Source organism: Hyalella azteca, unplaced genomic scaffold (assembly GCF_000764305.2).
Source record: "Hyalella azteca isolate HAZT.00-mixed unplaced genomic scaffold, Hazt_2.0.2 contig14886, whole genome shotgun sequence".
NCBI classification, from domain to species: domain Eukaryota; kingdom Metazoa; phylum Arthropoda; class Malacostraca; order Amphipoda; family Hyalellidae; genus Hyalella; species Hyalella azteca.
The window spans coordinates 53,860-111,305 of NW_025944755.1; the positions used below are offsets into that span (position 1 = coordinate 53,860).

Below are 57,446 nucleotides of genomic sequence, written 5' to 3' on the forward strand. Positions count from 1 at the left end.
TAAAAAATCCCTCATTCCACTATGCATTAATACATGGCTTTTTGCCTTTTGTCCAATTTTCCAGAAGAGGTGTGTCATATTTTACTATTTTAGGTCAATTTTAAATCTTACTAGGTAATACTTACTGGAAAACAATTCCAAAGATTTTTTTTTTTGTAATATATCTTGTATTTTTTATTCTTTCTCTTCTTTGTGTTCTATTTATTTTTTGTTATTCATACAGACTGGATCCCTCAAGCAGACAGTGATATACTGTTCCTGTTTCATCTCCATGGCTGAGCAAAGGAAGGGGATCCTGTTGGAAGGTCTTTCTTCTCCTGATGGACTTGTGGAGTCTTTCAATGATATTGAAAATGTAAGTATCCAGTATCAAATTTCATTTGAATCTGAAGCCAATTTGTTGTTTAACTTCAGTTAAGATCTTAGTTTTAAGAAGCTGATGATATGAACTCATTGGTTTGGTAACTTTGGTTGCATTGTACATGAAATTTTATAAATGTGTATTAATCATCTAAATTATAGTGATTGTCAGTATATTCTTTGATTTTCATTATATTATCTATTAAATGTATTCTGCTCTTCTTATAATTTTATCAATTAAAATACTAGAAGATTTATTCTTTGATGCATTTTATAATCATGAGTCATGACCCAATTAAAATTGAAATTTGTAAAAAATTGTATTATTATATTTCATTAGATCTTATTTTGTGTGCTGTATGGTTATGGCCAGTGTTGTGTAGATATGCCCTAATTTGTATAAACTAACTTTTATTTTCATGGATTATGGATTGATCTCAAAAATATATCACTGCTTTTTTAATTGTTTTTTTTTTTTTTTTTGATCTGTCACAAAAATTCATCCAAAGCATCAATTGTTGGTTTTAGATGTAGGTATTATTTATTGGCCTTTTATTGAAACTTTCAAATGGCAATTGTTTTTAGAAAATCATAAGTAGTAGGTACGGTATTTCAGAGATGATTTATATTTTCTTCTAGCTAAATTTGCCTTTGTATGTGCAGTGTGATGACAGTGCAAATTCAGCATCTGGCATATACAAAAGAAGAATGGGTAAGATTTCTTATGTGTAATAATCAAGTTGCCGTTAGTTGATGACCTAAAACTTTGATCTGTTCTTTGTGCTTTGCCTAAAATAAAATCAAGACATAAGTGGGAAGTTGAATGATACATCCAATGATACACGTAGTAGGTACAGTAATTACTGTACCACAATAACAGTACAGTACCATAATAACAGACATTAACAGTACAGTATCATAATAACCGTACTGTACGGTACCACAATAACTAACAGTACTGTACCAAGATAACAGTACCGTACAGTATTATTAACACTTTGCCTATCCAGACACAGTAGCTTACAACATTATCAATAAACATAGGTACCTACATTAAAATAATTTGCAGTGAACAATGTTTAATAGGCCCTCCATTTTTTACTGTGATGAATGAGCGGTTGATATTAGGTCTCATAAAGAGTCATATCAATAAATCTATGTAGCTCCACTGTCATAACCCAATCACTGATTATTGATATGCATTCATCTAGTCTCATAATTGCTTTATTGTTGAAATGGAAAATGAAATAAAATTTTTTAATTCTGCCCTTACTTTGAATTTTTTTACAGATTTGACCAGGAGCATTTGTGGTACTCCATCAAGTAGAAGAGATGAAACCTTCAGAGTGAGGAAACTGATAAGTAAGTTTTGAAAAAAAAGGTGAATTTCTGTTTAACCCGCAATTACCAATAATTAGATTTTTTACATACACGCAATTGCATTGTTTTCCGTCTATTACTATCCTGCCTTATTAAGTAAGTATGGAATGGGGTTGTATCTGAAGTAAAAATAAAACTTTTTTTATTTCAGAAATTGTTGCTAGAAAAAGTCTCCTTACTATTTTTTGGCTTTTCCTTAACTTATTCGTTTGTTTTGAATACATCAATGTTAAATTATGATAGCTTTAGTGAGATCTCATTTCCTAAATGCTTTCTAATATGCACATACTAATTTAATAATCACTCAAATGTTTATGATATTCTTCTTATTGCAGGTGTTCTCAGTCAATCTAGTGGCAGTAGTGGGTCAGCTAGTCGGTGCACTGGCAGTTCCAAGACTTCTACTACTCCACGTGGGTCAGCTCTGGATTTCTCTATGACCTCTACTCAGGGTGGTGTGGGTGGCTTGGACGATGTCGAGATGCCAAGTTTTGTGACAGACTCGACACTCAACTCTACTCCAAACTTACTAGTTTCATTAAGTCCGGCGTATGCTGCCAATACTCCTGTTGCAGGTGGAGATGCCTCACATGTTTTGAACATTTCAGCACTAAATACCACTATTTCTGGTTTTTCTGCTGAACAATCTCCCATTCTGCAAACAAGTGATGTTACAATGCAAATTCCAAGGCTGGTTGTATCACCTAAAAAAAGTTTAGTCAATGGGACATTTTCAGTGCCATCTGCAAACAATGAGGCTAATAAATCATTTATTGTTGATTGTGATACTGGCACTAATTATGAACGAATGAAATTAATGCACGAAAACTTTAGTATTAATGGTAATGACTCAGAAAATTGCAAGAAAATGACGGATGAATTTAGGGTGAATGACATCACCCTGAACTTACCTAGTTTTGCTCCTCCTGGGCTACTAAACGACTTGGATCATAACACTACAAGTAATTTTGCACCAGAAACTTTGAAAAATGAACCACTAAATACAACTTTCAATGCTGAAGTATCCATATCTGCAAAACCCAATAATTCAGGTGTCCCGAAGCTGGAAGATGAAATTAGAAGGGTTAATACTAATAGAGTGGACGAGTTGAAATTTGAAAATATCAAGCATCAATTTGAGCTCAATAAGGCAGAATCCAGTGTAGATGCAGCAAGAATCAACCAAACATCAAAGCTGCAAGAAACAAGTGGATCACACGACGCATTCTTTGATTTCCAAGAAGATATTTCCATTGTGCTGCAGAAACTAGCCCAGGATTTTGAGAACGAGCAGTCGTGTGACTCGATTCTTGACTTGACAAATGTAGAAAACCAGTTTGTTGTAACAGGTGTGTGTGATGCTGAAAAATTTATACATGTGCTTGAATTTGAATGTTGTTATTTTGTAAGATCTACAGGTTTTATTGAATTTTTACTCTCATATTTTCATTTGAGCATTTTAAATCGTCAAATTTTCTGAAATCGCTAAAGGTGTGTTTTGAAATTACAGTGATTTCAGATATGATATAGGTACCTGCATTGTTACTGGATGAAAATAGCAAGTTATTTCCTGTATTTTGTAAAAATATTTTGGAGTTTACACAAAATGCCTGACATATAACATATAATTTTTTTATTTCTCAGATGAGACAAGTCCCACATTGCCTGAGTTACCAACATCATTGGGCTCCTCTCAGGTTAGCAACTTTGCATTTATTAAATACCTATATCCTCTCTTTATGTACTGTCAATAGTTTTACACTAATTTAACCAATTTAATTGAAGATTTAAAAAGTTCAGGACTGTTTAAATTTGCTTCATGAGTAGTCTTTAAATGATATCAAATTAAAAAACTTTAATTACAGGGGAATTTAAATAACTACAGCAAACAGCAAGACTTGTTTATGCACGGTGCTGCCCAGAGTGGGGGTCTCAACACCCTTCCTGAAGAGGATGAAGACGATGAAAACCTCGTAGCCATCATCGCTGCTATCAAGTCCTCTGGCCGCGTCACGCTGCCGGTTCCTCCTAAGCAGCAAATTAATTCCGACGTGTTAAAAGCTGCCGAAGCATCACTTTCGACAGCAACAAAGGCTGCCGATTCTCCTGCTGTTGCGACAGGAGCGAGACCAAAAAGAACTGTTAAAACAACTATTCCTGGGAAAAACAAAGTTGTTACTTTCAGCTTTACTGAAGACAGTCCGAAGATAATTTCTGATCCTGCTCGTTCTGCAAAGTTACATGATACTTTTGACACTGACATCAAGGCCAAGCTTGAAGGTACTTTTGACTCTGTTGAGCCTTGTCTCCTAAACGGAACTTTCAATTTGGCTTCTTCTAAAACTTCCATGCTGGATGGAACTTTTCACGCCTCTTGCAAGACAGTAAATAGTGCTGCTTTCGACAATGTAATGGTAAATAAGCTGAATGATACTTATGAAAATATTGGAGAAAGTGATAAGAAAACACAGAATGAGCGTATCAGCTGCCAAACTCCAGACGAAGTTAACTCAACTTTCGTTTACAATCCACAAGAGTTGACAACAAACAAGACCACTGCGCAACATGGTGGTGTGCATAACCCCTCGATAAAATGCTCGGTTGATAAGAGTAAGGTTAACTGTACCTTTGATGGAACTCAGCGTGGGATGAACCGTACTTTTGACGGGGCATCTAATGCCATCAACACCACTTATGATGGAGGACCTCACGCCATCAACGCCACTTTTGATGGAAGACCTCACGCCATCAACACCACTTTTGATGGAGGACCTCACGCTGTTAACACCACTTTTGATGGAGGACCTCGCTCTGTCAACACCACTCGTGATGGAAGACCTCACGCTGTCAACACCACTTTTGATGGAGGACCTCGCTCTGTCAACACCACTCGTGATGCAGGACCTCACGCTGTTAACACCACTTTTGATGCAGCGTTTCATGCCATTAACAGCACATTTGATGCTGCTCATCGCGCGGGTAACAATAATTCTGACGATGGCAAAGGTCTCAATCGAACTCATGATGTAGTTGGCAACGCAAACATTGATGCTTGCAGCCCTAACAACACATATGATAAAGACTGCGTCTCTGCCAACGATAAGCGGTACGTTGTATTAGACATTCTTGGGTGCTTCTCAAACACATTTTTTTGAGAGGGTAAAATGGGTAATTTTGCCCACGCAGTAGTCGAGTGTTGAAACACATTAAGTTTGAATAAAAGTTTTGAGCTTAACCCCGCTGCAGATATTTTGCTATTTTACTTTTAGGTATGTGTCGATGGTGACGCTCGCAGAGTGGTTGTCTGCGAAACCTATCACAAGACTTTAAACATTTGGAAATTGATCAATTTGTATTCCATCTTTCAATCGAACTTATGTTAATTGAAAATTTATGCGCCTTGATTACTGATTTATATTCATAATATTTAATTTGAATGAAATGCACTGCAGTCATATGGTTTGAATTGTTCCATTCACATCAATATTTTGTGTCGAGTACTAGAGATGAGGAGTAGCTAGATAATTACGACTAACATTGTTTTATTCTTCTACACTGAAGATTATATTTCTATATTTTAGGCCATCACTGAACAGAAGTCGCAGCATGCCGTGCACTTCCCCCAACACAGAGCAGCTGGACGAGTCAGTGCACGAACTATGTGCCAGTCAAAGCTACAACTGCATTAATTTAATGGATGCTGATGCCCCTGTACTGAAACACATTCTTAAGATGCCTCTACAACAGCAGCAGCAATTGCGAGCTCTTTATGAGAGTCCTTCTAGAAGGGTTAGTGCTGATTCACCTCCTGTACTATATCTCGAACAATGATTTAACTCTATATTTTGTATCAACGAAACTATGTATATTTCTGCTGCATATTGGGTGGGTCTTGGAGCTCAATGTGACTACCATTTCACTCAATGGAGTTACTAATGCCTTCCATAGGGAAACTAAGACCCTCTGTTCCAAGGTCAGTCACAAACTTCTTTTAATGCAATTTTTTTAGCCAATCCTGCCTAAAAGAGTGTATTGAGATTTGGGGATATGTTCTGATACCAAGTCTTATTTTATATAAAAATGACCCTAATTAAAATTTTTTTCATATCTTTCTCAATAATTATATATGAATGACTTATTTTATGCGCAGAATACCTCGTCATTCACGAAGCAGCGACGTTTGACCATGTTATTATTCTCGATAACTATTCATTAATGACTTAATTTATGGGCAGAATAACTCGTTAATGAAGCAGCGACGTTTGTCCATCTTGTTGTTCTCGATAACTATTTATTAATGCCTTAATTTATGTGCAGAACAAGTCATTAACGAAGCAGCGACGTTCTTTACCGAGCAATTTCTCGCCGAGCTGCCAGCCGAACCGCTCGCTCGGGTGGCGGAACGACGCATCCTTCACCGCGTCGCAGGAGTCGCTCAATGGCGACCGTGCCTGTAACGTCACGACCAGTACTCCTAAACCTAAGGTAGCTGCAACAATTAATATGCTGAAGTTCTTAATATTTAATTGAGGATAATTACCTCAACTGTTAGGAAGTAGGTATCTCAAGTCTTCTACAACACAATATGTACTACGTATGGTTATGTGTATATTGTTACTAAATGTATGAAATTGTGTATGTTACTATGAGATTCGAAAGATATACTTTAGCTAATTTCATACACAGGTACATTTTATTATTTTGTAGGATCTTAACACTTTAATTAGTGACCAATTACAGTTAATATTCACTTATGCCGAGTGGTAATGTATAATTACAATGAAAAATTTAATAAGAATCTTTTGAATGAATCTGAACGTTAGTCTACAAGGTTAAAGATGAATAAATATTCATGAAAGTGTAAATAAGGTTATTAGCTGCTTCAGTTTTGACATTTAGGTTCAAATTGCTAATATATTATCTCTATTTATTTAAATAAATTTTTTTATTGCAGAGCACGCAAGAGATCCTAAGTTTGTACCAACAGACAACAGTCGCCGGCAAGCAAGACTCCATAGAAAAATCATCGTGCGCCATCTCTAACATAATTAACAGGCGCGTCTTAATTGTTTTTAACTTTCAGATACATTTTTATGGATAAAAATGTTTCTTGTTGACAGCATGGAGATGTTGGATGTTGTACAGAAGTTATACAAGTTCTTCAAGTAACTCATCGTCATATGGAGACTCAAGACTTTCGATAACAACTTTTCAGATCGATTTCAAACTACCTTAGAGTTAATTCAGGATTGCTTTTAAAATACCGTAGCATTACTACAGCGTGGTTCTTACAAATACCTTACCATTACTTCAGCTTTGCTGCAATTCTGGGATTGGTTTGTTGTTGATGCAGGACTTCATGCAAAATTATTCTTTAATGATCAGCCTAATTTTCATCAACCCCATTTTGAATTGACGCTATAATGACGATAATTATTGCCTAGGTAATCGTTAAATAATATCTATCCAAGTTTTTGTGCTACAGGTATAAGCCGCTGGCCATTACTGACGAGGCGGATGAAAAAGAAGCTCCTGGTGAGTGGAAAGATACCGTACTCAATTGAATACTTTATTAATTTACAATTTAATACTTGATTACATTACATTCCTGAAATTTACTTGCATTGTTTTTGAGTTAATAGTTAGTAAAAAAGGCAAGTCCACGCATTTGATAATATTTGGCTGAAACTTGAAACTTACGCAAATACATAGAACAAAATTTTAGATACTGCTCAACCAATATTATTAACAAAAAATCTTAAATCAGCATCTATGTTGAATGAGTGTTGCTCGTTATTCCTCTTGAAAAGTTTTAATTAGAAATTCCTATACAATTAGTATACAACTAATTGCAATCTATAAAAATTCATAACTAATAATATAACTCGATATTCACTTTACATGTGCAGAGTTAGCGCCCGCGTCCTGCAGCCATGAAGAAGTCGCTGCCAAGCTCCGTAAGCACCGCCAGCAGCAGCCCGCAGCCCCTGGCAGCGGTGGCGTTACCGGACCGCTTAGAGCGTTACATCCTGCTTCTAACGCCACGTCGTCCACTCCTAACCAGGGTTTGTGCTCATATTTAGAGTTGGTATCAGGATTATATATCATTATCCTGTAATTTAGATTGTGTGAAAATGGTATATTGACTGGACAATTGATTTATATAGACGAAGCTGATCTGAAGCGCTAGAAATCTCTCCCTTACTGCTAGAATTGCTTGTAATATACGTAGATCTGTCGGTAGATCATAATAAAAACTAGTCAATTAATTCTGTCACTTGGTTTTCATACGAACCAGCTTATTTGGATTTGCTTATGAACTACAACTAGACTGTATCGTCTTTTTCCAGAAAAGTTCCGTTATGAAACTTAGTTATGATTTCAGATTTTACTTCAAGCTATCGTTTTGGATATAGGTAAATTCGATAAATTGATTGAGATGCCGGACAATAGGTTTTACTTGTTACATCCACTCCCACTTATTTTTATTGTATGGTTATTTTCCTAATCTATAATTTGCACTGGGAATATTTTCATCGTGTAATTCATATAAATAATTAATGTATCGGCTAGTGATATATTATAGAGCTACTCGGAAACATTCATATTAAGATGCCTTGCTGCTAAATTATATGTTGTTGCTGATGACGTATTCTTTGTATTAATGTATCCTGACAAATATTCTGCTATTTTGTAACAGATAACGAAGCTACAGCAGCAGAGTCCGGTGGTAGTGGACAGTCTGGCAACAAAGAAACCAACGCCGAGGACGCTAACATCAAAGCCCTCAAGATGCGTCTGCTGCCGTCGTTCGGTTCCTTCAGTAGTATAGGTGACCTGACAAATTACTAATGCTAGTTTATAGCTTTTTTCTGACAGTTATTGCACATTTCTTGACAGTTAATGCTATTTTCTGTTTTGTTGTCATTTTTCGGAAAGTAATTGCGTTTTTTTTGACATTTATTGTTTCATCAATGACAGTTGCTTTTTTTTTTACAGTTCAGGTATTGATTTTCCAGACTGTTTTTGCTTTTTCCGAGTTTTTTTTTCGACAGTTTTCCATTTTTTAGAAAGTTATTGTCTTTTATCTGACAGTTATTGTTATTAATTCCGTCGTTTATTATTTGTAAATTTTTATGAAAAATTAATTGTTTCACGGATTTTCGAGGGCAGTTATTTTCGTTCCTTGTACGTATCAATTTTTTATTTAGTAAGGACTGCTGACACACCAATGATCGTCGAATTGGTTCAGTCGTAGGTAGCAACAGTATCGAGCTAGCTGCTTATCCTGGCGTATTAACTATTAAAATTTGATGAATCTTTCCCATTGCATAAAAGGAATTTAACCTCTTTTCATCGTGACGAGAAAATTTTGCAACTTGTTTTCTTTTCCTTTTGGTCCATTTTTTCGAAAATGGATACAAATATTTCCATGGTTTTATTCTCATTCATATCTAGACTGGGCAACATTTGTTGGTTATGGGTCCCGGAAACGAATAAAATTATGTTCATTTGTGCGAATATTATCAGTTTGTTAACTGGATATTATTCATTCATTTAGTAATGGCAAAGTCGGTGGGGCTTTCTGAAAAATTCTGGGCTTAATTTTCATGATTTTTTTCAGATTCTGATCGCGTTGGATCCCCAGACGCCATCACGGGCCCCATGTTTGGCAGTACCATGGACTCACCCATGCAGGGGTGAGATAATTAAGCTTAAAGTCTATTTTATTCCTTAACTAATCCATCACCTAGTGAGAAAAATAAATCAGTGAAACTATCATTAAAAATAAAACTAACCATCAAAAAAGACTGAAATTACATTAAAACTAAAACTAATCATCAACAAAACTGAAGTTTCACTAAAACTAACCATCAAACAAGACTGAAATTACATTACTGAAACTAACCATCAAACAAGGCTGAAATTACATTAAAACTGAAACTAACCTTCAAACTAGGCTGAAATTACATTAAAACTAAAACTAACTATCAAATAAGACTGAATTACATGAAAACTACAACTAACCATCAAACAAGAACGATCGACCACCACATTCAGGCTTTCCCCTCTGTTCGACCACTTGGTGCACTCACTAAATTATCAATAAAATTATATATTACATTTATTGGAATTATTTTCCTTTAGCAGATTCGTTCCTTTGAGATGATCACGTGTTTTTTACCTTTTCTGATTCGCAGTTTCTATTTTTGCCATCACTTGTATTTTCTGGCAATTCATTGAATTTATGATGAATGTGCAGAAGCGCATGCGGGGATGAATGCCGGACCAGCACTCCTGCTAGCCGCCTCAGCGCTGCTGCTCCCAACATGTCCGCTACTCCCATCGCAGCTCCACCAGCTCTAGGTGCTCCTGTAACATATTTAATTTTCAATGTCCATTCTATCCCTGTTTCCTTTAATTGTTGTTGAAAATTTTCAATTATAAATGAGCGAACCAGAATTTGGTTTCGATGGCATTAAAAATGATCAGGGTTCAATTTAAAAGAAGGTTATCATCGATACGTATCCATTCACTACGACTGTTGTTACTGCATTGCAAGTACAACTTAAAATAGCCTAACCAGCGTAAGCTAGAAGCATGTAAAGAGAAGCATTTAAATATGTTCTGCCTTGCTTAAAAAATAATTCTATATCGTCACATGCACTTGTCTAGCAATATTTTTTTCTAAATGAAGTATTTTTCCAATCAAATATTTTTTTACTGAATCCAGAGTGTTGTGTTCACTTTGTAATCTACTTTTTAGGAGCTTCGGTGAACTTCTCAAGCACATCTGTTGCCCAGAAAGAGGGACAACGTTTCCCGCTCTCAAGGCCTCTAGCTTCCGTCTTCCAGCTCCAAAAACTGAATAAGAAGGCGGGCGGCAATCTTGATAAAATTGATGGTCAAAACTCCGGTCCTGTTCTGCCTGCTCTAGCGGAAGTCGACGTGATGCCGACTTCGCTTCCGCAGAACTTAACTCACAACTTGGCTCATCAGTTACTGGATACAACAACTGATTTTGTTGAATCTACCAAGCCAATTCATGATGTGACTCATGAGCATTCACCCCTCAAGACATCAAAAAATTTGCCAGAGGTTGGAACACCTGCTGTATGTGATGTTGAGGCCAAGAATCGCGTATTATGTGACAATGCTAATCTTCGCTCGTGGGCTGCGTGTGCGACTCCAGCGGATAAATCAACTGACCATTCAGGCTGCTGGTCTTCGTCTGGACAATCTTCTCTACTGCGGAGCTGTGACATGAACGGCACTGCATCACCCCGACGCTCTGGGATGCCGCAGACTGCGACGCCTTCACGCATTCCGTCTCCGGTTACAGGGCGAGATTCTTTGTCATCTCGTTTGTCCAACGTATTTTCATCTTCTTCGTCCCACAATGACGTATTTGATCTAACGCAGACTCGGGTAAAAGATCAATCCAAGGAAGTCATTGTGACAAACCTGGAGGCAACCGAGATCAAATTGGATGTTTTGAGCGCTGAAGGTCTTGAGTCTGTCAGTGGAAAAGGTGGCTCCTCTAGCTCCACTGTAGCTCCTCAGAATTTGTCTTATGTCAAGCCTAGTCCAGAAGCTAGGAATGTTCCAAAAAGCTTGGTGACTAAGAACAATAACGGTAAGACGGCTCCGGCCGGTACACTACCTCGCAAGGTAGTTCCTGCAAAGTCTGTAACCACAACTCTGACAGTTCCAGAATCTTCCGCTTCTTCATCGACTGGAAGAGGGAAGCCTCTGTTAGGTCGTGAACTACCTGTGAAAGGCGGGGTAGGCGTTATTCGAAATTCAACCAGAGCTTCAAGTGTCATCGCCCCAAGATCTGCCATGACGCGGAAATCTGAAGGTTCTACGTTAGCCAAAGCTGCCAGTGTCGCGGAACTTTCAGCGGCTCCTGGCAACAGAGCGATCTCGGCTACGGGAGCTATCCGTAGACAAGTTTTTCATGCTAAGCAAACGGCAGACAAAGTTTTGATAGAATCAGTGCCACCATTGAGTGATGCTAGCAAGAAAAACTTGATTGGTTGTCAAGCAAATCAACTTTCACAAAATCCCGGAAAGCTTACCTCTTCCAGGATCTCAAACACTAAGATAGCTTCTACTCGACAGTCGCTCCTACCACAGTCACAGTTGCGTCAACCCACTGCTCCGATGAGGAAATCTATGCTGCCTCACGCCAGTTCCACGTCGGCTCTTCACGCCAGTTCGTCGGCTCTCGCATCAAGTCAAGCTAAACGTTCACCTTCAGTAAGAAGCCCAGGCTGTCCTCCCAGCCTTGCTGATGCGGGTAAGAGACCAAGCGTAGCTGGGCTACGAGCTCCTCGACGTAATATTGCCAGCCAAGTCCGTAGCCCAAAACTCGATTCTGTAAATGACAAGGAAAACCGACCTCCAAGCGCGATGTCTGAGCACATGACTGATGGAAAAACAGTGGTTGTTGCATCTCAGGATGCGCCTTCTTCAGTGCCTCGATCAAATTCTGAAATTGGCCCCGAAGTCAACCTTCAAGGAAACGTAAAAGCCGTACAGAAAAGTGGTGGCAAATTTGAGGTTGGTGTGACTGTGGATGGCAAGATGGCTGCACCGCAGCCAATTCTACCTGCAGCCGCTGGTAGAGGCATACCAAGGCCTAGTGGTTTACCTCTACCATCCAGACTTCGTTTGCCCTCAGTCATTAAAAAGTAAAATATACTCCTATCTACTTCTGAATTCGATTCAGATTAATATTGCCTTCATCAGGCAAGTGATAACTCTTTTTAATTTCTGTTTACATTCTTTGCTAGTGCTGAGCCATTGACCAATCGAGTCTTATTGAATTATTTTGTTCCATATTGTTTGCCCATCTTCGTATATTTCGTTTTATCTCGTCCGTTTCTCATGGTTTTCAACGACATTGTCCCAGAATCTCCGCTGAGCTGGTGTAAACGTCGCCTCTAATGAAGCAAGGCTTGATTTTCCTAAATTTTATTTTCACATTGATTTCGTTCAGGCGTTTTTAATTGTTGCGAGATGGATGGTGGTTATTGCTTTTAGTTATATTCGTGCAAAAATCGCATTAATATTTCTCACCCACTAGGTATATGTAGGGATGTATTTCAGGTTTTCCAGGCTTGTTGTACTGTATTCGCGACTTGGTGATAGCATAACCATCGCAAGCTTGAAGCACTTGAAGTGCTGAATCTAACTATGCTATGTCGTGGTAAAAATATTTAAACTCTTCAATGCACTTGATTTTAACTTTCTTGTCTTACTGTTACTCTATACTTTAACATAGATGGCATAGACCAATACATAGATTGGGAACAGTTAGTTATTGTTTGTTGTGGAATAGTTTTTAGTTCATCCACCCGCCTATAGCTGCTGTTGTCAGCGGGACTGGAGTTAAGATAACTCTATGTAAATTAGATCCTCGTTTCTTTATATGCGATAAATAAAATGAATTTACTTGCTAGGCGCAGTATTTCCCTTCTTCAGATAAAATTGGCAAGACGGTTGACTCTATTTTACTCATACATTTCCATTTTCATTTGGTAAACAAAATGGAATGCCTTCTTTCAATTGTTGCCTCAAATCACCGATGGAAAATTTTATGCTTGCTTGCAATAAACGAGCGTTGTTTTACTTAGTTACATATTAACCATTTACCCTCACTTCTGTAATGACCTAATAAAGAAATAAATTACTTCCTTTGTTTTTGCCTGCTTTCAATGACCAATGAATTTTTCGTAATGAAGTTTTTTTTACAGAAGTTTTTAAATCTGGATTATTTTCGTCATGTTATAGATAAAATGTATACAAATCACCGACCCAAAAATTTTTGAAGTCAGCCCAGTCGAAACAAATCGGTTAACTTTAGTGTTTCCATTTGTTCTGTTATTTTCTTGCTTCACGTATAAAAAATCGTTTAAGAACCTTAAGCAAATAGAAACAAAAATAATGTTCGGACAAAACCGTAAATGATTTCAGGATAAAATCAATAGGGTAAATCAGCTTAAAATTAATCGCTTCTTCTTTCATTGTTTATTCACATTACTGTAAAGTCATATTAAATGTAACTTATACTTCATACGGGGACATTTGTTTGTTACATTTGAATGAACATACAAAAGCACACAGTCCTGCTTGGCAGACAGAGTAGCTCAAGAAAATGTAATACACTTAATAACGATTACATTCACACTATTAAAATAACTCGTGTTATTCCTTAAATTATTATGATTTTATTAATGTTTTTTCATCGACGTATACATTGTAAATTAGTTGATAATATTACATAATTAAAAGGATAAATTACTACCCTAAAGCTTGGGATTCTTAACTCTCGTGCACCAACAAAGAAGCGTAGAATTGCTAGGTATCTTATTTTGTATAACCGCTCGGTTTTGTGCACTTTTACATGAAAATGAGCTTCATTTTGCAGTAAAAAAGTATACGTTAAAGCTTTAATTTGCTTCACGGTATTATAAATAATATTTTGAATAACTTTCTGAATCGCAAAATTCATACTCGAGCATTTTTTTATGTTTAGCATTTAGCAATGTTAATAAAAACATTAAATATAATAATCTACATTAAAGGTTAGAGTTCATCAACTAAGAACATTTGTAATAATTTTAAATAGAATACCTGACATTTATACTAAATTATTCGTTCAGTAATGTTATTTCATGGTTGAATTGTTATATAAGTATAAAACGTTGAAAAAACGTCGATCAAACGTTGTGGCGGAGTTTGTGAAGAATCGACACTTACATTAAATTATATAATTGCTTTTTAATTAGCTAGCTAGCTAAATAACAATACTAACAATTAGCTACATTGATAACGTAGCGGAGGTCATAACGACTTGACCTTTATATTTCTGTCAGCTCAATATTTCTGTCAGCTTATTAACAAATCAGCTAATTGGTAATTAACGCAGCGGAGGTCATTACGACTTGACCTCCGTCCATAAGCTCCTCATACCGACCCATCTCCCTCCTGTGCTCGTCTGTAAAGGTGTTGGAGCGTCTGCTCCTCCCCTCCCTCAATACTGCACTTCAACTGGTGGACTCGCAGCACGGTTCCAAGACGTTTTGGAGTTACGTCAAGGCGAAAACCAAGTCAAGAAATGGCGTGGCGGACTTGATGAAAGAAGACGGATCAAGAACCGATTCAGATCAGGAGAAGGCTGATCTTTTGGGTGAATTTTTCAAGAGCGTTTTTACCCAAGAAGATGGCAGGGCAATTCCTGAAACAGCGGACTATGAGCTAGATGATGAGTTATTGGACTTAGACATCACTGAGGATTCTGTTTGCAGGTTGTTGAGCAGACTACACGCAGGAAAGGCCCCGGGCCCTGATGGTTTTCCCTCACTCATCTTGGCGGCGGCGGCAAGAGAACTAGCAGAACCTGTTTCACTTTTGTTTGCACGTTCACTGGCAGACGGAAAAATACCTAAAGAATGGAAGCAAGCAACAGTTACACCGGTCTTTAAGAAGGGCAGCAGAGCATTGGCTAGCAACTATAGACCTGTCAGACTCACTTGTATCATGTGTAAAGTGATGGAACAGTTGGTGAGGTCACAAATATTGCAACACCTGTTGCGTAATAACCTGATTAGCGAAAGTCAGCATGGTTTTGTCCCAGGTCACTGAAACTACCTTGTCTGGAACACCGACGCTTGCGCGGCGACATGATCGAGGTTTACAAATACCTGCACGGGTACTACAGCGTTCAGCACCCAACGTTCATTAAGGCCACTACAACGCGACTCAGGGGTCACTCCATGAAGCTGTATAAGAGCAAATATCGGCTTAACGTGAGAGGAAACTTCATTTCGCACAGGATTATCGACTCGTGGAACGACCTGCCCGATGGTGTGGTCTCGGCTACATCTGCGAACTCTTTTAAAAACTTACTTGACCATCACTGGAGGGACCTGCCATCACTATATAAGCCAGAATGCCAGAATTAGGGTCCTGTATTGAATTGGGTTGGCTTCGACTTTGGAGAGATGAACAGGCCTTGCTAGAGGCCTCAACCATCCGACGAGTTCAAGTTCAAGTTCAAGTTCAAGTTTCCGCTCCCTTCACTCCACAACATCTGCCCTGCTTCCACTAACCCAGGCCATAGCTACAGGCTTCAAACAGCCTCGCCCACCAACCAGGACAATAGCAATGGCAATATACTTCAGCAAGGCTTTTGACACCATGCCTCATGCTCAGCTCATCTCTCACATCACCATCACTCCCCTCCACGCCAATATCACCCGCTGGCTGATCTGCTACATCAGAGGCCAGTCAGCCAGGTGCTCCTACAACAGCTGCATCTCTTCTCCACGGCCGGTCCTCGCTGGAGTCCCACAGGGATCCGTCATCTCGCCCGCCCTCTTCAACTCCCATGTCTCAGACTTCCCCCAGTCCGCCCCCTTAATCACCTCCTATGCGGACGATTTCACAGCCGCTGCGGGGGCCGTGCAGATCGCCGACGCGTCTGCAGTCCTCTCCTCACACTCCTCCGATGTGGCGGCATGGGCTCGTCGGAAGGGGTTATCGGTGTCTATCCCCAAATCCCACACCACCCTCTTCACCTCTGACACCCATCAATCACAAATAGACCCTCATGTCAGATGGGAGGGGTCCAACCTCCCACTTTGTCGAACCCCGAAGATCCTCGGGGTCACTCTTGACCGCCACTTCACCTTCTAGCCTCATATCGCTGTGATATGACAGAGAGTCCGCCCGCGCCTCAACATCCTCAAATCCCTTGCCGGAAGCAGCTGGGGGCAGTAGAAGGAAACCCTCTTGGTGACTTTCAAGGCTCTTATTAAGTCCCTCTTCACCTACGCTGCCCCAGCGTGGTTCCCTAACGCCTCTCCCTCGGCAATCTCCAAGCTGCAAACTATTCAAAACTCTGCCCTCCGCATAGCCACGGGATCTCTTAAAATGGCCTCCGCTTCTCACCTGCACAGTGAAGCTGAGGTCTTAGCCGTGGCCGAACACATCTCTCTGCTCTGCTCACAGTACCTTGCCAGTGCCCTTCGACCACACCATCCCAGCTACCCTATCGTCACCCAGACATCAGGGCCTCGGTCCATGAAGCACACGCTCCAGTCCCGCTTCCTCCCTTCAGTCTCTCACCTGCTGGAGGAGGGATCCCTCCCGCCCCGACACCTACTCCGCTGCCCTCAGGACCCTGCACAGCTCCGCTGTCTCATCCTACCTGTCCTCAGCAGCTCCCAACAAGGTGTTGCTGACCCCTGCCCCCACTGTCTCATCCAGCAAGCTATCCCTCCCCAGGGCGACCAGAAGCGCCCTTTCCCAGCTCCGCTCTGGCTACTCATCGCGGCTCAATTCGTACCTCGCCCGCATTGGTGCAGCCAACAGCCCACTCTGCCCTGAGTGCGGCACTATGGACCACACCACTCATCACCTCTTCAGCTGCCCCTCGCATCCCACCTCGCTGACCCCTCTGGACCTCTGGTCTAACCCTGGGCCGACTGCGGCTTTCCTCTCGTCGCTCCCATCCTTCGCCGACATCCTTGGAGCGGAACCTCCCCTCCCCCCTCCTCCCCCGGAGCCGCCGCCTTTTCGGGGGCGCCGCCGAGCAGCGGTCCCGGGCAACTAACAACAACAACTTGACCTTTATACACAACAATCAATATTTCTGTTAGCTTATTAATTAATCACCTAATTGGTAAATAACGCAGCGGAGGTCATTTCGACTTGACCTTTATAAACAATAATCAATATTTTTTTAGCTTATTAACTAATGAGCTAATTGGTAATTAACGCAGCGGACGTCAGAGAGCCACGTCTTTGTACTGGCCGAGCTCGTCGCTGTTGCCCCCCAGCGACATCTGACTGCCCCGCCCCCGGGGGGCGAGGCTCCCCCGTCCTCGGGGGGCGAGGATGAAGCCCTGACGTGGCCCCCGCACCCCCACGCCCCGCAGGCTCAGGGTGTCGCAGTCTTCCTCTCTCCTCAACCTGATCAACGACAATTAAAATATTATTATTCGTAATAATTATATATTGAAACTATATTAATTGTTATTGAGTATTGAATATCGTAGTTGAGTCAGGTTGTACCAGTCCATCTCTCTCCTGAATCTGATATATTTAGTTATATTATTATACCTAAAATTTATGTATTAAAGATGTGCTGTTTATTAATACTCATACTTTCTTTATACTTATATACTTTCTTTATTTCTAATATTTTATTTCATTTTTATCAAATCAAAGTTTCAAGAACACGAACAAACCCACAAAGTTTCATACATATTTAGAAGATGATGTAGTTAACTATTATGTATAATCATTGTTTATCCTCTGAGTGAGCATAAGTGAACTTGGTGCTGACACAGCAGTCAGCATAGGTAATTAGGGCACTCGCATTTAAATTAACTTAATTAAATTAAAACTATTCACTTAATCCATACAGTTGACAAAGCGTTGATGTGCGTTCAATGACTCACAAAAAAACGGTTGGACCAACGTTTCAGTGGCCCGTTAAATTCAACCATGACCAGTCTGTTTCCATACATTAACTTGAAAAAACGATGATATTGTTTTATTTCACGGTGCGGCCGTCCAGAAAAAACATCGGTCAGACCGTTTTATTTTCCAATCAGTCATTAGACACAGCGATAACTTTCGTTTTTTTTTCGAAGTATGCCGCCATTTGATAACGTTTTATAAAAGGGTTAACATCGAGATTAAATTTAATTAAAAATTTAAGAAATAAATGTTGAAAAACTTAAAAATTAAAAAAAAATCGAATTAAAAATGAATTAAAATAAATTGAATTAAATAGTATGTCTCACCCCCTGCGGTCTAGGGACTGCGTGGCGTAGTCCTGGGGCAGGTACTGCACCATCTGCTGCAGGTAGGCTGCCGTGTGCAAGCCACCTGCCGACACCAGCTGTCGTTGGTGTTGCAGGCAACCGCCTCGCAGGTAGTACGAACCTGCAAACAAAACAAGTCACGCGTCGAAATTGACGATTATCGACAAGCTATGATCACTTTACTGTAATTCATTCATTAATTCGTTTCATTTTAACAATTAATAAATAATTAGGAAAAATACGAAAATTGATAATTAGAAAAAAATACGAGAATTGATAATTAGGAAAAATACGAGAATTGATAATTGATAATTAAAAAAAATTCGTGAATTGATAATTAGGAAAAATATGAGAATTGATTATTAGAAAAAATACGATAATTGATTATTAGAAAAAATACGATAATTGATTATTAGAAAAAATCGAGAATTGATAATTGGAAAAAATACGATAATTGATTATTAGAAAAAATACGAGAATTGATTATTAGAAAAAATACAAGAATTAATAATTAGAATAAATACAATAATTGATAAAAAATACGATAATTGATTATTAGAAAAAACACGCGGATAGATGAACGCCACAGATAAAACAAGACATTAACGATCCCCAGAAACTTACTGGACACGTCCTACTGGGTTCAGTAAATAATTCAATGTTTTCTTATAAAATAATTAATCTTAATCGTGGTGTACTCGGGGGAAATAATTTGTTACTGGGTCCCCCAGCTCATACGGGGCGGTAATATCAAAATTAATTACGAGTTCGTAACTCCGTCAGACAATCACTGCCGACTTTTCAAGCTAAACCCACCAATCATGGACGAGAAATCGGCCGCATCGCGTCCTTAGGCCGCTACGTGTACCTAGGCCCCTACATGTACTTAGGCCGCTACGTGTGCTTAGGCCGCTACGTGTACCTAGGCCCCTTCATGTACTTAGGCCGCTACGTGTACCTAGGCCCCTACATGCACTTAAGACCGCTTCATGTACATAGGCCTCTACATGTACTTAGGCCGTTACATGTACTTAGACCGCTTCATGTACATAGGCCTCTATATGTACTTAGGCCGCTACATGTCCTTAGGCCACTACGGTACATGTACTTAGACCGCTGTGCGTACTTAGGTGTACTAAACAGCGCTTGACTCCTCGTATGTAATATGACCCAAGAGTTCTAAGTAGTTATTAGCATGCTGTTGACTCCTCGTCAGTAATTTGACTCAACAATTATATTATAAGAAGTTATTAGCATGCTGTTGACTCCTCGTATCATGCAGCTGAGCATGTACCGGTATGGCCGGCGACATTAGTGAGGGAGGTGGCGGAGGCGTAGAGCGCTGCGTTGAACTGAGCAGGCAGACGCTGGCTGCCGTAGACGGGGTCGTAGCGAAGAGACAAGTGCGAGGAACATCTGCCGGGTGGGCGGGTGAAAAGTATAGTTATATACAATATTTGTTGTACATGAAATGCGTCAAATGCAGCAAATAAAATGAATCCATCATATATAATACAGCAACATCTGGACATCCGGCAACAAATATTTCTATCTTTAATTATGTTTTACCATTATTAGTATTAGTTTATAATTGATTCATTAATTTTATTATTTTATTATTAATATAATATGATTATGATTACCATGTATATTTTTCGCTGCAGTGATGTCTTTTAATTCCAACACGCATTGCTTTTGAACTTAATAAGTAAATTAATTTTCACTTCCAATTCCATCAAAGCAAACCCCAAATCAGAAAAATTAATGAATCTTTCTCCAAATAATGACACAATTTCTTACGCACAGCAGGGGCAGAGAGCGGAAGTAGTACTTATGACTTACTTTGCCAGTCCAAAGTGGGTCAGGATGACGCACAAAAGGGCAAAAAGTGCATCGCTAATTGGACAAAATTCCACTCGTTCTCTGGGTGTAAACACCGGTATCTCTCTTTTGTATTTAAATATTCATCTACACGCACTCCCTTGAAATTATCTGGCATTATTTCATAGTTCGAAATAATGATTCTGCATTTTCGCCTTTCTCATGGAAAAACAAAGATTTAAATTCGAATCAATAGGTAACAATGTAGAAGAATGAATAGTTATCAGGTATTTTGGAAATAAAAGTTATATTAAATGTGTGGTGGAATGATGTGATATGAAATAATAATAATAATACATAATAATGTATGAAATAATAATAACAATAATAGTCAATGTTAAAAATTATGCATTGTTTGATATGTCACCGCTTCAAGAGATCGCAAAATTTTCACGGTAAGCTAGGTTTCGAAACTGCAACTCACTTCTCCTACCACAACCACCCGGGATCATAAGCCACACACTACCATGACATACCTGGACAAAGCCCGTGGCTCCATGCGGAGACCGTTCCCTTTACTAGGCACTAGTTCCTTGGACGCAGCGTATCCATTATTCAGGTACCCGTTGTCGAAACGACCATCGTAACCGTTTGCAGCGTAACCGTTACTTCCATAGCCGCCTAGTGAACGGGTGTCATAACCGTCGATGTCATAGCCGTTATTATAGCCGGAGTATGGCGGTTGAGAGTACAGGCTGGCCGGGTATGCGGGTGGCAGGCCGCTGTAGTAGCTGCCGTTGTACAGAGACTCGTCCTCGAGCGCGTCTTTGGGCGGCGACTGTACGAGATAATAATTGATTCTTGTTACTAGTGGCTAGTGGTTGTTACTAGTGGCTAGTGGTTGTTACTAGTGGCTAGTGGTTGTTACTAGTGGCTAGTGGTAGTTACTAGTTGAATAACCTGTCATAACTAGTTTATTGTAGCTCCTCGAATAACATCTTAGCTCACACAATTTTTTGCCAAAGTACAGATTAGCAATAATCGAAAAAATTTGTATAAAGATGGGAACTCTCATTACCAGGCCTTTAAGTAGGAATAGCATTGTTGCAGGTAAATGCATTAGTTAACAAAAAGCTAAAGCTATTACATTTGTATTTGTATTGATAGTCTCCAACAATGCGTGATAATAGATATTTAATAACTTCATTGAAACCTGAAAATACTGATAATGAATTAGTACTTCGATGAGTTCTTAGTAAACAATGGCGAAGAAGTAAGATATACCAGCTGGTGATAATGAAGTAAGATATACCAGCTGGAGATAATGAAGTAAGATATACCAGCTGGAGATAATGAAGTAAGATATACCAGCTGGAGATAATGAAGTAAGATATACCTGAAGTAAGATATACCAGCTGGTGATGAGGTAGCTGGTGTAGCTGGTGTGTCTTGCGGCTGCGACGCCAGCTGGTGTAGAGGCTGTGCACGCACAGGATGCACACCACCTGTCAATGGGTGCCAGCTGTTCTAAATATCTTTTAACAATCATGTATTCACATATAGTCAATAATAATTAAAATTAAACACGAATTATTTTTTAATTTCAATTGAGTGTTAGCTTGCGAAGTTTGTTACATGTTAAACATTAAAAATATATTATCCAAAAAACGTTCATATATTCTCATAGAATAAATAACAATGCAATAAATTAAAGAAGAATTATTTTCTTTTCTAATAATCTAATCTACAATGTTTAAAAAAATTGCGAGATTTTACTTCCTTAAAATGATAAATATATCCATTTAATATCTCAGAGGTGGAAATAAAGCTCAATCACTAAGATTGGTTATAACAGCAACAGCTTCTAACACGTACATGTAAACTGTACATGTTAACACCTCCTCTTTTTCAGTAATTTTTTTTTCTATTTTATTTTTATTCATGACGTGCAGAAATGAGCATAAAAAACCTCATGCAAAACTTCGCATTCATTCACATATAAAAAAAATAAAAAATTACCAACACGGCACTAGACTCCACGTCGTAAAAGACTGGATAATAAATTATAGATACAGACTTTTTCATAAAAAAGATAACTGTAAAAAAGATAAAAAAAAATAATTATATAAATTAACAGATTTTCTGCACAACATTCTTATGCGTTTTATGATTCAAAAAGTTTGATTACTTGATGAATTTACCCGAACTTGAGCAGAAACTTGACTCCAGTCCCGATAACTTGTCTCTCAATCAAGGATTTTAACTCCATCCCATTTCCTCATTTAAATAAGCAATTATGTAATAAAATTTCATTGAAATCAAAATTTTTGAAACAGTTAATTTTTAATGAATGGTGCAGAGTTTGGGATTGGATATAATTTGCCGGGAGACAAGCGACTTTTTATACTGATATAATAAACCGACATGTGGAACAGCCTCCCCGATGACATCGTTGGCGCTCCAAGTATGAACGCGTTCAAGAACAGACTAGATAAAGCTATGGAAAAATATATGTTCAGATTTGAAATGCCTAGCTCCTTATCGAACCCGGTGGAAGTCTAGTAGCTACTTCAAACTATCGCCAGTCATGAAAAGATCCGATCAAATGACACGAGTTTAGATCTATGAACAAGGCACGAAAAGGAAAAGAATCGGCGACAGGCCACATCAGGCCTACACTTCTGCGACGACATCACTATGTTATGTTTATGTTAATATACCGTGTCAATGACCTAGAAACACTTGTGATACTGATGAAATAAACTGAGCTCGCTGGCATAAAACACTGTTCATACTTTTGGTGAAGAAGATGCACAAAGCAAAGTTTGTGTAAAATCTCCATAAACTATTAGCACATAATTATTATTAATCAATAAGTAATTTATCACAAAATATTAAGAATAAGTGCTGACGTTGAGAGCGGCGCGCACGGTGTACAGGGCGAGGTCCAGCATGCCGGACGACGTCGCCACTGTCTGGACAATGAGAAAATCGGTAATAAATGTAATTAGTAATTAACATGATCAGTAATTAATGTATTCAGTAATAAATGTAATCTGTAATAAACATGATCAGTAATTAATGTATTCAGTAATAAATTTAATCTGTAATGAATATGATCAGTAATTAATGTATTCAGTAATAAACATAATCGGTAATAAACTTAATCTGTAATGAATATGATCAGTAATTAATGTAATCTGTAATGAATATGATCAGTAATTAATGTATTCAGAAATAAACATAATCAATAATGAATGTAATCAGGAATAAATATAATCAGTAATGAATGTATGCAATAATATTTCAGTAATGAGTGTATGATTGAAATTATATTATAGTGTTCAAGGTCCTAGTTCATTATTTAAGGATGTGTATCATTGTTCGCTAATTCCTTATTTAGGAAAGCATGTAATGATTTGAATATCGTTATATAAATTAAAGTAATCATTTCTAAACCTTATCAATCAGAGTATAATTAAGATTTAATTAAACCTGAAAGCAATCAAATCTCTCTCAGTATATTTGTTATGAAACATCAGTGGAATTTAAGGTTTTAGGTTAAAATAAATGTAATAACCACAATACAATATAGTAACCACTCAAAGAACCAAAGATATTAATCGAATCTCGTACAAAAGGCTAGCCTAATGTAAATGAACTAACTGAAGTAAATTCCTATAATTGGCTATATATTCTGTGAGCATTTGAAATAAATGATAAGAATTGACCTGTTTATAGTTGTGTCTATCGTATAAGTGCATAATATATCGATACCATGAACTATTGTGATATATAAGATTGATACGCCGATAAAAATTAATGAATATGCACCAATACTAATGCTGTAAGCGCGTAAAATGCAGAGGTATCTAATTATCAATTATGTTAATCTTCGATATATTTAAATATAATGAAGCTGCTATACTCACCCCCATGGAGGAGTAGATGCGACACATGCAAGTATAGTTATATATCACCACGGTATATCACTCACACTGTGGTATAGGTTGACGAATAGCACCAGCCCCATCTCAGAGGCACATGCTATACATGTATATCACCATGGTATATCACCACGGTATATCACCCACCCTGTGGTAGAGGTTGACGAATAGCACCAGCCCCATCTCAGAGACTAATGCTATACATGTATATCACCATGGTATATCACCACGGTATATCACCACGGTATATCACCCACCCTGTGGTAAAGGTTGACGAATAGCACCAGCCCCATCTCAGAGACAAATGCTATACATGTATATCACCACGGTATATCACCACGGTATATCGCCACGGTATATCACCCACCCTGTGGTAGAGGTTGACGAATAGCACCAGCCCCATCTCAGGGAAGAATACAAGGACCATGAGCAGCACCCAGCACAGCACCACTCGCGCCATCCTCTGCAACACGACGCTCCGGGTGTGAACGCCTTCAAGAACAGACTAGACGAAGCCATGCAGGAGCATATGTTCAGTCTTAAAATGACTAGTAAATTACGGACCAGCCAATAAGTCCAGCAGCTATCTCAATCAATCGTCATTCGTCAGCTATGGAAAGATCGGGTTCCAAAGGCCGGATCCCTTGTGAATCAAGTCACGAAAAATTCAAAAATCTGCAACAAGCCATGGGCCTATTTCTCCAGTGCCGACACTTCTATTCTATTCTAACACGAAGCTGGTGAGCGACAAACTTGCGGCGCGCACGAACAATTGATGCAATAGACAGGGGCCGTACTGGTAAAAATAGTTGCGAGTTTGTAAACTCCATCACTTGATAAGCTTCGTCCCAGCTCCGTCCATTTCAGGCCAAACCCACCAATCATAGACGAGAAATTTGCCGCTATGTGACCTTGGGCCGCTACGTGCGCTTAGGCCGTATACGTGGGTTTATACCGCTTACGCGCGTTTAGACCGTATACGTGCACTGAATTTGCTAAGTCTCCTTAGGCCGCTTCGTGTATTTGAATCACTATGAATTTTAATAGTACAGCCCCATGCAGTGCAGTACGTCAAACGAGAATAATGCTAATACTTCTAGTTTGGGGAGTTGTCCATGGCATACAAGCATTGGAAGTGATGGGTTTACTTCTCTATTCGATAGTTAACGAATTCCAGTGATGAATTTACACACGGATGTTACACTTTGGGATCTGAAATCATATAATGAAGTCGTTCAACTTATTTCAGCTTCCAGATGAAGTTTAGGCACGCTAGTTAAAATCGGTCAAATTAATGACGAGAAATTTCAGATTGAGATGAGATAGAATGGTAAAATTGCTTGAAATATTAGCTTAAGTGACCAAATTACGAACAAACGATTAGTCTGATCATTAGGCTCGGGTGGTTGAATGTTTCAGATTAGCATGATAATATCTCGGTGGCAATTATGGTGCATCACAAGATGATACTACATGCATGTGAGCTAAAGAAAAACATTGTCAGTCAATTACATAATAATGCTGATTAAACACGTTTAACAACCAGTAATAATAATCTAAAATAGTACTTTAGATGCATTACACAACATAAATGCATAAACACACACATATTATGCCATGTATGCCACAACCATATATTATGCACACATATACAAAAGATATTATGTATAAATGCATAATAAAAGCATTACAGAGATATTCTAGTGATATATAGGAGGTGTCACAGACCTTGTAGAGGCCGTAGAGCATGACGAAGGAGGCCACCACCAGCACCAAGTGTCCTGCGCACAACACGTAGCCTGGCACACGTCCGCTGCTGTTGGTGTGCTCGCTGCGGTACACTGACACACACACTTTGTATAGGATACTTGGCGAGGGTGTCATACGGGTACACGTTGAACATAGGTTACTTATACTGAACATATGTGCACTTACCGGACAGTTGCTAACACTGAACATATGTTACTCGATCATCACTGAACAATATATGTGTACTCACCGGACAGTTACACACACTGCAGAACATAGGTTACTAATAGGTATTGAACATAGGTTACTCATACTAAACATGCATGGTTACATGAAACATGAAAATATATTCGATAATCACATTTTTAATCATATGAACAATGGAATTTTGAAAATAACCTAAAAGGCACCGTGTGTATGCACGAGTTTGGTTATTACATGACACGCTATTTGTAAGACCACGCGTGACAAAGCGTGACATGATTGCAGCACTGCGCATGTATAACGCGTGTGATACGCTGCGTGTCACACGAGGACAGTGCGCATGCGTAACAAGCGCATGAAATTTTACAGGGGGCCTTGAGTAAACTAAAACAGGCGGGCTGATAACGTATAAAATATCGAATTTTATACGAATTTAGCAATAACTTTAGCCCTGATAATGAACTTATGGTTAAAATATAAGTATCCAAATTTTAATACGTAGTTTACACTACCTGATGAGGTTGTATAATAATGTATATATGGCCCTGATTATAAATTCATCGGTGAATTGGAGTAATCTAAATAATTTTGCCGTATGGGATTTTACGCGACATACTTTTAAATAAAAAATTTCTCAGCATTTATGATGAAGACTTAATGTTCAAGATAAGTGGCCTTTATTAACGCAATTTATTGAGAACTCGACAAAATTAATGAAAGGCAACGAAAAATGGGGAAAATTTACATTCATAAAATCTTGCATTTACAAGGAATCATTTAAAGCGTATGTAAAGTTCATTTTACTTATCCTGATAAAATCTCAAGCCAATTCATACCAAATCAATTCCAGAATCTATTCCAGTGAAATAGTAATGAATAATAATATAATACGAATATTTTGTGTGAACTTATAATGAACGATAATTATCCTAAATATGTTATGGTTAACAGTCATTATATGAAAACAAAAATTATCTAATATATGAGAACCGCCTTACTTGATTCATCCAGCAGCCACCACAGCGACAGACTGAACGCCACGCAGTACACCACCTGTAGTGCATTATGTTACAAACTTATTATAGGACATTATTGCACTACTCTATAATAATAAATAATAACATTACCTTATAACATTTAATTATAATATTACTTCATAATATTAAATTAAAACATTACATTACAACATTACACCAGCACCACAACACCACCTGCAGCGACACAGCAGCATCACACCTACACCATGTGCGCCTACACTAACACGGCAACATTAACAAACATTGCATACAACTTTATTTATACAGTTACTCACCGCAAAGGCACAAAGGTATAAGTGTAAAGGTATAGGTATAAAGGTATAGGTATAAAGGTATAGGTATAAAGGTATATGTATAAAGGTATAGGTATAAAGGTACGGTATATGTATAAAGGTATAGGTATAAAGGTATAGGTATAAAGGTATGATATAAAGGTATAGGTATAAAGGTATAGGTATAAAGGTATAAGCATAAATTTGTTAACGTAGAACGGCATAAATGGTCAAAAGAGCCACTCCAGGAGACATTCGTCATCGCTGACCATAAAAGAAGAAGGTTGCTATATTAAGAAATAAGCCTGTAAATAAATAAGTCTATATTAAGCAATAACTTCTCAAGTCTCTTTACCCCAACAAGTCCCGGGACACATAAGTCATGTCCCTCCACCTCGCTTGCGACGCTCCACCCTCAAGCCCAGGTTTGGGAGGCCTGCTAGCGGCACTCAGATAAATTAATGGGTTATACTGTCCTAATAGTGACGTAGCACAGATATGTTATGTATTCGGGCTGGGTGAATATGACCCATACAAGAGGGCAAATAGTCCATCGTTATTTGGACAAAGTCTCACTTATTTCTGTGAGTGAGGACGGCCATAGCTCGATACATGACGGTACAAACAAGCAATATAGAAGTCGACGAGTCATGAGCTTTGACCCATGACTCATCATTCGTAGAATTTAACTTGAAAATGACACCAGGAAATAAAATTATCAATACAATAACTAATTCTTTTGATAATTGAGTAGATATGCAGTCTCACTAAACACATCTCAGAGAAAAGAGTTGGACTTTGTCTAAATATCGACACACTTTTTGCGATTATTCGAGTCATCCGGACTCAGTTTGGCCCGACAAAAACGCGTATCAATGCTACGTCAGCGCACTGCTCAGACTGTGGGAGTAAAAAGTGTCACTATTGGCACAATTATAAATGACCTCTCATTTTTCTAAGTACATTTGAATTAATACAATATAAATAACTTTAGCTACACACCTGCTAATGTTTAACTACTTCTTGTACTGTTGTTACTATTTACTATTATATTCTATTTATTTTTTATGTAATTTTTCCATCAAAATTTCAATATTTAATGCTTCTTGTAACTTAAAAATGAATGTTTCATTCGAAACGTTGTTAATAAACTAAAACTACTTCCTGAAACATGCGATCTACCAACGTCATCTGAAGAATTGTTGAACTCTCTAATAATTTTAATCAACGAATTCTCTGGTCATAAATCGCACGTCTAATAATATCCAATGTATATATATATATCTATATTGAAATATAATGCATAATACGATATATACGGTAATGCGCAACATTATTTGCCGTTCGATACGCCCTGGAGTTGAAGGAAATTCTTTCAATTTCCTGCCTATCCGCGCGCAGTGCGGCACACAAAACCGGTTTAGCAAAGAAGTCAATTCGTGGCGCGGCCGATTAACGTTCCATCAGGAATGCTCGACTGGAAATTATATCCTGGACTTAACCATTGCCCTCGTATTTTATCATTTTTGATATTTCATATATTTTATATTTCTAACCTATGCTACACCATTCATAATTAATAATTTATTTAGCAATTTCTGCTCGTTACAACATTCTAACTTAATGAATGAGGTTGGTCATTATTATTTTCAAGTAAAATATGGTGATGAGTTTCAAAGTTTATTGTACAAAGCTTGAATTCACTCGTTGAAAAAACAATGTGATGATATTCCTTTCACTGATGAGCCACTTATGGTTTCTTCACACAAACTTATGTATAATTCATCAACAAACACATACACGAAAGCCGAGTCTCATTGCAACATTCCCTGTATGTAAATTCATGGTGCAATATTCTGTATAGCTTTACATTCACCATGTACATCGATCTGCATGCGACAGGCACCTCATAAATATGCTCTACGTGATCTATATAAAGTCATGCATTGAATAATAACGATTCTCATGTACATATTGGATGCGAAATGTTATTAATGCGAACATTAATTAATGCATAGCACGCTCTGGCGTTAGCAAAGAACGTTTCAACTAGGCTTTTAAGCTGCAAGCTTTGCGAGTGATGATGAAGACTCTGCGGCACTCCCAGTCTCCCAGAAACACACCTTGTCTACTGCATCAGGCATCTCGACTTTAGGTAGGAATAGCATGAACGACGGTTGATATATAAGCAGTGTGGTCACCAAAACTTGAAAAGGACAAAAATTTAGTCGAGAGTGTTCAAAAACGTGCAACAAGGATAGTTCTGGGATTAAAAGGCACGCCCAATGAGGAAAAATTAATGATTATGAAACTTCCAAGCCTCCGTTATCGATGTCTGCGTGGTGACCTCGTTGAAGTATACAATGCGGTATATACAGGGTATATATTATATACAATATACCCACGGTTTATACAGCGTCCCAGAAGGATTACTAGAATTTGAAACAAAAACCAACACCAGGGGCCACGGCTATATAAACTAAAAAAACTGCGTTGTAACACATCCACGCGACAACATTTCTTCTCGCTTCGAGTCACCGACATGTGGAACAGCCTCCCTGATAGCATCGTTGACGCTCCGAGTATATGAACGCCTTCAAGAACACACTAGACGAAGCTATGCAGGAGCATATGTTCAGTCTTAAAATGCCTAGCAAATTACGGACCAGGCAATAAGTCCACCAGCTATCTCAATCAATCGTCAGTTATGGAAAGATCGCGTTCATAAGGCCAGATTCCTTGTGAATCAAGTCACGAAAAGTACAAGAATCGGCAACAGGCCATGGGCCTATGTCTTCAGTGCCGACACTTTTATTCTAGTCTATTCTATATCCGTAGACAAAGACTATGTCCTTTTTCTGCTTAACGGTAAATCTTTTAACATACTTTAGGTAAGAATAGCATTGGCAACGGTCAATGCATCCATAGATAAAGAGTAAACAATTTCTCTACTAATGGTAACTTTAATGCATCCGTTGAAAAAAGGTTAATTATTTATATGATGACATGGCACGCTTCGTGTCATCAGGAAATAATAAACAACGCGCCCATTGCGCTGTGGTGAAAAAATTTTGTTTCCGAGACGCGCACAAAAAAAAACCTGCTCTGCGTGGCTAACTGGCCACGTCGAATTAAACCTTCACACTTGTTAACCTGCCAAATAGCCATGCTATTCGGACTAACCTGCCGGGTTAAACTGCTCGTCGGATAGCTATATATTCTAATTAACCAGCAGGATTAATCAGCAAAACAAACTTGCATCCCTAAATAAGTTTTCATACACGTTGCGTTCTTGGCAAAAAATAATTCATGGAGAGATCAGTCCATCAAAATGTTGAGTTGTACAAAAATGTGCAGGCTTGATAATATGGCAGCCGAGCTCTTGGCCCACAGAAGTCATTTTCTCACGGAAAATAAACAAAATAAGTAAAAATTAAAATAAAAAATAAATGTTCATGTCCGCACAAAAAAAAAGTTTTAAAAAGCAACCATGAATTAATGTAAAAATCTAACGGGACTTCCGTATCGCACGTCACAAAAGAAAATTCCCGTAAATTTTCCAGCGTGTATAATATCATAAGTGGTAAACAGTGTACCAGCCGAGACCTAAATACAAACACGAGAGGATAATAACATTAAAAGAAAAATAAAGCCTCGTGTTGTGGGGCTAGAAAAAAAGCCCGCATGTTACGAGGTTTAATAAAAGCCTACGGTTGTGGGGATTATATGGAGGCCGGGCTGGTCAAAAAGTGATGAATCATGCGCTACAAAATACCGTGATGCCACAAATACCGTGATGCCACAAATACCGTGACGCCACAAATACCGTGACGCCACAAATACCGTGACGCCACAAATACCGTGACGCCACAAATACCGTGACGCCACAAATACCGTGACGCCACAAATACCGTGACGCCACAAATACCGGTCTCTTATACACATCTAGATGTGTATAAGAGACAGGTATATCACCCACCNATCATGTCCACCATGTATCATGTCCACCATGTATCATGTTTACCATGCATCATGTTTACTATGTATCATGTCCAACATGTATCATGTCCACCATGCATCATGTTTACCATGCATCATGTTTACCATGCATCATGTCCACCATGCATCATGTTTACCATGCATCATGTCCACCATGTATCATGTCCACCATGTATCATGTCCACCATGCATCATGTTTACCATGCATCATGTCCACCATGTATCATGTTTACCATGCATCATGTCCACCATGCATCATGTTTACCATGCATCATGTCCACCATGCATCATGTCCACCATGTATCATGTCTACCATGTATCATGTCCACCATGCATCATATCCACCATGTAAAAGCAAGTATCACACGTATGACATCAACCATGAATCATGTCTATTATGTAGTATCATGTATACCATGTAATATCATGTCTGCTATGTAATATCAGGAAGAGTATCATGAGCATAATACTATGCAGGGTCTCGTATCAAGCAGAAGTTACTGTGTTTAAATCACATATTTGTATGCTTATTATATATAGGCTGTATAAATTGACGTATTTACGTGATACTTTAATATAATCATTCGTTTGTAGCGTCTATGGATAATCAAAATGAGTTGCGCAGGCGATTGTGCTAATGATTGCGATTAGAAAACAATAACGTATAATAATAATAATATAATACATAATACGAATATTAACACCTAATAATGAATAATTCCTAATGATAAAAACAATGAAGCCTATTGATAATAGCATTCCCTAATTTCTTATTAATAAATATTCATTTTTACTTCTCATTTTAAATTTTCAAAAACTTTTACACGAAAATCCTTATATCAACTTAAAATAAAATATCAAGTTCGGGTTAATAATTAAGTTAATAATTAAATTTTTATAATTAATTCAAATTAAATTTATTGCTTAATCTCACCATGATAATTTCAAGTATTGGTTTATATGCGTGATTTTATTACAATAAATCAAATTGCACGCACGACATGTACGTGTATGAGCTATATACAAATGAGTGTATTTTAGAGCAAATCATGAAGGCCATTTGTATACATCATAACTATATTAAACTATTGCAATATAAGATTTAAAAACACTTCCGCCTCTCATTCACGGAAATATTCTCTTGCTTCTCATCAAGCTCGAGTTCGCCGCGTAAACGAGTCACGCGTCCCCTATGACCTCGAGTCAGCGATACCACCGATAACGTGAGCCCGCATCAGGTCACGAGTAATATATATAACTACGGAAAATTACGATCAACCATGAAAAAATTATGATTAACTACGGAAAAAATTACGATTAACCATGAAAACATTATGCTTAGCTACGAAAAAGTTATGACTAAATACCAAAAAATTGCTATTAACCACGGAAAAATTATGCTCAACTACAACATAAAAAAGATTAACTAAGGGGAAATTACGAATAACCATGACAAAATTATGATTAATTACGGAAAAATTATGATTAACTACGGAAAAATTATGATTAACCAGGGAAAATTTCGATCAACCACGGGAAAAATACGATTAACCAAGGAAAAATTATGATTAACTACGGAAAAATTACGATTAACCACGGAAAAATTACGATTAACCACGGAAAAATTAACGGAAAAATTATGATTAACTACGGAAAAATTACGATTAACCACGGAAAAATTACGATTAACCACGGAAAAATTATGATTAACTACGGAAAAATTACGATTAACCACGGAAAAATTACGATTAACCACGGAAAAATTATGATTAAACACGGAAAAAATATGATTAACTACGGTAAAATTACGATTAACCACGAAAAAATTATGATTAAACACGGAAAAAATATGATTAACCACGGGAAAATTACGATTAGCCACGGAAAAATTAAGATTAACCACGGAAAAATTACGATTAACCACGGAAAAATATAATTAACAACAGAGAAATTATGATTAACTACGGAAAAATTACGATTAACAACGGAAAAATTATGATTAACCACGGTAAAATTACGATTAACCATGGAAAATTACGATTAACCACTGAAAATTATGATTAACTACGGGAAAATTACGATTAACCACGGAAAAATTATGATTAAACACGGAAAAAATGATTAACCACGGGAAAATTGCGATTACCCACGGAAAAATTATGATTAAACACGGAAAAAATATGATCTACCACGGAAAAATTACGATTTACAACGGACAAATTACGATTAACAACGGAAAATTTACGATTAACCACGGAAAAATTACGATTGACTACGGAAAAAATATGATCAAACACGGAAAAAATATGATTAACCGCGGAAAAATTATAATTAACTACGAAAAATTACGATTAACTACGGAAAATAACGGTTAATTATCATTGAAAAAGTTGCGATTAATTACGGACAAATTACGCTCAACAACGAAAACTTAAATACATACCTACATTGGGGAGAAAACATTGAGGGATTATCATCGACCATTGAGGTCGATAGAGGAATAAAACTACCCACAAAATAGGTCGATAAAGAAATAATTAATTGAGGTCGATAATTGAGATCGGTAATATTTTGAAATATTATGAAACTACCACGATATTTCTTTTATCATGGTCCAAAATTGCTTACGTAGCATTTAGTTCGTTTCTTCATTAAATGACTTCAGCGTTGAGAGAAATACCCTCATTTCTGCGCTCATTTGAATGTAAAGAATTGTATGGAAATTAACACTCAAAATAATAAAAATTTCGGTTGCATTCAAATTTTTTTGATAAATCAAATGAAAACGCCGTTACAAATCAGCCTCATGACACAGAAAGAAATAAGTGTGATCACTGAGGCTCATCAGCGATTCGCTGACGATGTGACAAACCGTCAGCGAATCGGTATTGAACTTTTCCGATATGACGACACCTAGTCTGCGTCGTACGCATTATCCCTACGACAAATCGTAGGCTAGGCACTCATGTTTACGACAGTTTTAAGGATCATGCAACCTAAAGATTTAACCCTACGACAAATCGTAGGCTAGGGACTCATGTTTACGACAGTTCTATGGATCATACAGCCTAAAGATTTAACCCTACGACAAATTGTAGGCTAGGGACTCATGTTTACGACAGTTCTAAGGATCATACAGCCTAAAGATTTACCCCTACGACAAATCGTAGGCTAGGGACTCAAGTTTACGACCGTCTTAAGAGCTAACTATGCGTGCAGCGCCAGGCCAGTGGACGGAGATTTCCTTATGACCGGAAAATTGCCGGCGCCGCTCTGGTGCGGACGGCCTAACAGCGCATGGAAGTCCGTGAGTGAAGTTAAGGCTTGTGGTGATATTAAGGGGTGGATAGTGAGTGGTATGAGTGGCAAGTATGGGGAGTGTGATGATGGTGTATGGTGAGTGGTATGAGTGGCAAGTATGGGGAGTGTGATGATGGTGTATGGTGAGTGGTATGAGTGGCAAGTATGGGGAGTGTAATGATGGTGTATTCAGTGTATTGTGTATTCAGCGTATGGTGTATTCAGCGTACGGTGTGTTCACTCATAATGTAGTACGGTATATATATAACGAATAGTACGAATGGCAAACGAGAGATATTTTAAAAAGAAGTGAATTTTTAATTCCTTGGTAAAATTAAAAAGTTTATTCAATATCCATATAGATGATAATGCTGGTATCTATGATACTACCTTAGCAGGTCCACTCACGTGACTAAAGATAAATAGACTAAAAAGTCTGCTTTGTCATTACGGTAAGTAGTCTGGCATGAGTGGCGATGTGGCATAAATGGCTGTATGGCATGAGTGGCAATGTGGTGTTAGTGCTGCGATGTGGCATGAGTGGCAATGTGGTGTTAGTGCTGCGATGTGGCATGAGTGGCGATATGGCACGAGAGATTATATGGCATGAGAGGTTATATGGCATGAGAGGCACTATGGCATGAGTAGCGATATGGCATGAGTGGCGACATGGCATGAGTGGCGATATGGCATGAGTGGCGACATGGCATGAGAGGCACTATGGCATGAGTAGCGATATGGCATGAGTGGCGACATGGCATGAGTGGCGATATGGCATGAGTGGCGACATGGCATGAGTGGCGATATGGCATGAGTGGCGACATGGCATGAGTGGCGATATGGCATGAGTGGCGACATGGCATGAGTGGCGATATGGCATGAGTGGCGACATGGCATGAGTGGCGATATGGCATGAGTGGCGACATGGCATGAGTGGCGATATGGCATGAGTGGCGACATGGCATGAGTGGCGATATGGCATGAGTGGCGACATGGCATGAGTGGCGATATGGCATGAGTGGCGACATGGCATGAGTGGCGATATGGCATGAGTGGCGACATGGCATGAGTGGCGATATGGCATGAGTGGCGACATGGCATGAGTGGCGATATGGCATGAGTGGCGACATGGCATGAGTGGCGATATGGCATGAGTGGCGACATGGCATGAGTGGCGATATGGCATGAGTGGCGACATGGCATGAGTGGCGACATGGCATGAGTGGCGACATGGCATGAGTGGCGACATGGCATGAGTGGCGACATGGCACAACGGTGACCGCGATGCGCGACAAAAATGATCCAAATTAAAACCAATATATATGCTGATTATTGTTATTACATAGTGCATAAATAAATTTACTACGGTAGTTGTAATCTCGAATAATTCTAACCATACTTACGTACATTTCATACATTTTGACTGTTAGAGACACTATTTTACCAAAATTACACAGAAGCGATTAAATCCCGAGGTATTAAAATATGCACGATCAAATTGGGTTAAATTATAGTGTAGATTAAAGCATGGACTCTTATTACTTGTTCATTTAATATAATTCATACGAAGCAAGAGTTCCTGGACATATTTTCAGGTAATGGTAATGGTTTTAATGTTATTGATTATGAGACGCGGCTCTACTGTGAAAGTAATGCATTAAAATGGTATTTGTTTGTTAAACAGTTCTTCTCTGTGCATTGTTTGTAAATGTGCATACTATTTTTAGACACAACCAACCCAGGTGATTTCAGAACTGAAATTACGTTAACAAATTACAGTACATGAACTGCAAATAAAGTAAATAATAAGTGGGTGAACTGAAATTACGTTAACAAAACACAGTTAGTTGCTAATATACATAGATTCGTATATTTAGGGTAGAGCCCTTCATTTCGTCAAGTTTGGGTGAAAAATATGTCATAATTACCATTTAGTGCATATTAATGTGATAAAAAAAAACACATCACGAAAATTGCTAATATAGAGTAAACAAAGGCGCCGCTGAACTGAAATTACGTTAATAACGCACAGTTCGTGTATTGTTTATACTATAAAGTGTAATTGCGTGTGTGAACAGAAATTATGTTAACAACACATCGTAAGTGAATTACTACTAATATAGAGTAAACAACGTGTGGTGAACTGAAATTACGTTAACAACGCACAGTATGTACGTGTATTGTTTATAAGAAAATTGCGCGTGTGAACAGAAATTATGTTAACAAGACATGGTACGTGAATTACAAATATAGCGTAAACAATGTGTGGGTGAGACTGTTGCATGACTCACCCATTCACTTGGCAGCGCAGGGGCGACGGATGACCTTATGGGTGCGCGGTGACCCACACAACCTGCGATGACACGCCTGCACCTCGTATCCTGGATACGGCTCGGTGGGAACCCAACTGCCGCAGTGGCCCCCTTGTATCCTAGATACGAGTGGCGGCTCTACGTATCCTAGATACGAGTGGCGGCTCCACGTATCCCAGATACGAGTGGCGGCTCCACGTATCCTAGATACGAGTGACGGTTCCACGTATCCTAGATACGAGTGGCGGCTCCACGTATCCTAGATACGAGTGAAGAGGGTCCGACGGCAATGGTGGCCCCTCGTATCCTGGATACTAATGAACACTCAACCGCCTCACGTATCCTAGATACCGGTGTCCATAATGCTCAATAACTCATTTTTGAATATTTTTGAAAGGAATGTCCTTCAATGCTTCACACATTAAGGATGATATCCACAAGGATATCAACGAGCTTGTCTTTAACACCCATGATCAAGATCAAGGTTAGAGCGTGGCTAATTCTGTGGACGCTATAAAAAACTCATTTGAGGTCATGTGACTCGTGCTGGACTTTCCATGAACAAAAAACCAGCCTATGTGACCAACGAATCATATCTAGGGTGGAATATTAGAAACAGTAGTAGTGAGAAACTAAAAAGCTGAAACAGTAGTAGTGAAAAGCTGACTTAACAATTTCTGGTTTGTTTGCTTAGGAAATATCCATCGGCGAATTTAAAAAAGAATGATACGATTTTGCACTAGATAATTACTGCCTTAGTTACACACACTTTATCGCCAATCTAAGGAACTTGCTAGCGTGAAAACATTTCAAGCAATTTTATAATGACATCAAGTTCTCTACTCGCCAAATTTACATATTTTTGTTATTTTATACTAAAATTGCTTTCATGCTTTTAATACTTAATACTTAATACTTAATACTTTATACTTTAATACTTAATACTTTTTAATATTAATTAATTAAAATCATCAAATTTTAATTAAATTAATTAAAAATGTCAATATTATGAAGTAACAAACAATAAAGTACTAAATATATTAGGCGCTTGAGGTATTCCGACAACACCATAAACCCAAATAATGTTTAAATGGACAATTATTTGAACTCGCCATGCGGTAGACTTTGGATCACAGATAACCACAGACAGTTCGAAGCCGCTACTACATCTTTACGAGCTACGCGCAATAGTCCGCTATTTCGATACGCTTGAGCGGGAAATGCCTTCTGATCTGTAAATAGAACTGTTCATTGGCGTTGCCGTACTTGTTCTAAGTACGTACATCCAAAAACTTGCTAGTTACGCTTTGAGGGACTTTAGATAATGAATAGTGACAATTAATCCGAAAACTACTACTAGTTCAAGATTGTACTGGGCTAAAACATAGAGATTTCTTCACGTTGAGATCATCCGAAAGAACCTAATTCTAACGCAGCGCATGACTGTGCCGCCAACTAACCGGATTCCCGAGGCAAATAATTAAATGCAACGTAAGAGAGAACATAACTCTATTTGATTGTGATTGGCTATACCACTAATTTGTGCATTTGTGTTGCGCTGAAAAAAATTGGTTGTAGGCCACTTTAAATTTCTGCGAATGTTTCAAGGCTCTCGAAATCACAGCTCACCACAGTCCACCTCATCGGCTTAACTGGAAGTCTGGAACTGAATTTTTCATGAAAGAAAATTTTTCAACTTTCCTTCGCGTTAGTGATTCATGAAAGAATGAAACTATAATATGAAATATAGTCGATTCGTCCTCACAACTGCACTAGAAAGCCAACACAAGCAGCTGGTCTGTATAACCGAGTTTTAGAACTGACCACACAGCCAGGCAGGTCAAACTGGCGCTCATCAGCACATCACCTACCTACCTCTACACAAGCTAAAGAGGCACTGATCGGTTACGTTAGTGATCCGCGCCTCCGCGGTACCGTCCTTCTTTACCTGTGGAAAGAACTTTCGATGCATGTGACCGCACAATTGCTGCAAGGCACTGTGAAAAATGAACGAAATATGGACGTACCACTTACTGTCATAAATAAATCATCGTAGAATTGCATCTTCATGTTTTTCAACAATATTTCATTCGTTGAATCACTTAAGTTTCAACTTAAAAGAAATTAGTCAAACCAGTAACTGGAATTATTTAAACCTAAATAATGAATAGTATATAATTGAAGGGTTTGAATTTGTTTGCAAGTAAATAGTTGTTGTTAGGAGTGAGCTAAATGCCGCTGCCGCCAATACAGGCGAGGCAGCGATCACCTTTCCTTCTCACTGACCTTTCGCACACGCGCTTGCCTGCTGAAGCTGGCCGCCAAGCCACGAAATTATACGATCCTGTTACAGAGAAGTCCTTCATTTCTAGGCCATATTTAAAAGCACTGATAAAGTTATGATGATTTCATCGTGACTAATTTTAAGTACAACTAATAATTCTTCAGTCTTTGGAAAATTTAACTGTCATCAGACCATGAGTTGGGATTAAATTTGCAAAAATTAAACTATAATCGCGACTCCTAGGACCAATTTAACGTACGGAAAAGATTGATGATTATTACTTTATGACGTTTCAACAAATTTATAGATTTTAAAACAGAAAAATCGAATTCTTTCAAGTTGTTCAACAACTGACTTCATAATAAACTTGGGTAAGATATTTTCAAGGTAAATATCACTGGACATCCCACCAGCATCCATTGTACAATATCCATTGCATGCACGGTGCCGTGAGTTTTTTGAAAATCACTTTTCTGGCAGCGAACAGAAATTAGGATCCTAAACACGACAGGCCATTGTCCTTTGCACAGAATTGGTGGCCAAGTCACGATACTTTTATTCGTAGGATACAATCGTCGATGAAAACTGCTGTTCAATCGTTTTTAGGGCATTTTCTCATTTATGGAAAAAATGCGCTATTGTGCTCTCCATGTCCGTCTGTCTGCCTGTCTGTCCGTCTGTCCGTCCGTCCGTGACCTCAAGTTTTCGTCGACGAGAAAATGCGCTCTCTGTCACTCACTGCAGTGAGTACTGAGTTTTATTTTTTTATCAATTTGGTTGCTTTAATCATAAATGGTGTGCATTTTTCGCTCACCCAATGCAATATCCCAGCACTCACTCTGGGTGTATCATCTCAATTCGGATTATAGCAAAATATTTCGAAATAGAAATGAAACGAAGATTCATATACCTACATGAAAAATAATTCAGATACAAATTAGAAAAGAGTACGGATCGAAGGAAACAAGCCTCCTGTTACTTTACGAAAAAAAAACATTGAATTGATTGAGTCTGCAATTTTAAATTATTTTGGGGGGATACTTCTTAATCCCGTTCCGTTGTTACTAGATACTTGTAATAAAATAATTCTTCTTATAAATGTTTGTTAAAGTTTGTGTACGTGCATAGCATAGTTTTTTTGTGTATGTGTTTAAAACTAAGATTGCGTCAAAAACAGGAACCGATTGGAGGAAAGGAAGGGAAGCATTAGATGAAAAATTGAAATATGATTTGTAAGAAATTCGATTCGTACATAGAAATTCAATTTAAACTTAACAAAAAGTTTATTTTTTTAACGAGAATAGAATGAAAGTCCTTCCTTCAATGTAAAATGTTGTTTATTTGATTGTAATAAATACGCTTTATCATTATTAACAGGAGAAGGGGATTGTGAGAATGATGGGATTGGGATCCAAAATGGGAGGAATTATCAATCCTGGGCCACGCCGGGATCTCCTGATAATAAATTATACTGCACTTTGATATACAAAAATGCACTATTTTGCTTTTAATTATTAATCATGATTTACAGCGCGATTTTGTTAGTGTTTAACGCTGGAAAATAATAAGTCGAGCGTATACCCAAGATGCATACATCGGTTTGGTATATTATGATTGACTGATCATCATAAACATTAATAATATACATTTAAAAATTACTTTTTAAAGACAACACTTCTAAAGAATCCAGTGTCTTCAATCTTACAAATGTACAATGAATTTCTCATTTAATTTTCAAATCAAAAAATTAGTTTTTCAATTTTTTTAATATATAAATTTTTTAAATATATAATTTTTACTATGCAGGAGCATATGTTCAGTCTTAAAATGCCTAGCGAATTACGGATCAGGCAATAAGTCCAGCAGCTATCTCAATCAATCGTTAGTTATGGAAAGATCGGGTTTCAAAGGTCGGATCCCTTGTGAATCAAGTCACGAAAAGTTCAAGAATCGGCAACAGGCCATGGGCCTATTTCTTCAACGCCGACACTTCTATTCTATTCTATTCTATGAGGCGCTGCAAAACGGAGAAGGTCAAATTAAAATTAAAAAATTTTCTTTGAATATTTTTGATTGAATAAATACGTTTTTAGTTAGAATAGATATAATATTGTAAAATTATATTGTCGCTATCTCTTCACAAGGAATTTAAAAGTAAAGAAAACGCCAAGAAAATTTACCATATCGATGTTGAAAACTTTTCGAGTTCAGCTCCATCATCAGTTCGACTAAACTAAAGTTAGTTAATAGTTAGTTTAGTTTAGTTAAGTCGAACTGATGATATAAGCAGACTGATAATATAAGTACTTATATACGCTATCTCTTCGATATGAATACATGAGAATATTTCCCAATAGTCAGCGGTAATCGGAATAATGAGGTTCTCAAAGGTCAGAGTTTCTATCTATCTCGAAAGAAACTGCAAATGAATGACACTAAATATATTTTCTTCCTCATTAAATTGTTTCTTAATAATTCTTTAACGTGTTCTCCGCGTGATTATTTCAAAGAAGCCTGAGTGAATATTGCACGTTATTATGCGATCTGTGATGTAAATGGAATATAAACTGTATAAAATATATCATTTTATACATCATTTATACGTCCTTTAAAATAGAAAAAAATAAGAAAAAGAAAATAGATCAGAATATAGAATAGATCCAAATAATATGCAAGATCTGGGGCCGTACTATCATGGCCCGCTTAAGTAGTACGCGTATAGTCCTAGGTACACTATTTTTTTTTATTGTATGGGCCATTAATTATTGCAAATACTTTTGAATGAAAAATATCAAATTTAGATAATATGGAAAACAGTATGCAGGACATGAAGCATATTTCCCCGAAGAAATATTGTGTGAATGGCAGCCGGACGTGCCGAGCCTTCGTGTCATTGAGCAACCAAGGAGTGTTCAAGGCCAACATACGCTTAGAAAATGGACGGGTCGTATTACCCAAACATTAACACACTTTTTGCAAGAAGCACTAATAATTAACACATGATTTATTGATTATTTTTATATACTCTATTCATTTAATATACCATTAGAAAATTATTTGATATCATGGGAGTGTATATGATATATTCGTCGAAATGGGAATAAGACGAAGAAATTGGGTATCATAACTTCTTGCAAATGACATATTTGCGTGTGAAATACCAATACGGATAAATTGTGTCCTCAATAGTACCTGAATTTGTTTAAACTCTCGCAATTACAGATGAATCCATATGTTAAATGCTAATAAAATTAACCAAAAAAACGAATAATTCCAAGGATTATAATTTAATTAAGGGTTGCCATAAAGACATGTGAAATGAATATTACGTTGAGGTTTTTATTGGTACTCAGTCGGTTTCATCGTTAATAATAACTACTGTATTCCAATAAAATGGTCTAAGTAGACCAAATCCAATTCTAATTATCGAATTTTTACAGAAGTGTTCAAATTCGCTACCTCTCGAAGAATTTCCTCCATGCTGGCAGACTCTCTCACAGCACCAAGCAAAGGAATAACATCAACTTGAACATTTCCTCCGGGCCATGTTTGGTGTTCCTTCAAATAACCTTTGATAAAAAATTCAAATCTACTGTTGCAACTAACGTAAAAATTTTTAAGTTACCGTCATGGACAATGATTCAAAAGAAACTGGCAAGTTGAAGAGCCACCAACAATGAACAATGAAAGATTGGAACGGGATTATGGACTTCAAAAAAATGACGCAAAATGATTGGTAAATGGGCCTTTCATTCTTATTAATAGAACAAGAGGCCGTGAGCAAACGTCAAACAATGAATACGAGTAAAATATCAACATTTCTTTGCAAGGATATGTACAATACCGATATAATGTGTGGTATTATAAGGAATCATAATATAATACCTAGAATTTGAAATTTTGACAGTGAATACTTATCGTACCTTGGTATTAATTTTAACAATCCTATATTATTTTGCATGGAGAAATAAGAGAAGAAACGTCATTAAACGTATTTTTTTCATTTTCGGAAATTTTGATATAATTCCACTCTACTCCATGTTCCATGACGACGGATAATACGGTCGTCCGTATTTTGTGGTATTGACTATCGCAAACGTTTGTTTTTCGAAATCTGTTTACTTCTCGCCATTTTAATCGTTTATAATTCATCAAAATGAATGTGCCTCCAGCTGCTCTTCTTAACAAAACCAAGAAGAATTTTATAGGTTTACCTGCTCCACTTGGCTATGTTGCGGGCGTTGGAAGAGGGTGAGAGCCTTTTGTTGTTTACTGTTTGTCTCTAAGAGACTGTAAAAAACGGTAATTTATGCTACAGCTGTACAGCAAAGATTTGAAAAATATCTATTCTACAAGATAAGTCTTCATTAGAGGAAACCTGCATTAATTTTTTTATGTAATGGACAAATTTCTAAGCTATGAAGTATGAACTTTCTGAGCCATACCTAGATTTTTATCATCATCATGCATCATCAAACTTTCTATTTCATAATTCAAAAACAAAAACAAAGAGATTGAAATATCATTGAATAAAAGATTTTTTCTTTACCATCAATGCAATTTTGAATATCTGGTGGAATTTTTTACATTTTTTTGGATTTGGTGTGAATGATTATTATATGGTTAATTTTTAAAAATTGCAAGAAAAATCAATTTTAGCCTTCCCTTCTTTAATTCTTTTCAAACAAGAAATCAGGCAAGAGCCAAAGAAAAGGTTTAAATTTTACATAAATATGGGTATTGGTAACTCAAGTTTTATTATTAAAAGTGAGATAAATCTAATATACCTAAATATATAGGTAAATATATATTATATAAAATATATATATAGAATTTTTATGAGGAAAACTAGTATTAAAATTATTTATTCATTTTATTTTTCTGTAAATTTGCTATGCAAGATTTATGCTAAAATTATTTGTGCAGAGCAACTGGCTTCACCACTCGGTCTGATATTGGCCCAGCCCGTGATGCAAGTGACGTGTCAGATGACAGACATGCCCCTCCAGCTAAACGTGGCAAGAAGCAGGAAGAGGAAGAAGATTTGAATGATGCTAATTATGATGAGGTACATGCTGTGCTGCAGAGATCAATAATCAATGAGTAAATTAGACAATATTATAACTACCAAGCATGATAATTGAATTCTATTGGTTGAAGCTCTTCAAATTAGTCATTATATCCTTAACCTATGTATTATTTTAGCATTGATATGAAGCATTATAATCCTAATGATTTCTGATATTTGTTTCATTGGCCATTATTAAAAAGTACTTTTTATGAAAGTACTCGGCTAAATATGTTGTACATGCATCTATTACTTCTATATATGCAATTAATAAAGTGAGGACTTCCTATTTTATATTCCAATCTTTACACAATTTTATGCATTCACCACTAAAAAACTATTTTATAATAACTAAAAGTATTGAGAAAAAGAATTTGGTTCATCAAATACAAAATATTTCAGGTTTTATATTCATCTAGACTCTAAAGTCTCTAATATGATAAAAACTACACATTAGGTTCTCACACATACACGTAGCAATTAGCATAACAATGTATAAACTTTGTGCAGTTCACTGGATATGGAGGTTCATTGTGCAACAAAGATCCCTATGACAAAGATGATGAAGAAGCAGATGCAATATACGAGAGCATTGATGACCGAATGGATGAAAAGCGCAAAGAATACCGTGAGCAGCGACGTCGAGAAGAACTGGAAAACTATCGCCAGGAGCGACCCAAAATTCAACAGATGTTCAGTGATCTTAAGAGAGACCTGGCTCAGGTGCAGTTTTGAGATTTATTTAAAACTTTTATTATTAAAAAGTATTGATGATGAAATTTCCTGCCATTTTTAGTTGTTGTATTATGTATTGGTTGTAGCACTTAGCCTGAATAATTTATTACTTCATTCTCATGTAGCAGTTTGGAATGCAGTCAACATCTATGTTAACTTGTAAATTAAAAGTACCTATTGATTGCTGATGATTAACTAAATTTAATTTCAAACTTATTATTGCACTGCACCTAAGTATGTAATAATAATTATTGAGATATTGTATGTGAATAAATATGTTTGCAACATTGGTTAATTGCAGGTGTCTGAAGATGAATGGTCATGCATCCCTGAGGTAGGAGATGCTCGTAACAAGAAGCAGCGCAACCCTCGTATGGAGCGCTTTACCCCCCTGCCTGACAGCGTTTTGGCTCGGAACATGGGTGGGGAAACTGTCACTGCTATTGATCCTACTTCAGGGTGAGACGACTTATGTGCTCTATTACCTTTTCAAATTATTATACCCTTATGTACCCTTCAATAGAAGTTTGGATGATCAAAAATATTTTTAAATTCCTACTTCAAAAAAAACTTGCCAATTTAAGAATTCATGCCTCAATCTAAATTAGAAAGCTATAAAATCTTTCTTTTTTAGAAAGCTATGAAATTTTTCTTTTTAGCACATTTTCTCATTTATGGAAGAAAAGACCCTATTGTGCTCATTATGTCTGTCCTTCTGTCGGTCTGTGACTTCAGGTTTTTGTTGATTTTAAGAATACTTATAAATGTGTTGTGATTTAGATTATAGTTTTAGATTGGTTGAAGATTGGCCTTTTCAAAAATATGTAACATGACCCAGGTCTTGGTCTCGGTCATCATAAATAATTGACCTAATAAATAAATAATACACGCACCAAAATAAAGGAGGAAAAGGAATAGGCTGGAGGACCATTGTCTCATCCTGTAGAGTTCACTGGTATCTTATGTACAGCTTATGTATGCTGGTATCCTATGTACAGCTGAACTTTGTCTTTGTCACGCGTTGTGGTAATTGTTTCATTGATGAACTTGATGATGTCAAAAATTATGTAAAAATAATAACTTTGATATGTGTATTAGGTTTAGGGTCGAAGCAGAGGTCTCGAGTCTTGACCTTGACCCAAGGTCTATCAAAACCTCATCTATCTTCTATGAAATATAAACTGATCCCCATTATATACTAAATAATTTTTAATAAACTAACCGCAGGCGCAGTGTAATATACCTAACGCAAAATGATGTACCGGGTACTGAGTGCAGTGCACTGTACTAATCGCAGTGAGAACTTATTTATGCACGAGAAAATTTGCTCTGTCACTCACTGCAGTGAATAATGATCTAATTTTTTCACTTATGTTTTAAAAGTGAACATGGTGTATAAGCTGCGATTCGGCCACTTACAGTTAATTTTGTCTCTTCATAGTTTCATGATTTGCACCATTGTTACCAATGAGTGGCCCTCAAAACATATAATCTATGAGGTCACTATGGTTGTTTCAAATTTTGAATTTTAAGTTCTCTAAAACTTAGTGATAAATAATCATTGCTCACGTTTAATAGTCTTCTGATTTATACTTGTAAAAAATTATTCTCTTGTTCAATAAGTTCTATGTATTCCAATAGCTAAGGAGGCTTTCCAGCAAATTTTCTATTCAGCAAACTGATAAGTGAATTCTCTGTTATTCAGATTGGCCTCCATGATGCCTGGCACAAACACCGTCGGCCCTGGCATGGTTACTCCATCTGGTGACCTCGATTTGCGCAAGATAGGCCAAGCTCGCAACACTCTAATGGGCTTGAAGCTTAGCCAAGTTTCTGATTCTGTTGGGGGTCAAACGGTAGTGGATCCAAAAGGATACCTAACAGATCTTCAGAGTATGTTGCCTCAGTATGGCGGCGACATCAACGACGTCAAGAAAGCTAGACTTCTGCTTAAAAATGTACGCGAAACAAACCCTAACCATCCGCCTGCGTGGATCGCTGCTGCGAGACTGGAAGAAGTCACTGGCAAAGTGCAGAGTGCCAGGAACCTAATCATGAAAGGCACCGAGATGTGCCCTAAGTCTGAGGACGTTTGGCTCGAGGCAGCCCGACTCCAGACTCCTGAAATGGCAAAGGCAGTTATCGCCACTGCCGTTCGAACGCTGCCTTTCTCTCCTCGACTATGGATCAAAGGAGCAAATCTGGAAACCGAACCGAAAGCAAAGAAGAAAGTTTTCAGGAAAGCTTTGGAACAAATCCCGAATTCGGAGTTGTTATGGAAATGTGCCGTTGATTTGGAAGAAGAGGAAGATGCTAAAATTCTACTCAGTCGTGCTGTTGAGTGCTGCCCTACATCAGTTGATCTCTGGCTCGCTCTGGCTAAACTAGAAACGTACGAGAACGCTCGCAAAGTTCTCAACAAGGCTCGAGAAAGTAACCCTAAGGATCGGAATATTTGGATCACGGCTGCCAAACTTGAAGAGGCAAATGACAACGCGATGCTTGTGAGTAAAATCATCGACCGTGCAATAAACACGTTGGTCGCCAATATGGTCGAACTTAACAGAGATCAGTGGATCAAAGACGCCGTGGAGGCAGAGCAGAGTGGCTCTGTGCTGACCTGCCAGGCAATCATCAAGCACATCATTGGCCACGGCGTTGAAGAAGAGGACCGCAAACACACATGGATGGAGGACGCAGATTCTTGTGCTTCTCAAGGCGCATACGAATGCGCAAGAGCAATCTATGCTCATGCTCTTGCAGTTTTCCCAAAAAAGAAATCTGTTTGGTTGGCAGCTGCTCACTTCGAACGCTCGCACGGCACCAGGGAGAGCTTGGAATCGCTGCTCCAACAAGCTGTCACACATTGTCCACAGGAGGAAATCTTGTGGCTTATGGGGGCGAAGTCAAAGTGGCTAGCCGGCGATGTTCCTGCTGCTCGATCTATCCTCGCTCTCGCCTTCAAAGCCAACCCAAACTCAGAGGAAATTTGGCTGGCTGCTGTTAAACTTGAATCTGAGAACAACGAATATGAACGAGCCAGGCGTTTGCTAGCTAAGGCACGCTCGCAGGCGGCTACCCCAAAGGTTATGATGAAGTCTGCCCACCTGGAATGGGCCCTTAATAACCTGGACCTCGCCAAGAAGTTACTTGATGACGGAATAAAACAGTTCAGCGACTTCCCTAAACTCTGGATGATGAAGGGACAGATACTCGAACAGGAAGGAGCTATCGATGCAGCCTGGGATGTTTATAGAGAGGCTGTCAAGAAATGCACGCAGGTAATACGTGTGAATATAATTCCTGTGGGAAATCGACTAATTCACCTAGATACATGCGTGGTTTTCTAAAAATTTGAATTGTGCTATTTTCAATTTAATTTAAATTTCCACCTTGGATGCTACCATTAACGTGGCTTTAAGGAAAAAAATCCATGTGTCGAATTATTTATGGAATAATGCATGTTAGTAAGATACGACGTGGTATTTCCATAATGAACGTTCATTTTATTTGAATGCTTGATAAGGGACGATGGGGTTTATGCTTATTAAAGCGGCACTTTATCTACAGAGTATTCCATTATGGTCGCTGCTGGCAGCTCTGGAAGAGCGACGCGGTCGCGCTACCACCGCCAGAGCGACACTGGAGAAGTCGCGTGTGAGGAACCCCATGAACGAGCAGCTGTGGCTGTTGGCCGTGCGGCTCGAAATTAGACTTGGCAACAAAGAGGTTCGTAGTTTAAGCCAAACATTTCAAAACTTGTATTGAGATTTTTTATTCTTGTTAAACTATAAGGCTATATACGTACCATACTAAATATTATACATACAACTATACGTACACGTGTTTTTTAACATGTAAGATAATTAATCACAAGAAAGCCGTATTCGTGTGCATTGAACTAATTGCATGAAGAATAAATGGTTTTAATTAATAATAATGCTAGTGAATATGTAAGCATATGTACTACATAGCGTTTGCATGTGTGCAGGTTGCTCGGAGTTTGATGGCTCGGGCGCTGCAGGAGTGCCCCAGCTCAGGCCTGCTGTGGGCGAGCTCTATCTTCCTCGAGGACCACGCGAGGCGCAAGAGCAAGAGCGTCGACGCCCTCAAGAAGTGTCAGGACGATGCCAGGGTCGTGCTCGCCGTCGCCAACATGTTCTGGATGGACGGTCGTAAGAACAAGGTAACTGTGCCCACGTTATTATTTAGGTTTTATGTAGCTAAAAACGAAGTTATTTTGAGCTCATCAGCAGTTTTAGCGCACTCATTATCAGTGTTTGATCGGACCTGAAAACAAAGTTTTTTTGCACCTACTATTCCGTTTTCATCATTTTCGTACTCGTCCTGTCTCTGTGAGAATGGGATCGAAGTTCGTTTGCTTGTTGCATTTTCGTATTGAACTTTCGATAACCCTTTGAGATGTAACTATTACCGACAACAGTAATGCAAGTTTTTTCACTAATCATCAATAGCAAAAATGCCTTACAATGTTCTACAGTGGCCAAGTTCTCTGTTCACCGCCTGAAGGGTTATTTTCGTTGCACGACGTTCTTTTAAAATATTTACGTTAAACGAGTTATCAGCCGACTTACTTTCCTATTATGCATTCAAAACGTAAATGATCTCATACGCAAATCGTGCATTCATCATCTGACCAAACCTTTACTCCCTTCCAGGCACGCGAATGGTTCAACAAAACCGTGAAGATCGACCCTGACTTGGGGGACGCCTGGGCCTGGTACTACAAACTGGAACTTGTGTTTGGGACTCCAGAGCAGCAACTGGAGGTGCAGGAGCGTTGTGTCAAGGCGGACCCTAGACACGGGGAGCACTGGCAGGCCGTTGCTAAGCATATCTCAAACTGGCGCAAGAAAACAGACGAAATTTTGAAAATTGTCGCTGACAAACTGCCTATTCCCGTACCAACTTGTCAGCATTTGTGAGCCGACGATATAGTGAAAGTAAGCACTGTCAAGATATGATTAATTTACAAAACCGCTTCTATAGATACTGATTAATCTTAGCATACGGTACGTGTGTTTATGTCGTGACGTTAGGAAAGGGATGATGAAATACAACTCGTAAAAAAAGCTTAAGTTTATTATTATTTTCTCGGCAAAAACCTTACAGAAAATCTTGAAACAGCTTGAAAAAATGTCCTGAAATGAGTAAGCTCAGAAATCAACATGCAAGTCTTTATATTCAGGTAAATTGAAGAAAAACTATTCCCGGAGTCATTATTTAATAATCCAAAAATTGCATTCAATATTTAGTTGATTCATGAATATGATTAATAGGCATCCACCCTATGCACTCAACCCTCACGTGTCCTCCATACTAAAATTTGGATAAATTTGTTCCGGTATCCGAAATTCTATATCGAAAGAAATTAACCAATCAGTCAAATTGAAATGATCACTGATGGCAGGACCACTATGAGCATACCCACGCAAGGGCAGACTTCCTTTTACTTGAAGTTACTTATTTTCGACTTAATTACTTATTTTATAGTTAAACCCTCTCGAGTCCCCAGAGCTTGACGGTGCCAGCATCACGGTCACGATCTCGGTCGTCCTTGTCATCGCAGGCGTACGCCAGCAGGAAGTGACGTGGGTGCTGCACATTAGAAACTCGTTTAATCACTAAGATTTACCCATACTATCTCTGTGTATGCACAATAACTGATAAAGTGAATGTTTCTAAGAATTTTGGTCTGAGCCGACGATGTTGACATTCTTTTGCGCGACGCGGGCTTATTAGCATGACTCGAACTCGTGAACAACTTATTAAAATTCCATTTTTAGTGCATTTTCTCATTTATGGAATAATGCAATATTGTGCTCGCCATGTCCGTCTGTCTGTCCGTCCGTGACTTCACGTAATCGTCGACGAGAAAATGCGCTCTCTGCCACTCACTGCAGAGAGTACCGAGTTATATTTTTTAACTTGCACTGAAGCTCAGCATCTTTATCTGAAGTTAGTGTAACCATAAGTGATCTGTTTATTGGATCAAAATAGCAGCAACAAATTTAACAAGGAATCCTAAATAAGAAGAAATTGTTAGTGATTTCTTTTTATACCAAGATGACTAGTGAAAGAGGTTATACTAGTCAGCTCGTGACATTAGGTATACCTGGCATCAGCTATCGAGGTGCAGCCAGAAGCCACTTGATCATTCTGATAATTAATATCACGAAACCAAGTTGAATTGCAGAATTAACAAAATGTTCACTATTCTAATAGAGTGGTATTAATAATGTTAACAGAGCAACGGAATAGCGATCAATACCGTCTTCTTAGCACCAAGAAAGCAAGACTTGCAACGTTAGTAGGCAGATGCACAAAAAATGAATAAGTAATATTAGTCAGCTATCAGTATAAGAACTGCTTGATTACGACAAGCAAATACAAGGATTATTGGATGACTATACCAATTTTTCGTATCCTATTTTTATCACAGGATTATGTCACACCGCAATTTCTTCTTACAATGCAGGATTTTCTTTTATCGACTAAGACGATAAAAGAAATGATTATCTTGGAAAGAATCAGCATAAAAAACACGTTAAATTAAACGAATTCACAAATGAGTTCAAGTTACTTTGCTGAAAATTATTACCTACTTGACAAATAGTAGAAGCTAGGACATTGTACATAGTAATTGAACAGATAATATATAAAATAAATCAAATTTTAAAGTAAATACAGTTTTTCAGTAGCCAGGAACTGACCCATGCAAGCGTGAAGGTGGGGAAAGAGACAGGGATGTGGGCTATTCTTTCCCCAGACGCGACGTGGGCGATGTCAATGACTTGGTCCTCGCTGCCAGAGGCCAGCAGCTCTCCATCGTGCGAGAAACTTAGCGTCCGTACCGGCCACTCAAGCCTGTGCAAAAGCAACTTTACATCAGAAAATATATACAATATAGTAGAACGAATGATTTAATATTTTATGATTGGGAATAGATTTGATACAGGCCAACAGTGTGTAGACTTAGGTGAAAAATGAGCATGCAAGATGCTACATCTTAAAAGAAATAGCAGTTGTAACGATACTTTGAAATTACCAAGCATCTTATTCAATAGATGTTCTAAGTTCATTATTTTTTCTACAGAATGAAACAGATATCCTTACAAAGAATAATTTACCACATTTTTCAACAGCCAATTAATAACAAAAGGTTTGCAAGCCATCACCTGGGCAGAGTGCGCATACAGTAGAGCTCCTTAGCATCCCATACGGAGACGAGCGCGTCCACAGATCCCGTGGCAAAGTATCGGCCGTGAGGCTCAAATTTAATGCAGATGCAGTTCCCTGGATGAGCGTGTATTGCGTGAGCTAATTCCATCTCTGGATAACTGTAATAAATCAATACAAGTCTTCATAAATGACTGCTCAGGTAAAAAAAGTACAATGGTTGTAACTAGAGATTTTAATTATGAAAAATAATGAAACATTTGTGCAATCAATATGTATCATATGATTCACACCAAAAATGAACAAATTTATTGAAGTACAAGATGGCGTGTAGTGACAATTTCCACATGATCCATGATTTATATACTTTACCGTTACCAGTTTAGAAATATTTAATAATAAATAATAAAATTATCTTGTTTATTTAAAAATAGAAACCAATAAAAATTAAATATCTTCATAGAATAGCTCATTATTGCTCACTTGTAAATGTGAACGTATCCTTGTCCACCTTGCGCATTTGTGAGATAGAAAAGATCATTTGTATTATTCCAGGTAAGTTCATTGACTTCAAACTTGAACTGGTGATCATTGACAATCTTCTGTGCACGTACGTCAATGAAGGAAACCAGGTCCTCCTTGTTGCCCACAGCAATTGTGTTACCATCAGGAGACCAAGTGATGTTGATATTCTCTCCTGAAATGGAGCACATTATTAGTATTTGCCTAGGTATATTTTAAAGCAAGACATTTTTCAAGAACCAGAAAGAGGTTTTGAAATTTACAAGCTGAAAAGAGCACATCATTTTGGGTGTAAAACTCTGATATCAGATTTTCCTTTTATAATTACCTAATATTTTGGAATTGATTCAGTAACCAGACTGGATCAATCTTGAATATATGAACTAACATAACTTTAATTCCACCCTGCTCTCCTGCAAAAGAGAGCATTAATAATATCTATTATAAATTGAGTTTTCCTCAATTTATAATGAACTATGATGAACTGAAAAATTGTTTAGAAATTTACAAAGAACAATTTCAGGTACATCAGACAAAGAATTCAAGTATGGAAAAATCTTAGGATTCATTTGAATTTTTGACCAATGTTCCTTAAATCTTGAGTTTGCTATGTATCCAATCAGTTAAAAAATAATAAATATAATTTCACAAATTAAGTAGGTGAAAAATTTACTTTTTTTGGCTGTCAGAGAATATTCTTTTTAGCCTTGGATTTTTTTTTTTAGAGTAATAGCTGCTAACATGAGTTCACTGTAATTCATATTACTCCTTAATTACATCAATATTATAGGTCTAAGATTAATGTCCCATGTAGTTATTGTCTTCAGTGCTAGATACTAGTGTCTGGTGGCAAGGAAAATTTGAATTAATTCAATCCATTTCAAGATTTCAACTGTATACAATATTAGATTAATCATTGGAGACAAGCATTGACTGAGACTTATCATTCAATCAATTCTGCATCTAACTGCATATTTAAAAACTGTAGTAATGATAAATGATATCCTATTGACTGTTTGAAGTATAACATGGAATAGAATACATAATGTCCCTTTCCCAATAGAAAAACCAAGGATAAATGTGTGTAAATGCCTGAACAAATAAAAAAAGCATACAAAATTTAACAACAGATTACCTTTGGTTGATATTGTTGCAGAGCACTTGTGTACACGAGCATCCCAAATGCGTACAGTCTTGTCACCGCTGGCAGAGGTGAGCTGTTCTGAATGTGTTGGGTGCCAGCATAGCTGATCAACACTGCCATTGTGGCCTTTGTATGTGTAATCCTTCCTCTGAAAAAAATTATAGATAGGTAATCCATCTGAACTATATATATACAACATATATAAGTGACTGTAAAATATTATATATATACCATGGTCAGGAAGATGTGCCAGGCGCGCGGGAATTTATTTTGTCATTTTAACGACCTGCGCGGTGCGCCGTACTATGCTGGTAAAAAAATGCGCCATGCGCCGTACTTTAGAAAGCTAAAATAGTCCTATTATTTTAGTCAACAATATACGCGAGTATATTGACTACGTGAGTCGAACTGACAATAATAAAATGTAAGACATGTCCGGGTTACTTCTGACTCTTCCGCTTGTCCACCTTGTCGGATACAGAACGTACGGTAATCGTAAACTGCGGCTATTATACATACAAAATGTAAACAGACGGTGTTCAGTGTTGAAATATGACTTTGGAGAAAATTTCTTCTAAAATAAAGTTCTAGATTTCTCATTCACCAAATTTCCGTATCAAGAAAAATCATATATTATTGAAAGATAATTAAAGGCATACTGTACTGAGTAATGTGAGAATTACATCTGTTCCTCCACAAACTGCTCGTGCGCGGCAGCGCGACGTAGAATTGATGGCCGGGATTGCGCAAACACGTGCGCGAAGAGAATCAATTTTCATTACATTGCGCCAACTGTGCACAGCAATAGCTTAAAAAAAGAGAAAATGCGCGGGAAAATTCACCAAAAACATACATCATTGGTCATCCTGAGTGTTGTATATATATATTTAAAAAGATAGTCAAGTGATTAAAATCAGATTGAAAAATAAAATTATTTCTAGAAGTTTTCTGATTAATGAAATTGAAAAATAAATAATAAATAAATGAATTGAAAATAAATGCAAAGCAGCAAACTCTTGATAAAACACTTCTAAAATGTATCAAATTATGTCCTTAATTTTTATCAAACCATGTCTATGGGACGGGGGGACCTAAGTTTCAGACTTTCAGTCAAACCAGACTGCTCATGACCCTAGGTACCTATCTGATGATTTGCATGCCATTTAATTTTAATAAAATGTGCTAGCTAGCCTACATACTTAATACTTTTACAGACTTGTCAAATTGAAAATCATTTTGACAGTTCTTTTTGCAATGTTTAAGCGACCTAATTTTGAGACATGCGCGTCAAAATGCATATTCAAAAATTACGGGATAATTTCTCACCAAAGTATCACGTTGACTGTCGAACAAGAAAATCGTGACACACTTGTCATACGATCCCGATGCCAGACGTCTTCCATCGGCGTTCCAGCCTAGAGTATGGACTTTACTGAAGTGTCCAACGTACTCTTTCTGTTTAGAATGAATTTCAAAATAATTTCTCAGCTGCTCAATGCTAGATGTGGCCATTTTGAATAGAACTTTGACAGAGGAATACCTAATGTAGCAGTGAACTATTGCCGCATACGGCGCAAAGGCTCCAAATCTGCCCCAAGCCCAATCCGTTCACACCACCTACAATGCCGAATGCGTTTCAACTTGCTTAGACACAAGCGATGAGCGGCGGTCTAGGGTAAAACTCTTTCGAAATAAACATTGCATTATTTTCCTGCAAAATGCTGAAATAGTGTCTCTTCAACATATAATTTGCTTAATATTACCGTGATGCACACTTAGGTTGTACTCTGTGATATAAGTGTCTGTAAACCGATTCGTGAGGAGCAATTAATGAAACAAATGAATACTAATATTATTGTTATATAAGCTTATTTCCTATATGGGTATAAAAACTTTTAACCAAAGTAAAATTCGTCAAAAAATTGTACGAGTATATAAATTTTTTAAAATTTATTTATGCGTCAACCGTCAACGTTATAAACAAGGAAATTTTCAGCGCAATTGCAGACGTCGTAACATGATGGTCGTGTTTGTAGTTGCTCGTTTGTGTGAAGAAGCTCTTCTCCAGGGTCAATGATGAATTCTATTATTTTAACTTGAAGCATCTACCGTCAATGAATTCTATCAATAGCCACTCAGTAGATACTGAATTCAACGTGCCGTTTACATATATTAACATCGTATTACTGTTTAAAACCACGATTTGTAGTGTTCAAACCGCTTGAAAAATGCGATCCTGTTTACCGTTTACGTAGAACTTGCTAGAAAGTTCTGATTCAATTCAGTCCTTAAAATAGTTTGTATTTGTGAGCAACAGTTCAACCTCAGCCTCATCATGCATTGACCTCAGGCTCTAGTGAAATGTTAAAGAGAATTTTTGTTTATGTTCTCACCATAAGATGAAAATTGATTAAATTGTGAAATGCTTATTAAGTTGCCAGCGCAGCGCAGTAGCGCACTTATGTTAATGTTACCACTGCACTTGCCTTGCCACTCAATTATACGAGTCTATACCATGGCTTTCGATCTATTTTTTTCTACGATGCGCCGCTTCTTGTTCTCAAGTTGCCAGCAAGTTAGGGCCTAGCAACAGCAATCCTGCACCAGCGCCCATCGCCCGGCCATCGGCCCATGGAAAAAATTGTTATAAACAAAACTGGATCACCATTTAATAGCATGACATGCACGGTTTTGCAAATGTTATGTTTTAATCAAGCCCTACACTTTGTACCTATGAAAAGTACGAGTACCTAGTCCTATTATATGATTAGGGTAAATGCGGTATATTCCGACATCGTGGGTAATTCCGGCACTTCTCAACTTTTTCCTTTATATTGCTGAAGCTTTGTCTTAGTTCCACACATTTGTTGATGGTTGAGATAGTGATGTCATACTATTGCACGCCATACTAGGGTAAATGCGGTATATTCCGACACATTAAGGATGCATCGAGAAATGAAAAACTATAAAAAAAATCGTATGCGTTTCGTAAGTTCTGTTGCCTTCACATGACTCTCAAAACACTTCACTACGCGTCAGCAACAATGAAACGTCACAAAATGTTGCCATACTTATTAAAAAGCCTTTAGAATGGAAATCTACCAAATCCCTATATTCCGTCACTTTGTGTGGCAACATCCAACACGTGGTGAGTCGTATTGCGTCAGCGCTTCAAATTTAACTGCATGGTGGCAGGGAATTATTGTGAGTACTTATGCGTTTGCAAGAGCATCGACCGGGCCGGCTCAGCGGGGGGGAGGGGGGTTTG

General features: G+C 37.8%; 4 protein-coding genes across 4 annotated transcripts; 2 read left to right on the plus strand and 2 right to left on the minus strand.

Moving 5' to 3' along the window:
- Positions 1-225: 225 nt before the first annotated feature.
- Positions 226-13,449, plus strand: LOC108680910 (mucin-4). The gene is made up of 15 exons (XM_018169841.2): positions 226-355; positions 1,024-1,072; positions 1,651-1,722; positions 2,076-3,089; positions 3,385-3,437; positions 3,606-4,846; positions 5,322-5,529; positions 6,058-6,225; positions 6,695-6,795; positions 7,226-7,275; positions 7,650-7,805; positions 8,441-8,572; positions 9,365-9,440; positions 10,004-10,107; positions 10,508-13,449. Exons 1-15 carry the CDS (start codon positions 272-274, stop codon positions 12,439-12,441), a joined length of 5,442 nt encoding a protein of 1,813 aa, XP_018025330.1. The 5' UTR covers positions 226-271; the 3' UTR covers positions 12,442-13,449.
- Positions 13,450-15,408: 1,959 nt separating this feature from the next.
- Positions 15,409-29,758, minus strand: LOC108680903. Its single transcript, XM_018169831.2, has 10 exons — positions 29,738-29,758; positions 27,304-27,358; positions 26,081-26,193; positions 24,720-24,815; positions 23,318-23,380; positions 21,818-21,910; positions 20,942-21,243; positions 19,879-20,000; positions 18,564-18,705; positions 15,409-17,724 (listed from the first exon to the last, which is right to left on the minus strand). The coding sequence occupies exons 1-10, from the start codon at positions 29,756-29,758 to the stop codon at positions 17,541-17,543; spliced, it is 1,191 nt and encodes a 396-aa protein (XP_018025320.1). The 3' UTR covers positions 15,409-17,540.
- Positions 29,759-43,559: 13,801 nt separating this feature from the next.
- LOC108680913 (pre-mRNA-processing factor 6) lies at positions 43,560-50,499 on the plus strand. The gene is made up of 8 exons (XM_018169845.2): positions 43,560-43,760; positions 44,436-44,577; positions 45,088-45,300; positions 45,614-45,771; positions 47,018-48,593; positions 48,883-49,041; positions 49,304-49,498; positions 49,992-50,499. Exons 1-8 carry the CDS (start codon positions 43,666-43,668, stop codon positions 50,256-50,258), a joined length of 2,805 nt encoding a protein of 934 aa, XP_018025334.1. The 5' UTR covers positions 43,560-43,665; the 3' UTR covers positions 50,259-50,499.
- On the minus strand, positions 50,400-55,828 carry LOC108680915 (THO complex subunit 3). The gene is made up of 6 exons (XM_018169846.2): positions 55,505-55,828; positions 54,170-54,326; positions 52,996-53,209; positions 52,512-52,673; positions 52,047-52,200; positions 50,400-50,931 (listed from the first exon to the last, which is right to left on the minus strand). Exons 1-6 carry the CDS (start codon positions 55,688-55,690, stop codon positions 50,827-50,829), a joined length of 978 nt encoding a protein of 325 aa, XP_018025335.1. The 5' UTR covers positions 55,691-55,828; the 3' UTR covers positions 50,400-50,826.
- Positions 55,829-57,446: the final 1,618 nt, after the last annotated feature.

Excerpts from the sequence above, each read along its gene's own strand:
- LOC108680910 (XM_018169841.2), top strand. The coding sequence starts at position 272 with ATGGCTGAGCAAAGGAAGGGGATCCTGTTGGAAGGTCTTTCTTCTCCT. Across the intron at positions 7,806-8,440 it reads GTCGTCCACTCCTAACCAGG|ATAACGAAGCTACAGCAGCA; the intron begins GTTTGTGCTCAT and ends ATTTTGTAACAG. Across the intron at positions 9,441-10,003 it reads ATGGACTCACCCATGCAGGG|AAGCGCATGCGGGGATGAAT; the intron begins GTGAGATAATTA and ends ATGAATGTGCAG.
- LOC108680915 (XM_018169846.2), bottom strand. The coding sequence starts at position 55,690 with ATGGCCACATCTAGCATTGAGCAGCTGAGAAATTATTTTGAAATTCAT. Across the intron at positions 53,210-54,169 it reads TGCAACAATATCAACCAAAG|GAGAGAATATCAACATCACT; the intron begins GTAATCTGTTGT and ends GCTCCATTTCAG. Across the intron at positions 52,201-52,511 it reads TGTATGCGCACTCTGCCCAG|GCTTGAGTGGCCGGTACGGA; the intron begins GTGATGGCTTGC and ends GCTTTTGCACAG.
- LOC108680903 (XM_018169831.2), bottom strand. The coding sequence starts at position 29,758 with ATGCCTGATGCAGTAGACAAG. Across the intron at positions 26,194-27,303 it reads GTGGCTGCTGGATGAATCAA|TGTACCGCAGCGAGCACACC; the intron begins GTAAGGCGGTTC and ends TGTGTGTGTCAG. Across the intron at positions 21,911-23,317 it reads CCGTGCGCGCCGCTCTCAAC|GTGGTGTGCATCCTGTGCGT; the intron begins GTCAGCACTTAT and ends ACCCATTGACAG.
- LOC108680913 (XM_018169845.2), top strand. The coding sequence starts at position 43,666 with ATGAATGTGCCTCCAGCTGCTCTTCTTAACAAAACCAAGAAGAATTTT. Across the intron at positions 43,761-44,435 it reads GTTGCGGGCGTTGGAAGAGG|AGCAACTGGCTTCACCACTC; the intron begins GTGAGAGCCTTT and ends TTATTTGTGCAG. Across the intron at positions 48,594-48,882 it reads CTGTCAAGAAATGCACGCAG|AGTATTCCATTATGGTCGCT; the intron begins GTAATACGTGTG and ends CTTTATCTACAG.